At 39.5% G+C, this 69,364-nt stretch overlaps 1 protein-coding gene across 1 annotated transcript; it reads left to right on the top strand.

The window, feature by feature from the left end:
* Nucleotides 1-1,909: 1,909 nt before the first annotated feature.
* FOXN2 (forkhead box N2) lies at nt 1,910-52,857 on the top strand. The gene is made up of 6 exons (XM_081313751.1): nt 1,910-2,021; nt 16,979-17,526; nt 38,002-38,126; nt 41,895-41,959; nt 42,839-42,907; nt 45,194-52,857. The coding sequence occupies exons 2-6, from the start codon at nt 16,993-16,995 to the stop codon at nt 45,718-45,720; spliced, it is 1,320 nt and encodes a 439-aa protein (XP_081169877.1). The 5' UTR covers nt 1,910-2,021; nt 16,979-16,992; the 3' UTR covers nt 45,721-52,857.
* Nucleotides 52,858-69,364: the final 16,507 nt, after the last annotated feature.

Raw genomic sequence — 69,364 nt, forward strand, 5'->3', positions numbered from 1 at the left:
AGCATTCCACAGCACGACTCACATTTTTAAAACTAGGCGACAAATTCTAATCATGTAGTTCATATCAAGCTTTTATTTCATCTAAAGCAATGATAGGTTCCTATGCTGAAATTTCTTCTCTCCCTCCCCATCACTGATGGATTTAATATATTTGTAGTACTGGATCTATGTGATACCTTATAAAGACTAAAATTAAGTTTAAGCACAATCTGACTGGAAAACTAATACTGTACCTTATCTTCTATATATAATAGAACAGTAATCTCAAATGCTGTGAATATACTGGTTGCGTCACTTATTTCTTGTAATTTTATTTTATTGCTCCCGTGTTTAAATGTAGGATATTTCTGAAATCTTGTATCATACATGAAACCTAAGAATGTAAACAAATAGTACCATATATTGACCTGAACAAATGCAATGCTCTTGGAAAGCTGAAAGTACAGGAAAACATAGAGCAAATAGCTGTGTATGATGACATAGGTTGTTAGAACCTTTACAGTTTGTTGTTCAGTTCCTTGACATATTTTTATATATTCCATCAATTCCTATAGCCTTCCAATTGAGTAATGAGTGAAGTACTGATCTAATTTCATTCCTTAGCATTAAACATTCAGATAAGCAGGACACATTTTCTAGGGTAATAATATCTCTAGTATACATAATTTCATTACATTCCTTTAGTCCTTGTTTGATCTTCCTTGAATCAGTAATTACAGGTAGTCCTCAACTTAAGACTGGAATGGAGTCTGAATTTCCATAGTAATGAAGGCTGTAAATCGTAACTCAAAGCACCCATGTGACCAAACTTGATTTTTTTTTTTGCAGCAACTGTTAAGCAATATGGCAGTCATTAAGTGAACCCAGCAGTCGTTAAGTGAATGCAGCAAATCCATGTATTCCTGTGGGTATTTTTTTCTGCAAACAGGCAAAAAACATTATAAATCCCAATAACCTGATTGAGAAAACTGCAACTGGCAGTAAAGGTGAGCTAGTTGCCAAGCACCTGATATGCGGTCATGTGACCGTGGGGTGCATACAGCTGTCAGATTTCTGGATGCAGTAAATAGCTTGGGGGGGATGTCTGTTGTAACTTCAAATGGTTATTAAGTGATCAGTCATTTAGCAAATTATCTACCTCATCTTTTCTTCAAAAATTCTGTTGTTTGTTCTGACATCTAGTTTGCTTTCTTCCATTTCTTCATCTTTCTCTTTCACACTTATCCTTCCTTAACATCTTTTTCAGCTTATTCAGTTTCTCTTGTTCCCAATCAATGAGGTTCAGCACTTCCTGATGTTCTCCTGATACAGTGAAGATCATGCCATGGAAATTGGTTGGCTTTCTTGGAACTTGCCTGTGATCAATTTGTGATCTGTTCCACACTCAGTCCCTGGCCATGTTTTTGCTTTTATAACTGAACTCTTCTACTTCCTTCTCTCGATAATATGGTCAATTCCAATAATAGATTAATTCCACTTTTGTAATAGACAAAACTTTCAAGATGTTCCCTGAATGAACTGATTCAAGGTCAAGCTGTGGGGGGAACTAGAGGAATTCCATGCCTTTTCCTTTTTCTTCAGAGGACCACGGGGATGCCGGTTGTTGTGCATACTTAACAGGCATTAACATTAACTAAACGCCTCCCATCCCTACAAAAAATACCAGCCCACCCTTTTCCTTTCGAATGGATTCGGCTCTTCTGTCCCAGGAGAAGCGAGGGAAGGAAATCGGCCCATTTACAATAAAGGGAGGCGAAAGTTGGCGGTGAGCAAGGAAGGTTAGCATGCGGGAAGAGGAGAAGGAGGAGGAGTTAATGGCTCGGACGCCTTGTTGCTATGGGGAGACAGAGGGAGGAGGTGGCTCCGCCGCTGCTATTGCTGCTTGCAGGGCAGGGAAAGCCAGAGGCGGCGACGCTGCTGTTCTGTGACACATTTCCCATATTGCTGCTACTGCTGCCATATTGTGCCCCCATCCTCTCTCCCCCACCCCCCACCCCCCATGCGCCTGCTTCATGAGTACAGTGAGTTGGAATATTTCCTTTTATTAACTATTTCTGGGGAAAGTGGGCGGGAATCAAATATTTCTTTCATTTCCCTCCTAATTTGGGATTTTCTCTTCTTTCCATTTATTTGTAACTTCCAAATCTTTTTAACTGCTAAGTTCTAGCTAGTCTTTCTCTCTTTTCCTTTTCCCTCCTTTTTTTTTTTTTTTTTAAAAAAAAAAATAAATATTTCCAGATGCGGGGGCTAAGATGTGCGCGAGGAAGACGCCGTGCTTTTTTTCTTTTTTCTTCCCTCAGTTGCACAATGTGAGCTGGGTAGCGCAGAGGCTTACATTGCGCCGCCGGCGTCCTTGCGTGTCTCCGCGCGCTCCGGCTCAACGTTTAATCCGGGCAGTGGGTGGAATCGAGCAAAAGCTGCAAATGGGGGGGGGGGAAGGGGAAAGGTGATCGGGTCGAGCGGTATGTTAGAAGAGTCGAAGATCGGTGTAAATTGGGAGTTTGTACCTCCGGAGGGTCTATTTGTTCATCTGGGAGGAAAAATATTTGCATGGCCAAGGCAGAGCTTTTGTGCCTTCTTGCTGGGGGGTGGGGGAGGAGGAGAGGAAGATGTAAGTATTTCAAAGGAGCGACTTAAGAAGAAAGAGAGGTCGCTTTCCACCAGCTTCGAAGCAGGGCTTCTTCCAGGCCGGTTTTGCAGAGGCCAAAGGTTGGGGGAAGAAGGACTTTTCGGTTGACTAGCATTTGCACCGGGGAGCAATCGGTCTGCCCGACGGTTCAAATGGGACGCGAGGTGAAATTAAACTAGAAAGGCACGTGAACATGCTAGAAAGGCTTGCTTGGCGAATCTAGGGGAACTCCTGGAGACGATCGTGCCTGTTGATCGAAGAACAATCTCCTCGAAATAGCTGGTAACGTCTTGTGCGTTGATAGCGACCTGCTGCGAGTTGTACTCCGGAGGCGTTGCGGCGTCTATTCGAGGGGAGAGTTTTACGGCTTCCGAGAGTAGGCAGGCGGAGGGGGGGGGGCCCGAGTTTCCCTGGCGGTGGGGAAGGGCTCGAGTCTTTTCTCCGCGATCAGGGATTGGCTTTAAGACTCTGGGGCAGGGGTAGGCAACCTTGGCTCTTTTATGACTCGTGGACTTCAACTCCCAGAATTCCTGAGCCAGCAAGGCTGGCTCAGGAATTCTGGGAATTGAAGTCCACGAGTCATAAAAGAGCCAAGGTTGCCTACCCCTGCTCTGGGGACTCCTTCGGGCTGCTCGGCTGTCGCAAAACACCCCCTTTCTTCTCCCCCTGGACTTGGCGTTGCTCTCGTGGGAGACCGCTGCCATGTGGCTGTTCCTTCCCTCTACGGACGGTCGTAATAAAAGATGGGGAAGGAGAAACGCTTGAGCGACTGCAGAAATGTGACACCCTTAATAAAACGACCCGGGGAGGAAGGGAAAAGCTTGTCAGTTTTTTGTCATCCGCGTGAAGTTGTACGGGCTAAAATCTCTCGACCGGATTGCAGAAAACTTAGCTCTTGGAAGTTGCATTTCTTCCAGTTTAAAGGAGGATTTTCCACCCCCTCCCCCCCGGTCATCGTTTGCGATTTGTTTAGTTCCGCCAGTTTCGCTTCCCCCATTTTGGTTGAGGCTGTGACAGCCACGTGGCCGGCAAAGCCTTGCGCAGGGAGAGGCGGCCATGGGGTCACACGGGCGACTGTGGGAGCGTGTGGCTCTGTGTAAGCAGCTCAACACAAAGCCAGGCACACAAGAGTAGAGCTCCTCCTCCTCCTCCAGGGGAGCTTAAGAACAGGAACCCCCTCCATGCGATCTCTGCAATATTGCATCAACCCCCCTCCTCCCTCTGTGCCGTTTTTCTGTGCTTCCGGCTACTAAAAAAATACAGTGATGCGAACTCGTTATTGATAAAACTGAATTGAACTGCAGAAAACAAACTTGCACCCGTTTGGTTTCGATTGTGCAAACGGGTAGAAAGAATAGTAATCTCCCCCTTGAAAATTGTTAACTGTAAACGTTAACTGTTAACGTTAACTGCAAACGTATTTGAAATATTTAGAAAATACATCCTCAGTTTTAAACCCACTTTAACCCCCCCATCTCTCTATGTATGAAATAGAGAACTTAGTGAAACAATGATCTACTATTGTTCTTTTCTAATAGTCCTGAACATGAAAGGGGAAAACAATGTATACTGTAAGCCATCTGAAGCCATTTCTGCAAATTGGAGGTTGTTGCATTGTTGTCTACAAGATGCTAGTATTCTTCCCTCTTCCACAAATATTTTATTTTGCAGGGGAAAGGCATGTATGTGTATCTGCTCTTTTAAAATATATGTTATATTAAAGTACATTATTCTTTTAATGTATCAGAACAATTTATGTGCTGTTGAACCCAGATAAGGTTCTAAGTAGTTTACCATTTGCTTACAGTTGTGTTTATTTTTATTGTATTTGTGATGAAAAAATTGCAGCATTTTTGTAGAGATCAGTTTGAATTAGAAAACACAGTTGATATATATTTAAATGTGCCTCCTCAGAGTAATTGGTTACTGTATTAAACCATTGATTTTCATCTCTGATGTATTGAAATTTAGTAATCTCAAAAAGCAGTTGTACTTGAGAATTATAACATATTTGCGCAGGTGTAAAAGGGCACCAGTGGGAGAAGACTGAACTAGTGTACACCCTAAATACACAGCATTAAATTTCTTTACAGTTTAAATATCTAACCTGGGTAGTGAGAAAATGGGAATATGTTTTCCCATGTTGAAATATGGAATGTACTTCTACAGCAGTGTACTTGTTGCCACAGTTTAGGAAGATGGGAAAAGCCTCTTTCACTAACTGTTTAGCAACTATTCATAATGATAGGTTTTAATTTTGGCTTTGATTTTAACTGCATTTTGTTACAATGTTCACTAGTATTGAAAACCATCTTGAACATGGGGATAAATAAAATTTTTGAATGAATTTACTACATTTAAGTACTAAAACTCACTTTTTGCAAGAATTTGGTTACCCTTCTCAACTTCCGCTACAGCCCATCAGAAGGAAAAAACTTTGTATAATTCATAAATTCTTTCATTACAGATTATTAGATAATGTTCTTTTCAGCTGACTTGTATTATGTCACTTATGAATGAGGGTTTCCCCTATAAAGTTTGTTACCATCTCTACCAGCAAGTATGACTGCCTTGGTTGTAATAATGAGGAGTATTAATGGCAATCTTTAAAGGAAGGGTTGACCATATGGCAGGGGTGTCAAACTTGCAACGTGTTGTGATGTTTGCAACTTTTTTGCCATTGCCGGCAATGGGGTGGGCGCGGTTTCGCTATGATGCATCTGGCCTGCAGGCCGGCAGTTTGACACCCCTGCTATATAGGGAATAATCCACCTTATATACCTGTATCCTGATTTTTAATGTACCGTAATTTGTGTCAAGACTGCACATTTTATCATTCATTCCCGCCCCTTTTGTGATTTGGAACAGTGTCCTTTCTGAAGTTGATAAACTACAATTCTCAATATCTCTTCACTTACAGCCTTGTTTGAGTGAACTGCTGGAGTTGTGTTTCAGCAACATACAGAAAATCATAATTTTCTGCTTATGTTCTTGAGAATAGTGTGTATATTGCTATGCATAGTTAACATAGGCCAAAACATATGTACATGCTGATTTTTTCACTAGAAAATTCAAACCTTCTGGGTGATAAGGACCAGATTTTATCCAGGTCTTTTATTACACTCAAATGAAGACTAATGAAACCATTATCCTTTCCAAATTTTGTTTTTTAATAAGGTTGGAGATGGATAGGTTTAGGTGGGCACACAAAAGAAGTAAAGGGTAGAGCCATCACACATAGCCCCATATTCTCCAATCATAGTTTACATGCCCCGTTTAAATCTTAGTGCTTCACCAGTGCTAATATGGAAAAAGGTCCTTGAAGATAAAAAGTTTTAAAATCACATGGACAAATTGACTTAAGTAACAGTAATTATGTAGAATGTAGATAACATCCAAAAAGCTTTTTGCACAGTGCTGTATGTATCCATTCAGGTGTGTTCCATTGAATTCAGAAAAGCAAGTATGCATAGGATTGCACATCCAAACTATTTTGAATCGTAAAAATCTATATGTTTCAAAGGGAACATAAATCCCTGTTGTAATAGGGAAATGCACAATTGTCTAGCACACAGGCAATCTGTTCTTCATAAGTACTAAAATTTGGAGCAGAGGACATGCCAGGAGAGCAATCATGACCTTGTATTGGAGTTTTTCTTATCAATAATAATAATAATAATAATAATAATAATAATAATAATAATAATAATAATAATAATAATAATAATAAAAGTTGGAATGGACCTTGGAGGTCATCTTGTCCAACCCCCTGCTCAGGCAGGAAACCCTATACCAGGGGTAGGCAATCTTGGCTTTTTTATGACTCGTGGACTTCAACTCCCAGCACAGCTGGCTCAGGAATTCTGAGAGTTGAAGTCCACGAGTCATAAAAGAGCCAAGGTTGCCTACCCCTGCCCTATACCATCTCAGACAAATGGCTGTCCAGTCTCTTCTTAAAAACTTCCAGTGTTGGACTATTCACCACTTCTGGAGACAGGTTGTTCCACTGGTTAATTGTTCTAACTGTCAGGAAGTTTCTCCTTAGTTCTAGGCTGCTTCTCTCCTTGACTTTATACATTACATTGTCCAATATTTCAACTCCATCGAGACATAAAGTAAACTGGCAGGTAGTTTCCTCATATTGTCTTGATATGTTTGATGCATGTGAGCCTGTAATTATGAACTACTTACATTACTTTTTCCTAGTATCTTGACAGTATCTTTTGCATTTTCACAGTCAACTTGGCTCTTTCCCTAGAAGAGAGAGATTTTATTAGGCAAAATGACATTGTTTTCCTTCTAAGCGTAAGGCAGAAAATCTGAATGAAGTTACATAATATTGGAACTGTACATAGTTGGGTATAAAAGGATTTAAGTTTCAGAGGGCCGATATCACTTTAATAGCCTAGTATCTATTCTGCTTGCTCATTCTGAAATATAGGCAGAAATCATGTTTTCATTCCATTTTGAAACTGAGGGAATCAAACATCTGGTTGGCTGTAATACAGTAGGTAGTTGTAAACCAATTGTAAGTTATTCCATGTTATGTTGTAATATGAGATCTTGAATCAACGTCCATGCCTGTCACATAAAGTTAAATTAATTACCCTGTGTAATTGTTGAATTTTTAGTCTGAAACGAAATATGGTATAGTCCTCCCTCAGAGCTATTTGGCCTTGCAAGTAGGGCTTGTAGGGCCTCAAACAGTTGCAGTGATTTGCTCTATAGGAAATTAAAATGATGTAAGGCTTTTGGAATGGTTCTTATCTAGTTGGATAAGAGGTTGGAAAATGGGGACAAGTTGCTCTTGGTCACTATTCTTGCTTCCCTCTTTGCATTTTAGGACTATTGTAGTATAGACTGCTTGCACATTACAGAGTTCACTGTTTATTAGGTTTGATATTATGCAGGGAGCTCCCATGGGAAGTAGAAGTCAACAGATAATTTTCCTGGATTATGAGTAGGGAGGAGAGTGTTTTCCTCTTTATGTGTAGAACTAAGACCACATAGGCTGTAGTGATCATCACTGAGGATGAGGGATGATTTTCCAATTTGTCTGGCATGCTGACCTATACACCTTACTGATTTTTTGCTATGGGGAAATTTATTTATTAATTAAACGTATTAGCCGCCTATCTCGCTGTGGGGCTACTATGTGTACAAAAGCTGAGATACCAAAACCAGAATAATTAACACCAGAAAATCAAAGAACAGGAAGGGACTATTGGATTGAGTCCTCTTGACTTGTGGGCATTTTGAGACATAGCTTCTCTTGTACCTCTGGGAATTTTGGACATCTTGTATCTGTTTTGTAAATCTTGTACATCTGCATCTCAGAAAAACATTCTCCAAACCAACAATCATGTTAATTTATGTATTTATCATATTAGCATGCTACGGACTCCCAACGTCTCTGGTCAGCTGCCTTTGTACTGTCTTCTGGGAAATGGGTGCATTGTGACAAAACAGCCATTTTGTGGGAGAATTTACAGCATAATCGTAAAATTGCAGATATACACAGCAGTCCAAAAACACTATCCCTATTCTGTACTCAGCCACTACTGAAATGGGAGGGTTGTAGGCATTCTTGGAGCCTTTTCAGACTTCACAGAGTTTTTCCAAATAGAGCCATGGCCTTGCAAATCAAGTTGTATGTATATTTTGGTTCTTCGTGCTCATACATTTGCCCTATCCATTCCAGTAGATGTGTGTATATACAGCAAAGCAAAATCATCACAAATTACTGCCTGTCTATGGTTATACATTTTATCAAACAAATGATGCTATGTGCATTGGCAGAAGGCCACATTTATAGTCAGGCTCAATAGTTGTCCAAAAATAGAACATACTATTTTCTTCCAAGTTTTGCTAGAATCTGAGCCTGATATTTTGAAAAGTCACATCTGGTGGGATGAATGGAAATGTTCAGTTGAATATATACAAAAAAGAGACATGCTATTGAAGGATATTTAATTTAACATTTTAATTGGTAATGTAATTAGTTTGGCCTATGATTTATGTTAGTGTTTCAGGAACTAGAAATGTTTAGGTGTTGATTCACTTGAGCCTCTAAATTTAACTGGAAATATTCTTTTTTTTTCTTGCTTGTTTCCCCCCCTAAAAATCACTTAATGAAAAACAGTCACATATTGTGCATACCCATGGCTTGTTGAAAAATTTGTTGAACTTATTCTTAGGCTAAAAAGTAGTCCAGCTAGGCTAACTGTTAATTTTGACATTGAAGCATTTAATACTGATGCAGCTTTTTCCTCTCTACACTGTTGGAGTGTTATCTGTCCATACTTGAATTGGGAGGAAAGAAAAACTAGCTCTGCCCACCTCACTTTCCTCCAAAATAATGCATAAATGTAAGTTTCATATAACTTGCAATTATCTTTAGATGGTGTGTAAAGAAGAAGGAAAACATTATTTTAACACTGATGCAGTTAAGAACTTAAGCCTAATCTTACTCGTGGTCTGGGTGTAAAAGGAAAGCAACATCAAGGAAAAAAAAGATTACTAGGGCATGATTGTATTGTCGCTAGGTGCAAATCGGGGAGAAGCTTTCGAAATGAAAACCATATGTCCACATTGAAAAACCTCCTTACTCTGTTGCATACAGATGTACACAGGTAGACCTTGACCTATGACCACAATTGAGCCAAAAATTTCTGTTGCTGAGACATTAGTTAAGTGAATTTTGCCCCATTCTACAACCTTTTTTTGCCACGTTTGTTAAGTGAATCACTTCAATTGTTAATTTAGTAAAAGGGTCATTAAGTGAATCTACCTGCCCCATTGACTTGGCTTGTAAAAGTTCTCAAAAACTGATCACATGACCCCCAGGACACTGCAGCCATCATAAATATGAGTCAGTTGCCAAGCCTCTGAATTTTGATCACATGACCACGTGGATTTTGATCACATGACCACGTGGATCACATGACCACATGGATGCTGCAATGGTCTTACGTGTGAAAAATGGCCATGAGTCAATTTTTGTGTTGTAACTTCAAACGCTCACTAAATGAACTGTTGTAAGTTGAGGACTAGCTGTATGTTTTTCCCCCTTCTTAAGGCAAACTTCTCCTTTTTCAGAGTTGAGCATATCAAGACATGGGCCATTTGAACCCAGGAGAAGCAATTGTGGAAAGTCCCAGTTAGCTAGGTTCTTTGCTAATAGCATTATACTTCCAAGACTATTTTTCATAGCTGGTTTTTCAATAGCCCTTTCTTTTAATTGCTAAATGAAGTTTACAACAAAGGATGGGTACATACAAGCATGTATGAGCCATTTAAAAAATGGACAAGCGACCTGATGCTTATGGAAAAAAGCCTGACTGTTGACATGTCTCATTAATAATACAAATGGCAAAGCTGAGTGCATGTCCTGGATGTGCTTAAAATCTTAAGACTCATTTAACTATCAGAAGGTCTTGCCATCAGACAACAGAGAAACAACAATAACTTGGATCTTTTGGTTTTCTGATGCTGAGCAATATTCTAGTATGCATGTTTTGTCTGGCCAACTGATAAGCCAGCTTGCCTAAACCTATAACTGAGCGGTTTTTATCCCTGAGGAGAACATAATGCTTCAGTTGTCTTGGATACATGGTGGTGTAAGTAGGACTGTAATCAAGTATAGGCTCTCTGCAGTGCATTTTGGAATTTAAATCTGACCTCTGATCCCAGTAGCAGCTCCAGTGAGATGGGTGGTGTATACTAGCAGATATGTGGTAAATTCTGAGAACAAAGGGAAAAAGAAATGAATATAATTCTTTGCCTTAGATACCTTGCATTTTTCTTGAATGTATCCTACTTTCTGTGAATGATTGTTCTTGTGCTTGATGGCTAAGCAAAATGAAGCTTAAGTTGCTTATTTAGGTTTTTCTCTGTTAACATGCAGTGGTTCCACTAGAACATTAAGGTATCAGAATGAAATGTGCATTTATTTCAAAGAAGCTGCATCTACTTTGAAAGTTGGGAGGTAAAATACTCCAGTGAACTGTCAAGGTGTAGAATATCAGGATAGATTCAGTCTCCATGATCAAGCTAACATTCTGTGTTTTAGGCTCAAATACAGTTGAACCCGTATAACTGATTGTCAAATACACGTACTGTATGCAAGCAGAGGTACTGACTGAGCTAAAATCAAGCTAAATCATCATGTGCTCGTTTGAATTTGGCTTAGTTTGTTGGATGACTCTAGTCATTCATCCAGGTTACTGTAAAATTCTATTAATGTGTGATTTATTCAGTAAACTATAGCCTCTAATGTCGTCTGAACTTCACCATATTCTTGGTTCACATAATGCCAAACAGCATCAAAGTTTCACTGTTGCTTTTTGGGTTCTGGTTGCTCTGTGCATGAAAGTCCTTGCTGCCTTATAGTGCTGTTTCAGCTGTCTCTGTTTTTCACATGGAATTCCTCCCTTATTTTATTAAACCAGTTCAGCCTGGAACAAAAACAAGTTTTATGTGATGTCACTTAATAATTACAGGTTTGGTAACAATCCTCCTCTTCCTTCCCTGCCCCCACTTGCACTCTTCTGCACACACACGCCCTAAAAGCATCGTAACATAATGCACTCTAGCATTACATGCCAAAGGTTTAAGTGTTGGTAATGAGGGCACAGTCCATTTGTTCAGACACTGATTGGAACGTGCAATGCTGAGCAAGCGGGAAGTCATGGAAGCTGAACATGACACTGTTCAGAATGTAGCACGCTTGCTAGCTTCAGCCTTCTCAGGCTGCCTGATGCTATTTATTATATTTTATTTTATTTTATATTTCTTATTTCTAAACTGCCCATATCTCTCAGAGAGGGGCTCTGATGCCCAGACTATGGGCAAGGAGGTGAAAGGATTCTTCTACTGGAAAGAAAAATTCCTACCTAAGACATAACATGAGGCAACATATACTTTCTTGGGCAAAGCTTTGTAATGTGAATTTTTAAAACATATATAATGAAAATAATTAGGAATTTGATAATTACCCTTGGTACTAGTTCAGCTTGGCAGTTCCAAAGCTGTATTTGGCTTTTCAAGAAAAAAAAAGTCACACTGACTCTCTCACAAACAAGCAGGGGGAGAGAAATGCTCAGTTGCTTGGGTGCACTGAAAAGTCGTTTCCAATTCAACAACATTTGTTTGAACTGGAACAGCTAGCCCTTCTCTATGTGATACCCTCCCAATTGGACCACGGATCTTCTAATTCTACTCTTGTGTGATCATATTAGATGGGAATTATGGGAGATGTCACATATAGTTGGAGGGTTCCTAATTGGAGAAAACTGGACTAGGCTGGACAGATAATCTGACCTGATCAAATGTCTTTTTGTGTTCTGTGTTATAGTATGAAGTGGGGAGCCTATCGTAGCTCTAACCTTCCCTCAGCAATCTGTTTCTCCTTATTCAGTTTGCTTATTTTCTACGGTAATTTGGCATCACGAATAAGCTGTTGTTAGGGCTGACTTGGATTATACTTTGAAGCTAGTTTGAAATCATAGCATAGTGCAGAGATGTGCCATTTTGATTTGGCAGAACCTTTAAACTTTTGTTTGTTGGGCTGAGATTTTTACAAAAGGGGAAAGAACAAACAAGTGAACAGGACACAACCTGAATTAGTTTTATGTCTGTTGCACTATATTAATGTGTTATATTAAAAGTTCTTTTGTTCTTTCTACTTTTTGCATACCTGGCTCAAAAGTTAACACTGAATAGGTTTGCCAGTCTATTCAAGTATGGTCTACTGTTACTTGCTTAGTACAGACATCATGACTAACAATGAAACCTAAGGGCTTGGAAAACAGGAATGCACAATAACTCTTTGAAAATTTGAAATGAAATACTTTATCATGAATCTGTTGTGTAGGTAGAAATGTTTCTGAAATGTATGTAAAATCAGTATTTCAAAAATTATATATGAAATAATAAAACAGCAGCAGCTGGATTTATATTGCATGGCAATTTTTAGGTATTTGAGACAGTAAAAAGAAGTTGTGAAAAGGAACAGTTTTTGGCTAAGAATATTCCTTCCAAGCTGTTTGAAGCTAAATGGCTTTATCAGTTCTATGTGGCAAAGAATAACATTGCAGGTGGAGAGAAACTACTAGGTAGCTAGAATTAAAATCCCTTCGTTATTGTGAAAAAATCAGCCCTCTATCAGTTCAGTACGTGGGAGAGAAACAAGATGGTAAAAACAGCAACCTCCCAGAATGCTTTTTCTTCTGTGGATGTTCACATATGTAAAGTATGGTGTATTTTGCCACAAATCAGCTGCCAGTTAGGTTTGAAGAAATCACAGTGCCATTGCTATAGAAACCTGCACTTGATTAGATGTCATAACTCTGTTTGATTCACACTGATGTGCTCTAGGTTCCTACTGTGAAATGAAGACAGTATTTCTTTTATGTAGAGGAAGAATATAAATTCTGCTGCTTTACAGCTTACCAAATGTCTTTGATGCAGAATTTAATCAAGGTGGGTTACAGCAAACCAGCAAGCATGGTGTTGCAGCTCTGTTGTAAGCTACAAGTTTAATACATTTGTGGTAAAAGTTTTATGGTGTTTTAATTTAGAGAAAAGCTGTGTATTACAGAGTTTATCCTTCCCATTGGGAAATGGGTTCTTATATACAAAAAATAATTCCTTATATTCAAATGGAGGCATCTTTGGCTGGGTCCAATAATACTGAGCTTGATTAGCAAAAATGTCGATGTTTATTAGACTTTTCAGTTCACACTTTAATGTCACAAATGTAAGGTAAAGGTTCCCCCGCACATGCGTGCTAGTCGTTTCCGACTCTAGGGGCCGGTGCTCATCTCCGTTTCAAAGCCGAAGAGCCAGCACTTGTCCGAGGACGTCTCTGTGGTCATGTGGCCGGCATGACTAGACACCAAAGGCACACGGAACGCTGTTACCTTCCGACCGTAGTGGTCCCTATTTTTCTACTTGCATTTTTATGTGCTTTCGAACTGCTAGGTTGGCAGAAGCTGGGACGAGTAACAGGCGCTCACAAATGTACGGTGCATTAAATTTGCTTATGATCCAACCATCTTTCTGGAAGGGCTTCTATTTTTTAAGAGCTTGATGCATCCAACAGACGAGGATATGGAGTCCTTGGTGATCTCTGAGTTTGGTTGTTTGCTTGCACAAATTTCATTACCCAATAGGTAATATCAATGCACTGATCCGTACAACAGCCACTATTTGAATAATGAAATGCCTGTAAGCAAATAACCAAGCTCAGAGAGCACCAAAGACTCCCACAGACCAGTGTATATAGGCTATAGAAGGTGTTTCAATGTTGGTAAATCAGATTTTGACAGCAAAGAATACCTAAACTGAGGACATCAAAGTGGAATTGTGTAAACATGGTATATATGTTGTGACTAGCCATTGTCTCAGTTATGCAGCATTTAGTTATTTAATTGATAGATCTACTACTTTTATTATTGATTCTTGGAAGTTTAATATGCTTAAAGATTATATGCATTATCTTTTAAGTCCTTTATTTTGAAAAATAAGCAGATTATACTGCCAAACCACAGTGCAGGTGAGTATTAGCAACATCATGTACAGTTAGTCCGTTAGTATTATGCGTAAACCAGTTAACACTTTCCATGGCCAAATTTTTCTCACTTCATACCCTGCACTTTAAGTATTTTTTCTTCAGAATGATGGTGCATTTCCATCAAGACAACCTATAGTTCTTTAAATGACTCCCTGTTGTATTACAGATGATGTGGATCCGTCTTCACTCTGCTCTAAATGGAAGCCATGTTGCCAGTGAAAGCTGAACATTAACTCTGAGATGAAAATGATAAGCTAATTCGCTGTATTTCTGATTTCTCTCAAAATCAGAGGAGTGCATAATAAATTTTTGTCATGACACCACCATCACCACCTGTGCCTTTTGGGAAATCGCAGCTAACTCCACAGGGAAGACACTTGAGAGATTCTTCCAGTTTTAATATTATTAGACGAAGAACTTGTAATTGCTATAAGAATTATTAACAGATGGAATAACTGGGAAGATAGGGGGAGTTTCTTTTTATTTATGGCTATAAAAGGCTAACTAAACTAGCAACCTAAGCACATTATGGAGTTTAATACATAAACTACAGGTAGATGTCAATTAGTACTGATAATGAATCCCATGAAGTGGTCATATTATTTGAATTTGCAGAATTCAGACTGATATTTCTATGGAAAATAAGATAATAGGTCCCAGCTTGATGGAAAAAGGCAATGAAAATGTTTAAACATAATTTTTATATGTCTATGAATGAAATATAACAGTAAAAAAATTAAAAAACATGTTTACAACTTACATGTATTTTTGCAAAGTCACAGAGAAGTTATAGAAAGCAAAATAAAACAAAAAAATTCTAAATATAATTTCTAAAGAATAAGCCTACACTGACAAAAACATCTTTGACATACAACCAGGAAGTTGTAGCAACATTGTTATTAATACTACCTTTCAGTCATTTTTTGTGTGGTTTTAGCATTTTTATTGCTTTCTAATGGATTACAGATCTCATAAATATTTAAAATATATACAACAAGCAAACAAAGGACATGCTGGAAGATAAACCCATATCTCCAGTACTGCTGTAGTTCTTCAAAATGAATCTCATCTTTTCTGAGCTTTCTCCAGCAGAATCTTCCTTTTGTCCATTTTGCTCAAACCATGATTAGCCTTTAAAGCAGAGGTCCGCAACCTTTCTGGCTCTGTGGACTGGGGGCTATCAAATGGAGCTTTGTGCACTTGCCCACTGCTTGCACGGCCCAGTTCCCAATGGGCCATGGACCGGTATTGGTCCATGGACCAGGGTTGGGGACTCCTGCTCTACCAGGTCTGGGACAACTCGCCAAGGGACAATTCAATCCTGTATTGTTTCATCCAGTTACTTTTATTATTAGTGACCACGTTTTTGTCGAAACTATTGTAACTTTTGCATTTCTGAATTGACTTTATTTTATTATTATTGCCAAGGTTCTGTGAAAATTAATTTAGCTTTTGTATTTGTTGAATTGTCCAATGACAAGTTGTCTCGCAGCGAGTTGGCCATGCCAAGCTGTGCCCTTCTGGCCTCTAAAACCTCAAGGACAATCACAGATGTGCTAGCCTCAACTGTGGGTATGCTAGCCTTGCATTAACTGAATTTTGGTTGGCATTATACAGTAGGTTTTTATTATCTTGCCTAAGATAAAGTTCCTGGAAACTTAAAAGTTTGCAAATATTTTGTGAACATTGCTAACTAAATAAAAGTGTTGCCTGTGTGGATTTTGGATTAGATAATGGATGTTTTAGTGTTTTAATAATCCTGATCTACCTTGCAAGTTCATACTAGTTGCTGAAGTAATTAGCTTGTCTGCTTTGAATGTTCAAGCTGTTAGGATGGTAAATGTTATAATCATAATTACCAGAATAACTATATTTTACCATTTGGAATTTTTGCTCTGTGGGTGCTATTAGCTCTTGATTTTCTTTTTGTAGCAACAATATCCTCTAAGCACTAAGGAATGGAAAACTTTGTAGAGGTTTTTTCTTTGCAGTCTTTTCTAGAATGGCCACATGGAGAATCAATATTGGTCATATGATTTGCTTTGTTAGTGAGATTGGGGGCATATAAATTTAATAAATAATAAAAAATATTTATGTGGCTGCAGAGTCTTGGCAGAAATACTGCCAAGAAGCAGCAGTCCACACTCTTGTGAAGATGAGGGGTATTTTTGCTGTGAAATGCCTTTTTTTGAAAGCCAAGAATCCTGACTATCACATGATTCAAAACTAAATAAATCACTATTTCACCATTAATAAAACTACAAGTAGTCTTCATTTAGTGACCACAATTGGGTTTGGCAACTCAGACATTAAACAAAGTGATCCTTAAGTGAAACTGACTGTGCGCTCATGATCTTATTTCAACTTGGAGGGGTGTGTGTGTTATTGGTTTTTTTATTATTTTTATACTGTGTTTTTATTGTTTGTAAGCTACCCAGAGTCGCTGTGAGCAAATAGGCAGCAATATAAATTTTCTAAATAAATAAATAAACTTTTATTTGCTTCACAGACCTTTGAAAGTTGTAAATGCAGGGTTTGTCATAAAGGTACTTTTTCATCATCGTTGTAACTGGAAAAAATTGCTAAGCAAGGCAATCAGTAAACAAGGAGTATCTGTATCCCGTTTTTGTCAGATATTTTGTAAAAATATAGATGAAGATTTGTTAAAATAGAAATCTTAGATAATACTGAACTAGATGATCCAGTGATCAGACTAAATATAGGGCCACTAACAACCTCTCTTTTAATGCTTAATATTTTATTTTTATGTCTAGGCCTACAAGATTAAATGGGTCCAGTAACAGGAATGACTCCGGATAAGAAAGCTGAAACACCAGTAGAAAAAGCAGCAGGTTTAAGGCATATCCAAAGAATGGGAAGCTTGCCGGAGGCAGGTGATGCTGCTCGACCAAAGGCCACAGCTGTGGATAGTGAAGTAGCAGACGATGAGCTCACCAATTTGAACTGGCTGCATGAAAATAGTAATCTCCTAACGAACTTCAGCCTGGGAAGTGAAGGTCTTCCAGTTGTTAGTCCTCTGTATGATATTGAGGGGGATAATGTGCCAACATATCCATCCTCCTGCTATTCTAATCCGAAGAAGAAATCTGCCACATCTAAGCCCCCGTATTCTTTCAGCCTTCTTATATACATGGCAATTGAACATTCTCCTAATAAAAGCTTGCCAGTGAAAGAAATTTACAGCTGGATTCTGGAACGCTTCCCATACTTTGCTACGGCTCCTACTGGCTGGAAGAACTCCGTCCGGCATAATCTTTCTCTGAATAAGTGTTTCCGAAAGGTGGAGAGAAGCCATGGCAAGGTGAGATTAGAGTTGTTTACATGTGTTTCTTTTAATTACCGTAAACCTGTTTTCTTTATTGGAACCCTTGATTCAAGTGTTTAGTAGAACATAAACAAATATGGATTGTTTTGGGGTCTTTGTTACCTTATGCTGGTTTTGCTAAACCAGGTGCCTTCCAGATATGTTAGGACTTCAAATTATATTGATTAGACAGCCTAATCATTATAGCGTCAGTGCATCTGAGAGAGACCTAGTTGAGGAAACTGCTCCTTGTAAATGTAAGGCTGTTACATTCTGTTTTGACAGCCTGACATCTTTTAATCATCATGTACAACCCATGTGGTTTAGAAGTTAGTGTGTTGGTCAGTTCTAAGGTGTAAAAGCTCAGTGGGTGAGTATGTATTTGCTGCCCCAATTAAAAAATATACTGCTCCAATTAAAAAAAAAACTAATTGGTAAGAGTAACTTTAGAGCAATGTCTGTCTCTCAGTTCAGTCTACGTCATAAGGTGATAGTTGTTTGGTGGGCTGGGGTGAAATGGAAGGATAGAATGCTGTGTATGTTCCCTTGATAGAGTTCAAATGATAAATATTTGTACCCACAAAAGCTGTGATAACAAATGACATTTGCATGAATTGAACAGCTGGAAATGAGATTACCGTATTTTCCAGTGTATAAGACGACTGGGCGTATAAGACGACCCCTGACTTTTGAGAAGATTTTCAAGATTTTTCGTCTTATACGCCGGAAAATACTTACATGCCAGTTGCCAAGTGTCCGACACAAGCCCGATTCAGACCCGTCTGATGCAGATGGTGCAAAGCCCTGCCGGTTCCCGCCCGACACTGGACGGCTCCGCCGGTGCCGCCTCGAGAGGGAAGGGCGTGAGGCGCCTGCCACGGCTCCCCGAGGACTCCTTAGCAGCTGGGGAGCGCGCGTGTGCGCAGGACTGCCCTGCCGGCTCCCGCCCGACGCCAGCCTGCCATGCTTCCTCCACAGTGAGAGGGGAGGGCGTGCCTTCCCAGGCTCGTCGACTTGCAGCCACGCCGGAGCCAAAAGGGGCTTTTCCTTCCACCCACCCTTTGGAATAAACGCAAGAGCTCCTGGGGTCTGGCGTTTGCAAGGGGGAGGGGAAGGGGCTTAGAGGCTCTTGGGGGTGGGAAGGGAGAGTCACGTTGGAGGGGGGACTGGACTAAGGAGGCTTGAAGTTGCTTTGCAAGAACGAGGGCGCTCGATTGATTTATGTACTATTTTCCAGCATATAAGACGACTGGGCGTATAAGACGACCCCCCCAACTTTTGAGAAGATTTTCATGGGTTAAAAAGTCATCTTATACGCCGGAAAATACAGTATGCCTTTCAGTTCCATCCTCAGCTTCACTAACAGTTTCTCTCTCACTTCTATACCTATGAAGCTACCTTCTCCCCAGGCAGCCCTTGTTCCACCCAGCTCAGTACTGTTAATGCTAAATGTTAGAGGTTTTCCAAGATTTGTGGTACAAGTTTTTCCCAATCTTTAAGAGCTTAAACTGGTATGTCAGGAATTACTGGTTCTCAGGCTAGACAGAACTGTTGTGTAGCATCAGGTGCCTCCAAGCCTCAGCATGGCCAGATTTCTACTGACTGAAAAAACTCTAAACAAAAGTCTTAAAATTTAAACCCTGGATTATATATTTAGATAGACAACTTGATACCTGCAGCTGGCAGATCTTCTCCATATATATAGTTTCTATTTTGTTTGTGGCAAGGTAGCAGATTGGACAGTGCTAACACCTGTGATGTGATTAGTTACTAGTTTGCTTCTGGGTCCAATTCAAGATACTGGTGGCTAACTTTTAAGTTCTCCATTGCTCAGTGTCATGTAGATAAGACTTATCTTTTCTATCTTTACTTGATTGAACCCCACACGTAAGCCACCTGTGAAAATCAGTCACATGGCAAATATTCAGTGTGCTGTAATAGATGTTTTTGACTGTGAAAGATTTAGAATAGAAAGGCAGAGCCTTAATTGGACAGGATGTTGCATTTATTTATTTATGATGGGCATATGTTTTGTATAGTTCAGATTAAAAGGAATAATTTTAAATACTGTATACACCATCATTTTGGATGATGTGTTTTCCTTCAGATGCTAATATCATGGTGAAATATTGCAAGGTTGTCATCAGTATGAAGGTTTAAAACAACATAAAATCTAGTATGTTGCCTACAATTTAAAAAAATAATAAGGTAATTAGGTATTGAGGTAATGAGTTGATTGGCATTGCAGGTTCAAATCCAGCCTTACCAAAGGAAATTCAAACTTTGGGTTTGAGGAAGAAGCACCATGTATCTCAACCTGAGCTCTCAAAGGAAAGGTGTATGGATCCATATAGTTCTCTTGGTAACAGTAATTAGTTGTGGAGATTACCTGCATTACGAGCCAGCAAATTTGGGATGATATTGCTGAATATATCTTCCTTTGTCCTCAACAGAATGGGGTTCTATCTCTTAGAATGAAAATTTAAGAACAAGCCTGAATACTTCTGCAGCTTGGATATAGTCGAAGAGCATTGAAGACATAAAGGCTGGGTTCACATAATGTGCTAGATTTGTTCACACAATGGGATAAACTACCTGTAATCCTTGAGTTACGATAGTTCACTTAGTGACCATTCAAAGTTGCGACATACATCCCCCCCCAGGTACTTACAACACAGTCACAAGGTTATGAATGTTGTAGCACAACATTCACCCTGCTTATTCCTACCCTGCTGAGTCTCCACAAGCACTGGGCCTGTGACCCGGTACAGCAGGATGGGGGGTAAAAACAATTGTGGGGAGCATGAGGTATCTCAGTGGATTGGAGGAGGCCTTGGGTGGTCTTAAGCAGGTGGCCTGTTCCATCACTACTCTCCCCCATGGCCTTCCCCCCGAGATAACTCATGTGCACTTAACAACCTGCGCAATGAATTAGCGAATGTGTAGGCAAAAGGGAGTTTTCATGTTCATTTTATATGATTCACTTCACAGACTCCTCCAGTTTACAAATGTAATTGGCAGGCTCCATGACATTCGTAACTTGAGGACTACCTGTATTGTTTGTTAATTCACAGTTTACTGTTTTGGGAATTCAGTCATTGCCTTAATACATTGTGGAAGCGAATTCATCATGTTAAGCCATAATATATTTGGAGGTAATTATATTTATAGGCGTTATGTTTTTAAGCCCCTTCATGGATTACTGCCTTGTCGTTGCGAAGGGGCTTGCGTAATTCAATGAAGCTATGAGCTATGCTGTGCAGGGCCACCCAAGACGGACAGGTCATAGCAGAGAGTTCTGACAAAACGTGACCCACTGGAGAAGGAAATGGCAACCCACTCCAGTATCTTTGCCATGAAAACCCCATGGACAGTACCAAAAGGCAAAAAGATATGACGCTTGAAGATGATCCCCTCAGGTCGGAAGGCGTCCAATATGCTACTGGGAAAGAGCAGAGGGCTAGTACTAGTAGCGCCGGAAAGAATGAAGCGACTGGGCCAAAGCCGAAAGGACGCTCAGCTGTGGATGTGTCTGGTGGTGAAAGGAAAGTCCGATGCTGTAAAGATTTTTTCTCCATAGGAACCTGGAATGTAAGATCCATGAATCAAGGAAAGCTGGATGTGGTCAAACAAGAGATGACAAGACTGAACATCGACATCTTAGGAATCAGCAAACTAAAATGAACAGGAATGGGTGAATTTAATTCAGATGACCATCAGGTATACTGCGGGCAAGAATCCCTCAGAAGAAATGGAGTAGCCTTCATAGTCAATAAAAGTGTAGGAAAAGCAATACTGGGATACAATCGCCAAAATGACAGAATGATCTCAGTTCGAATCCAAGGCAAACCATTCAATATCACAGTAGTCCACGTCTATGACGCAACCACCAGTGCTGAAGAGGATGAAACTGACCGGTTTTATGAAGCCCTACAGCACCTTATAGAACTAACACCAAAAAATGATGTCCTTATCATCGTGGGGGATTGGAATGTTAAAGTAGGAAGCTAAAAGATAACTGGAATAATAGGCAAGTTTGGCTTTGGAGTACAAAATGAAGCAGGGCACAGGCTAATAGAATTTTGTCAAGAGAATACGATGGTCATAGCAAACACTCTTTTCCAACAACCCAAGAGACGGCTCTACACATGAACATCACCAGACGGTCAACACAGAAATCAGATTGACTATGTGCTTTGCAGTCAAAGATGGAAAAGCTCTATACAGTCAGTAAAAACAAGACCAGGAGCTGACTGTGGCTCAGACCAGGAGCTTCTCGTTTGCAAAATTTAGGCTTAAACTAAGAAAGTAGGGAAAAGCACTAGACCACTCAGGTATGAACTAAATCATATCTCTGATAAATATACAGTAGAGGTGACAAATAGATTTAAGGAATTAGATCTGATAGACAGAGTGCCTGAAGAACTACGGATGGAGGTTCGCAACATTGTACAAGAGGTAGCAACTAAAACCATCCCAAAGGAAAAAAAAATGCAAGAAAGCAAAATGGCTGTCTGAAGAAGCTCTGCAAATAACTGAAGAAAGGAGGGAAGCAAAAGGCAAGGGAGAAAAAGAAAGATACGCCCAATTGAATGCAGAATTCCAGAGAATAGCTAGAAGAGATAAGAATGCCTTCTTAAATGAACAGTGCAAAGAAATAGAAGAAAACAATAGAATAGGGAGGACCAGAGATCTCTTCAAGAAAATTGGAGAGATGAAGGGAACGTTTCATGCAAAAATGGGCATGATAAAAGGACCAAAATGGCAGGGACCTAACAGAGGCAGAAGAGATTAAGAAGAGATGGCAAAATTACACAGAAGAACTATACAAGAATGAGCTTAACATCCTTGATAACCACAATGAGGTGGTCAATGACCTTGAGCCAGACATCCTAGAATGTGAAGTGAAGTGGGTCTTAGGAAAGCTGAGCAACAACAAAGTTAGTGGAGGTGACAGTATTCCAGCTGAGCTATTCAAAATTTTAAAAGACGATGCAGTAAAAGTGCTACACTCAATTTGCCAGCAAATTTGGAAAACTCAACAGTGGCCACAGGATTGGAAAAGATCAGTTTACATTCCAATTCCAAAGAAAGGCAGTGCCAAAGAATGTTCAAACTATCGCACCATTGCACTCATTTCACATACTAGTAAAGTCATGCTTAAACTCCTACAAGCTAGACTTCAGCAGTATGTGGATCGAGAAATACCAGAAGTACAGACAGGATTTCGAAGAGGCAGAGGAACTAGAGATCAAATTGCCAACATACGCTGGATCATGGAGAAAGCTAGGGAGTTCCAGAAAAACATCTCCTTCTGCTTCATTGACTATGCTAAAGCATTTGATTGTGTGGATCATAACAAACTGTGGCAAGTTCTTAAAGATATGGGCGTACCAGACCATCTTATTTGTCTCTTGAGAAACCTATATGCAGGTCAAGAAGCAACAGTGACAACTGGACACTGAACCACTGATTGGTTCAAAATTGGGAAAGGAGTCCGGCAAGGCTGTATACTGTCGCCTTGCCTATTTAACTTATATGCAGAGCACATCATGAGAAAGGCAGGGTTAGATGAATCAAAAGTTGGAATTAAGATTGCCAGGAGAAATATCAACAACCTACGATATGCAGATAATATCACTCTAATGGCAGAAAGTGAAGAGGAACTAAAGAGCCGGGTGAAGAAGGAGATGTTCTGTACCAGCCTGCTACCGGCCCTGCAGAAAAGGCAGGGACAACCCCTTTACAAACGGCAAGAGTCTGGAATAAAGCCTGCCAAATTTATTAACATAAAACAGACACCAACCATGAAACAGGAGCTATGAAACAGGAACTATTTAACAGGAACTATCCAAGTGGTTGCCTTCAGCAAACCAGCCCTCCCACACATTCCCCTTAAATACAGTTCAGGGCGTGGCCTCTCTCTGCCTCCTTCCGAGGTGCCCCATTGCCTTCCTCTGTTTACTCCTGACTGACTGCCTCCTGCGTCGGGCGTCCTTGAACAGGGCCAGGGTCATCTTCATCCACGCTGTCAGGCTCACACAGCTGGGTCTGCATCGTAACCAGATGAGAGGGGCCTGGCTGGGGGCTCTCAACAAGCTGTCCAATCCCCTCAGCAAGCTCTTCAACACCCCCCTCCTCCTCCTCTGAGTCGTCCGACCCAACTGCCGAACCCACAGGCTGACCCTGAATCACAACAGGAGAGTGCAAAAGTTGGCTTGAAATTTAACATTAAGGAAACCAAGATCATGGCATCCGGCCCTCTCAATTCCTGGCAAATAGATAGGGAAGAAATGGAGGTAGTGACAGATTTTATTTCCCTGGACTCCAAGATCATCGCAGATGGGGACTGCAGCCAAGAAATTAAAAACACGCTTGCTCCTAGGGAGGAAAGCCATGGCAAATCTAGATAGCACACTAAAAAGCAGAGACATCACCCTGCCAACAAAAGTGCATATAGTCAAGGCTATGGTCTTCCCAGTTGCAATGTATGGCTGTGAAAGTTGGACCATAAGAAAGGCTGAGTGCCAAAGAATTGAGACCTTTGAACTGTGGTGCTGGAGAAGACTCCTGCGAGTCCCTTGGATTGCATGGCGTTCAAACCGGTCAGTCCTAGAGGAGAACAACCCTGACTGCTCTTTAGAAGGCCAGATCTTGAAGTTGAAATTCAAATACTTTGGCCACCTAATGAGAAGGACGGACTGACTGGAGAAGAGCCTAATGCTGGGAAAGGTTGAGGGCAAGAGAAGAATGGGACAACAGAGAATGAGGTGGCTGGATGGAGTCACTGAAGCAGTAGGCGTGAGTTTAAATAGACTCCAGAAGATGGTAGAGGACAGGAAGGCCTGGAGGAACGTTGTCCATGGGGTCACAATGGGTCGGACACGACTTCGCAACTAACAACAAATGTTTTTAAGGTTAAGTTGCGAATTTTGCAGTTGTGTACTGAGTCAAGCCAACTTCTGTTTTGTTTTGCTTATATCAAATGGACCATTTCTAAGTTTTTCAAACAGCTTTCTTCCTTCACACAACCCACTAAGATACAACCAACCACATTAAAACAAGGTGAGTTGTGAATCCAGTGTGTTTATAGTAATTGAATTACATTGGCAGCTCAGAATCAAGGTGTTTCGCTTGTACAAAGTAAGGATATAATTAAAGAAAAAGTATTCAGGTGTTTACTCACCTTTGGAGTTGAAGAATTGTACCCACCCTTCCCCATTTGCAATTTCAGTGTTGGGAGGAAGACTTAGGCTTCTTTCATTCAGCATAAGGTGGCAAAAAGCTTTGTGACTGAATTTGCCTGTAAGTAGGGTGTGGCAGGCCATTGTGAACTCTTTCAGATAAGACTTAAAAGAGCAGAGTATTTTTCTGAGAACTGGAAAAGAGTCATTGTTTTCCTTCTTAATTCCTTAATTCTTAATAAGGCTGGATATAAGCCAAGTATGCAATGACCAGTAGAGTATAATATAAATAGTTACATCTCCAACAGTACTTCTTTGAATAACATGTCAGGATGGTTTCCCAAAAAGTAATGAATGAGGCCAGGTTAAAAACTAAAATTGATTTTCTATATCTTATATTTCATTTTAATTAAAATAAAATAAGAGTTAATAAGATTAATGTCCAATCATATACACCATGTACTGTTTTCTGTAGTGTATTGAAAATGACAATTTAATAGTAACTTCTCAATGTCTCTCTAAACTATATCCAAGGAATTCGAGAGTTGCACGTAACTGCACACTTTTGAGCTAAATTCTAACAGTGTAGTTAATGTATTTTTATTCCCTTATTTTTAATTTTAATTTTTCTAATACTTTAGCTGGTGAAGAAATATTAAAAACTGCTGAAAGCTTGTCTGCTTTTGAGATTTTTAAGTTAATGTGTTGGATTTGTTCTTATAACTATCGGTATATTTTACAATGCTTGTGATAGCTAATAAGAAATGTGGATTAATTTTTGTAAAGAGGGATTTAGGTGTAGCTAGGTGGCATCATTGGCTGGGCTACAAGAATCAAGCAATAATCAGTGTAGTGGGTTGTCATTGGTTTTTTTGCTATTGCTTAACACTTGATTTGATGACTCATAAACTACATCTAACTAAACTAGGGATGGGTGGGAAATCAGTTAACTTCTCATTTTATTGCAAATTTACAAAATGCGTATTCTTTAAACCAATGCACAAAACAAAGTATACTAAGCTGACAATCGTGAAGCACGTTGTGATGTTATTTATGAGCAGTGAGCCCCAAAACATAATTATTTGTGGGAAATATGAACAAATATTTACATATTGATGGAAGTAGCATGTAATCATGAAATTACAAATTGTACAGTTTGATATGCTAGAAAAAGCAAGTATAAAAATAAATGCGTTTAAGAGAAATGAAGATGCAAAGAGATTGCAAATTAGGGCAGCAATTGCATCCCACTAAGCTGGTTGAAAAAAATGGAGTACTGGAGCCCTGCAAGGTAGACCAGACTATGAAACCAACACCACATGGGTTTGGACTACTTTATTGTCTATGGAGATTCTCAGTCATCTAGGTCAGGGGTCTTCAAACTTGGCCCTTTTATGACTTGTGGACTTCAACTCCCAGAATTCCTCAGCCAGCTTGTCTGGCTGAGGAATTCTGGGAGTTGAAGTCCACAAGTCATAAAAGGGCCAAGTTTGAAGACCCCTGATCTAGGTCATGATTGTCCCAAAAAGTGTTTTTTCAAAAGGCAGTTGGACTTCTTCCGAACTAAAGAAGCTTCTTAGATGAGAAGTGAAATGTCTTCAAGGGAAAACAAAGTCTAGTTGCCTTTTGAAAAAATGTTTTTGGGACTACTTTTACTGTAACATCTATAGTAACAGGCCTCCAAATCTGAATGTGTTTCCTCCTCCCTCACTTTATCTTCATGTGAACTAGGAAAGGGCTTGCTTGATACATTCTGTCTTACCAGTATTACTCAATTACAGATTCAAGACCTTCTTATCTTACTGTTGCTGTGGTAGTAACTCTTCCTCCTGTGCTTCAAGGCCATTCCCTATGTCCTCTATAGATGTTCAATGGAAAGTGCGCAAGGCTTCAAATTAGAGATGAGACTATCTTTATTCTCCCAGTTTTCCATGGGTTCAGCTGTGAGATTTAAAAGGGGGCCATACATGGCTTGAACATAAATTGAACTTCACAGTCCTGGACAACTTTTATTATAGAGCTGTATTTATATTCTAAGGGACGTGGTGGCTCAGTGGGTTAGGACGCTGAGCTTGTCGATCAGAAGGTCGGCAGTTTGGCGGGTCGAATCCCGAGTGCCGCATAACAGAGTGAGCGCCTGTTACTCGTGCCAGCTTCTGCCAACCTAGCAGTTCGAAAGCATGTAAAAATGCAAGTAGAAAATTAGGGACCACTACGGTGGGAAGGTAACAGCATTCCGTGCGCCTTTGGCGTCTAGTCATGCCGGCCACATGACCACGGAGAAGTCCTCGGATAAGTGCTGGCTCTTCGGCTTTGAAACAGAGATGAGCACTGGCCCCTAGAGTCGGAAACGACTAGCACGCATGCGCGGGGGAACCTTTACCTTTTTATTTATATTCTAGCAAGCACAAGTACAACTCTGCTTTGGACTTCCAACTGAATGTGTAGAGGATGGGGAGAGAAAAATGAAATGTGTGTAGATTTGTTCTTTGCTTAGTTAGTGCTTTTCGTGCGTTCAGCTGAGTGGAAATGAATATAAGGAATTTCTCCATTTGTATGTAAACCATCCTGTCAGATTGAGTGCCAGTGCATTTATTCACACTTGATTTCCTTTGGTACCTGTCCAGGTGACTTAAATTTTGCCAGCTTTGGGGTGTACCTTTACAGAGTTCGCATAGTAGGAGGATTGTGGTTGTTTTAGATAAGCTGGAAATTGTATGTTGCATTAGTTCTGTTGCCTAAAGTAGGAAAAATGGCTTATTTGAAAGTTGTGCTGTTTGTGGTAGGGAGAGCTTAATGTGTAAAGTACCAGCTCTTTAAGCAGCCTGGTTTGTGTTGCCATGGTAGCATTTCCTCTTGCTTGGCTGGCTTGTGAGTGACTGGTAGTGCAAGGAGGAAGCTGTGCTGATCTGGTGTGCTGATCCTGGCTGGAGATGGGATATGTCATCTCTCTTCTCTGCCTTTTTAAACACAAGTGTGAGGGTGGATCCCAAGTGTTTGTATGTTTTGATGTAATATAAACTCAGGAGCATCTGAGGGCACTTAGTTGGCTTTTTTAGTTGTTCTGCAGAACTGGTTTTGTAGAAATTAAAGAGGAATTGCTTATGCAGTGGAAACATGATATGCAAGCCAAATTTATTGAATGTTTCTTTGTTATATTGCAAGTATCTCTGGTATGATGGTGATAGTAAGGCTTTCCATCTGAGTTAATGTTGCAGCTCACATAGAGGCCAGTTTTCATGGAGAAGCTTAAAGTCACACACATTTATCCCTTTCCTTTATTTGACCATTGGGGGTGACTATTTAAATAAATAAGAACATCTCAGGTGATGGAAAACCCATCCTGAATTAAATGGACTCTTTCCCCTGTGAAGTATGACTGCACAAGAAAAATAAAAATTGTTTCATAATATTAAAAATGTACATAAAATTTGCCAATTGTCTGCATTATTTGGCACTACAAACCTCTGGTAAAAGGGTCACTTTTTAAACAGGTGCTTTATGTTCTTGGTATATTAAAGACTAATTGCGAAACTTTCTCTGTACTGGTGTCCTTCCTACATGCTTGGATTAAAGTTTCCAGAACACTCAGCCAGTCTGCTGTCGGAGTATTTTATTCCCTAATCCACTGAGACGAAAGAAACATAAATTCTGAACAAGAGCACCAATAGTTCTTGACTAATGAGAGCAATTGGGTCCAAAATTTCCATTGCTAAGTGATGCAGTTGTAAAGTGAAACTCCATTGCTTAGTGATGTCAATCCCTGCAGTCCTGTTAACTGACTCCCATGGTTATTAGGTGAGGCAGCTTCATGCCAGCTTCCAGCAACCAAGTCAGTGGGGAAGCCAGCAGGAAGTTGCACATCCTTGTAAAGTGGCTTGCAAGCAGGGTGGCAGGCAGGTAAAATAGCTGTTGCCTGGTAAAAGAGGATGTGAAGGGGGGGGGGGTAATGAGAGGGAAGGAGTATGAGAAGTGGGGGAAAATTCTGTGAGGCTTGGGTGTGTGTGTGTGTGTGTGTGCACAGGAATGTGCAAATGGCTGGTGTGGCAAAGGGGTTTGGAGAAGGCACAAGTGGGGGAAACCTACTGACTTGTGACATTCCCTGATGGCTTCCTCATTGACTTTTGAGGAAGTTGGCAGGAAGGGTCACAAATGGAAGTCATGGTTTCATGAGGCACTGCAACCAATTGTAAGCATAACCTGGCTTCAAGATCACAATCACATGACTGTGAAGATGCTGGGATGGCCAGAATTCCAATAACCGGCTGTAGCCACCTTCATTCAACACCATCATAACTTCAAACAGTCAATGAATGAATGTTTGAAAGTCAAGGGCTACCTGTAGAATTTAAAATTGTCTCATACAGCAATTCCCAGATTCCTCTAAGGTTGGAAATATTATACTGGCAAAGAATTCTGGGACTCTCGGTCTCTACATATCTGGAGGTCACTAGATTAGAAAAAGCGTGTTATAAGGAATCTTGAAGACTAATCCTAAAGTTATCCTTTTTTAAAGCAAATGGTAGAATTAAAATTGCAATCTTCATCGTGAGAACGATGTACCTCTATATAGAGGGTGTTAGGAAAGAGGTCTTTGCAGTGGTTGATCTCCCAAATGTACCACAGATGTTAAACTTTGCTGTATTGATGAAATGCTGTTTGTAATATTGATCCAAATGTTAAAAGGGATCAGATCATTTAAAAAAAGTTTCTAACAGAAATATTCTGAAGAAAGCAGGGTCTGATATACAATGCTTAGGTAAATGAGATTTGCTAAACAAATACACATCTCTTGGGGAATCTCTAATTGAGTACTATCACAGCCTTCTCCAAATTGTTGAGAGGTTGTACATCAAATTTCTTTGTTTTTCTACTGAATTTCAGCAGTTCGATTTGGAGAAACAGCTTGGGGCTATATATGATGTAGAAAGGATGGGTTGGTTGTCCATAGGAAATGGCATAGAAATCAGCTGTCAAGTTTCCAACGTATGGGCTTTTCAAGTGACTCTGAGGCATTGTTTACCTTAAAATAACATCGAATATTATTGCTTGACATCAGCACAGCTTTCCTCTAAATGAATTCTTTCCATCCAGAAAAGACTTACAATATTCCAAAAGCAGTATGTTCTTTGAAAATTTCTGCTAAAGCTATTGGACACATGAACATAAATGGGAATTCTGGGGCTAGAATCAAGTTGGAGACTTTTTTCCTGAAAACAGTAACTAACTTGATTTATTGAAACACACTCTACATGGAATTTCCCTTGAAGACCGTCCAGAATTACAACTGATCCAGAATTTAGTGTCATGAAGAACACACATGTTACATCTCTTGTGGGAGTTGCATTGGCTTCCAATATTCTTCTGGGTGAAATTATTACTGTGTGCTGATTATTACAGTTAAAGTCCTATATGATATAGGACTCGGTTATTTTTATGACTGCCTCTCAGATTGGATAGAATGGGCATCCCCTCAGTTAAATGTTGTTATTTTACAAAACATGCCATTTCTGTGGCAGCACCTGTCATATGGAACACCCTTCCCCCAGAGGATTATTAGTAGCCCCCACTCAACCTTCGGAAAAATACTTAAGATCTGTCTTTTTCTCCAAACGTTGTGTTAGGTTGAGATTGATGAGATGAACTTGTGGGTTACATGGGAAAGTTAGTTGTGATGCCAAATCTTCTTTTTTTGATGTTTTATTATTGTAGATAGATTTTGTTTTATTTTGGGGTTATGAGACACCCAGAGTTTGGTTCAAGAAGGGCAGCTATATATAAAGATGCTCTTCAACATCTTCATCAATGATTTGGATGAGGGGATAGATGGGAACTCATCAAATTTTCAGATGACACCAAGCTGGCAGGAATAGCCAGCACTCCAGAAGATAGGCTTAAGATACAGGAGGATATGGACAGACTTGAACACTGGGTGCTATCTAACAAAATTAAATTCAGTGGTGAAAAAAGTAAGGTTCTACATTTAGGCAAGAAAAAACAAATGCGCAGGTATCGTGTAGGGGGTACCTTGCTCAACGTGAGAGGGATCTCAGAGTCCTAGTGGACAATTACTTAAATATGAGCCAGCAGTGTGCTGCAGCTGCCAAAAAAGCTAACACAGTACAAGGATGCATTAACGGAGGGATAGAATCAAGATCACATGAAGTGTTAATACTACTTTACAATGCCTTGGTAAGGCCACACTGGGAATACTGCATCCAGCTTTGGTCACCATGATATAAAACAGATGTTGAGACTCTAGAAAGAGTACAGAGAACAGCAACTAAGATGATTAGGGGACTGGAGGCTAAAACATATAAGGAACGGTTGCTGGAATTAATAGAATAGAATAGAATAGAATAGAATAGAATAGAATAGAATAGAATAGAATAGAATAGAATAGAATAGAGATGGAAGGGACCTTGGAGGTCTTCTAGTCCAACCCCCTACTCAAGCAGGAGATCCTATCAGACAGGTGAATGTCTAGTCTCTTCTTAAAAATCTCCAGTGATGGAGCACCCATGATTTCTGGGGGTAAGCTATTCCACTGGTTGATTGTCCTCACTGTCAGGAAGTTTCTCCTTAATTCCAGGTTGCTTCTCTCTTTGATCAGTTTCCAACCATTGTTTCTCATCCTCCCGTCTGGTGCTTTGGTGAACAACCTGGCCCACTCTGCCTTGTGGCACCCCCTGAGATACTGGAACACTGCTATCATGTCTCCCCTATTTCTTCTTTTCTTTAGACTAGCCAAACCCAAGTCCCGTAGCCGTTCTTCGTGTGTTTTAGCCTCCAGGCCTTTGATCATCTTAGTTGCTTTCTCTGAATTTTTTCCAAACTCTCAACATCTTTTTGGTGAGATGGTGGCCAAAATTGGCTGCAGGATTCCAGGTGTGATCTTACTAGGGTTTTATAAAGCGGTAATAATACTTTGTGTGATCTTGATTCTATGCCTCTGTTTATACAATCCAGGATTGTATTAGCTTTTTTGGCTGCTGCTGCACACTGCTGGCTCATAGTCATTGTCCACTAGGACTCCAAGGTCCTTCTCACAGTTACTGTTTTTAAGCCAGGTCTTGCCCAATCTGTATTTGTGCCTTTGGTTTTTCCTGCCTAAATGTAAGACTTTGCTTTTCTCTACATTGAAACTCATTTTGTTGGATAGGGCCCATTGTTCAAGTTGGTTGAGATCTTTTTGGATCCTGAGTTTGTCTTCTGGGTTGTTGGCTACTCCTGCCAGTTTGGTATCATCTGCAAATTTGATGAGTTCCCCTTCTATTCTCTCATCTAAGTCATTGATGAAGATATTGAAGAGTACTGGGCCTAAGACAGAACCTTGTGGTACTCCACTGCTTACTTCTCTCCATGTGGATGTAGTGCCATTGATGCCTACTCGTTTAGTACGGTTTGTTAGCCAGCTACAGATCCATCTGGTGGTGATGTGGTCTAATCCACCTTTTCCTAGTTTACCAAGGAGTAGGTTGTGATCTACCTTGTCAAATGCCTTACTGAAATCTAAGTATACTACGTCCACTGTGTTTCGCTGGTCTACTAGTTTAGTTACTGAAGAATGAGATGAGATTGGTTTGGCATGATCTGTTTTAAACAACCCGTGCTGGCTACTAGTTATGACTTTGTTTGCTTCTAGTTGTTTGCAGATCTCTTTTTTGATTATCTTTTCTAAGATCCTCCCAGGTATTGATGTTAAACTGATTGGTCTGTAGTTTCCTGGGTCCGTTCCCCCCCCCCACTTTCTTGAAGATGGGGGACCACATCAGCCCTTTTCCAATCCTCTGGTACTTACTTCCCCGGTGGTCCAGGATTTATGAAAGATGTGGTACAACAGTTCTGAGATAACATCTGCCAGCTCTTTCAGAACTCTGGGATGTAGCCTGTTGGGTCCAGTGATTTATATTCGTCAAGGTTGGATAGGTGTTCCCTTACCATTTTCTTGCTTATTTTAATTCTTGTTTCTAGTATGTCTTTTGCAGTGAGTTTTTTGGTGTGTTGGGCTATAGTTTCTTTTTGTGTGAAGGCTGACACAAAGTATGAGTTAAGCAGCTCTGCTTTCTCCCTGTTGCCTGTTGCCTGGTTTTTTCTAGTTTAATGAAGAGAAAGACAAGGGGTGACATGATAGCAGTGTTCCAATATCTCAGGGATTGCCACATAGAAGAGGGAATCAAGCTATTCTCCAAAGCACCTGAAAGCAGGACAAGAAGCAATAGATGGAAACTAATCAAAGAGAGAAGCAACCTAGAACTAAGGAGAAATTTCCTGACAGTTAGAACAATTAACCAGTGGAACAACCTGCCTCCAGAAGCTGTGAATGCTCCAACACTGGAAGTTTTTAAGAAGAGACTGGACAGCCATTTGTTTGAAATGGTATAGGGTTTCCTGCCTGAGCAGGGGTTTGGACTAGATGACCTCCAACATTATTATTGTTGTTGTTGTAAATAAATTTTGAGGAATTTTTTCCATATGGTGAATGATTTCTCTCAATTTGTTAATTAAGTTATTCAAAGGATTATCATAAATAGTTGAACCTGGTATTTTTCTGTGTGCAAATTTTTATTATTTGAAAAATAACTTACTCTCTTACATTATTCAAGAGGAATAACCTTGTTCAAAAGAATAATTCAAATCTACCCAGTGTAACACTGTTCAAGGCAAACTCATAAAAGTATCCTGCATATTGGGACCATTGAGGTTATTCCTACTTTTTCAGGGTCTTATTTATAGGATTTAAAATTAAAAGTGCATTAGGTTCAGTAATTGAAATGAGATTACTTACCACCCTGTGATGTCTTTGCATGCGCTAGAACTTGCCTTTAAAATAGATAATGAGGTACCCAGTAATCCATCTTGATGCATCATTGTTTGAAGTTGAGGCAGGAATAGTTTTGATTTCCCTGGATGAAGAATTGCTGGCAGTCCTATGAAAAAGGAGGATAATAAGTATATACTTTTTTAAAAACATGAAGTCCAATTATATAGCTATACCCCAGTGAAATCTAATTCTGAAATGCTGTTGGCAATATCTTTTGCCCAGATGTACCTCATTTGAGATATTTTGTTAAGAATAACAAAAAGACAGCCCCAGTTAATTCACCTTGAGCACTTCGAAAGGAAGATAGGGAACCGATAGGAAAAGTCTTAGCTATTTTGGAATAGTGCCTGTTTATTCATTGTCTGAAGAGAAAGAGATGGCTGTGGATGAATGCATGCATTATGTCCTAAACATCCTTTTACAAAAGGCCTCTCCAAATAAAAGCCAATTAGAAAGACACGCAGGGCTGCTATTAAGAAATTACTCTATTAATCCTATCTATTGATGTTTTCAACTTCAGTTTTAATGCTTCCAAGCAAGCATTTGAAGACAAAATATTAATATAACATGCATGTAAGCCCAAGTGAAAAAGACACCGAATAACCAAATTGTCTAGGCCAGGGGTCGGCAACCTCGGCTCTTTTATGACTCGTGGACTTCAACTCCCAGAATTCCTGAGCCAGCATAGCTGGCTCAGGAATTCTGGGAGTTGAAGTCCACGAGTCATAAAAGAGCCAAGGTTGCCTACCCCTGGTCTAGGCCCTAGAACAAGATAAGTATATTTAAACCAGCAGAAGGAAGTGGTTTGGCCCTGGGTGTCAGAAAAAGGATTCAAATCTGATTCAGCATTTACCAGCCTGCTGAATCTTTGCCTGATACAATGTATGTTAAACGGGTGACACAAAATATGGATGGTCTGCAGAGACAAAACTAGATTTCCAGGGCCTGGGGTGATATTGATGGAAAGAGCACAGCTCAAAATCTGCAGCAAGCATTCCTAATCAGTTGTGCTTGTCTGATGAGGAAAGGAGTAGATGCCAAGATCTAATTTTAGTCAATAATTTTAGAATGCATTTTTGAGGAATTTATTCTAGGCTTTGTCTCAATTTTTTGTCAGTTTTACTACTGCTACATTGCTTTTGTTTTTTGTTTAAAAAATAGCTTTTTCAGAATACACACAGGAAGTCCTTGACTTACAACAGTTTATTTAGTGACCATTTGAAGTTACAACAGCACTGAAAGAAGTGACTTATGATTGTTTTTCACACTTATGACCATTGCAGCATCCCCATGATCGCCTAATCAAAATGCAGATGCTTGGTAACTGACTCATATTTATGACGGTTGCAGGGTCATGCGATCACTTTTTGCAACCTTCTATCATTGAGGAAGCCAGATTCACTTAACAATCGTGTTACTAGTTTAACAACTGCAATGATTCACTTAACAACTATGACAAGAAAAGTAAAAAAATGGGGCAAAATTCACTTAACAATTGTCCTACTTAGCAACAGAAATTTTGGGCTCAATTGTAGTCGTACGTTGAGGACTACCTGTATAAGTAAATGTTGGCTTTTTCAAGATCTTATGTGTGAGTGTTCTAGAGAAGCGGGGCCTATTTTTAAACAGGCAGATAACATTTTCTCTACATTCTAGTCTCATGTTTGGTATGCTCCCTGAATAGGGCCATTAAAAAAACAAAAAACAGCAATGGAAATGAATTTAATTAATTAATTAATTAATTAATGGGACTTATATGCCGCCCTATCTCCCAAAGGACTCAGGGTGGCTAACAACAATAAAATACAAGAGAATACAAATATTAAAATTAAAATTAAACTATATCTATAGCCCCAATTAATAAAACCTTAAAACCAGATTAAAAACCCCATTGTCATCAGTCCAGGTCGGCCTGTTGGAAAAGAAATGTCTTAAGGTCACGACGAAAGGACCGGAGGTCTGGGGTCATCCGGAGCTCCAGGGGAAGCTGATTCCACAGGGCAGGTGCCCCCACAGAGAAGGCCCTCCCCATTCTCTGGCCGACGGCACCCTGAGGAGGCCCTCTCTGTGTGAGCGCACAGGGCGATGGGAAGTCGTTCCTGGGAGCAGACGGTCCTGCAAGTATCCTGGGCCTTACTTACTTACTTATTTATATCCTGCCTTTATTATTTTTATAAATAACTCAAGGTGGCAAATATGTCCAACGCTTCTATCTCCTCTTATTTTCCCCCCAACAACAATTTTGCGAGGTGACTTGGGCTGAGAGAGTGACTGGCCCAAGACCACTCAGCTGGCCTTCATGGTTAAGACAAGACTAGAACTCTCAGTCTCCCACATTCTAACCTGGTATCTTAACCAACCCTGGAAAAGAGAAATGTGCCTTGTTATAATGCTCAGCAGGAAGAGCAAACTACAACAATACAATGCTATTTTTTGCCATATGTATTACAATGGATAGAATTGCTTTCTGTGGTGGTTACCATGTTTTTATCTGATACAAATTGTCATTCAGAGTGGGCAGATTATTTTCTGTGACCTGGAATGCCTGGGTTCTTTTTCAAAAGGTTTAACTAGTTGACAAAAATTGAGGAAGAACAACTTTTTTTAGTTTTATACATTATCTGGAGATGATCAGCATTGTATCACAGGTAGTCTTCGACTTACGATCGGCTGCTTAGCAACTGTTCAAAGTTACAATGGATCCCCCAAAAGATACTTATGACTGGGATTTGAAGTTCCAACAACCCTCCCCCCTCAGTCACTAGATCCCATTGTGGTCACTTGGCAACTGGCCCGCATTTATGGCTGTTTGCAGCATCCCACAGTGATGTGACCACAATTTGCATTATTTTCTGGAAACTAGTGTTTACTTCTAGTTTCGGGGGGGGGGGGAAACAATTGCAGACAATGGGTTTGCTTAATGACCATTGTGTTTGTTTAACAACTGCTGCAAAAAATGTAAAATCGGGTTGGTCACGTGGGTGCCTCAGGTTACAACTCTCATGATGTGCAACAGAAATTCTGGGTTCCATTACATCTTAAGGACTACCTGTAGCCCAACAGATTTGGATGACTCCAAGTTAAGGAAGGTTGCATTTTCAAACCCTGTATTACAAAGTGCAAACAAAAAGTTATATTTTTTATTCCATTTTGATTATCCTAATACTAAACATCAAAGACACTGAAGTACAAGATGGAGGAAGGGAAGGTACAGCACAATCAAACTTTCAGAATCTTGTTATTATAGCCAATCTAAATGAAAACAGTTTTAGCCTTCATGTGGAGTTGAATTCCTGGTCTGGTTTGCCGAGTGGGGCTGACGGTATGTTATCTTGGGCTCCAGAAGGAAAAGCAGGACATAAATCTGATACATAAATAATACAAAATTTTTAATATCTTATTTTAATTTAATTTTAATTTAATTTAATAATATTTCTATACCGCCCTTCTCCCGAAGGACTCAGGGCGGTGAACAGGGCAAGAATAAAAATACAAGATTACAAAAGTTAAAAAATAATTAAATACATGCCCATATACTAAAAATACATCTTAAAAACCCCAATTAAATAACAATAATGACCCCCCCAGTCCCCCATCAGGCCAGGCCAGCTTGTTCAAAAAAGTATGTTTTTAGCTCGCGGCGAAAGGAGCGAAGATCGGGCGCCGTCCGGAGCTCAACCGGTAGCTGATTCCATAGCTCCGGGGCGCCCACAGAGAAGGATCTCCCCCTGGGGGCCACCAATCGGCATTCTCTGACCGGTGGCACCCTGAGGAGGTCCTCTCTGTGGGAATGCACAGGGCGGAGGGAAGTTGATGCCGGCAGCAGGTGTTCCCTAAGGTACTCCGGACCCCTGCCATGAAGGGCTTTAAACACCATTACTAGTACCTTGAATCTATATGAAACTATAGTTACAGGTTGGAGAAGCTTGGCATGTAAGGTATCCATTGTGTTGAAGAAAAGGCTGGGTTTTTTTTAAGTTTGGTAGTGGCAAAAAAAAATATCCCAATTTTTCAAGTGGGTGAACATTAGATTTAAAAGGTTTTAACCGTGTATTTGTCCATAAATATGACCCCAGTGCTGCCATGAGAAAAAGAAAAACACTTGTGAGGAAAGTTACAAGCCCTTTCTTTTCCTATCACATTTCTGAGGTCAATCTGTCTTCTGGAGAGGCACAGACCTGTAGGAATGGCAGCTGTCTTGTAGGTCTTCTGCTGCTGTTACCAGTGATGAATACAGTGCCAAAGAGGTGGGATTGCAGTAATGATGCCGCAGTGATCCATTGACCACGTTGATTCAGAGAAGTGTGACTCCAGCTGTGTTCACATTCATCCTAAGGTCTTTAAACATAAAAATAGTGATATATTGTGTTTTATACAAACACCTGTGGAGTGTAACACACTTTTAGATCTGATGGTCCTATTGAAACTGCCTGTAATCAGTACTAATGCAGGGTTGTTTCCTAGGTGAACGGAAAAGGTTCATTGTGGTGTGTGGATCCAGAATATAAACCAAACCTTGTACAGGCTCTGAAGAAGCAACCGTTTCCCTCTGCGTTTGCATTTTATACCCCACCAGCATCACCACTAAGGTAGGATTTCTTTTTCCAAGCAGTACATTGTTGGAGGAAAAAGTTTTCCAGATAATATTGCTAAAGAGAAGATGGGACAGGTTGTATTTTGACAAGACTGTGACAGAAAGCTGTCTTTCTATGTTTTTCTTTTAAATTTTTTGAAAGTTGGAGAACAGCTCATATTCAATGGCAGATCCTATATTTTGTAGGCAGAAATGCCTTCCATGTCCAGAGAAGAGACCCTCCATTCCTTGTCCTCAAATGCATTGAGTTTACTCCCCATCAGCATACCTCAGTCAAAGAATACAGGAGACCAAGCACTGAACAAGGCAGTTTTAGATTTTCATCTCAATAGTCAGCCTTTTATCATAGTTACTGGGATTTTGATACAGAATTAAAAAAAGAATTTAATTGTGATAGCTGAGAGAGATGTACAGGATTCTGTATAAGACAGGTGATAAAGCTTCTTGCTTAATATTTTGAGACCATAAACCCCCATGTTTGCAGATTATGAATTAATTACACAATTCTCATATACTTTCTAGTGTAAGTTTGCAGAAAAATAATTGTCTGATACAACTTTTGTGTTACATGGTTCATTTTGGAAGAGGTAATAGCAAGAGTGAGATTTTGGGCGTGACCCAAATCCCAATGCACCATATGAGCCTGAAATACCACCAACGGCCTTGTGGAGAAGAGGACAGAACTACTTTTGTTCCTGGGTCTCTGCCTTGACTACCTCCAGGATGTATCAAGCACCTACAAGACAAAGAGGCTTTGCAGCTCCTCTCAAGGCCATGATGACTTGTAGTGCGGCAATAATCTGAAAGAGAAAAGTAGCTCATGTTTCACATGAAATTACAACTGAATAAAGGAATTAACAGAAAATACAGTTTAAAAATTGACACAATTGCATAAGGCCTTTTAAAGAAAAAATCTAAAAATGATGAAATTTCTGAAAAAGTGTTAAGGATGAGATGCATTTTTTTTGAAGGACAGGTATGTGAGATTGAAATTCAGACTTATATTCATGCCTAACAATAACTGGACAAAAAAGATGAATTAATTTTGTTTTCTATTCTTAGGAGCATTGCACATTCACGGAGGCAGAGAAATAAAATTTCTGGAATATCACTTTATATTGTTTAGATTTTTTCTACTTTCCAACTTGGTTATCACCCAAAGTGCATGTTTGTTACAGTATTAGATTGCAGTGTCTTGCATTCTTTGTTTTGTGCCATATCTAGCCTTGAAAAGAGGTCTCTGAGCCTTTAAGTATAGAATGTTGTTTAAAATATTAATACTATTGATACTTGTATTTTGCTGTCAGTGTAATTTTTAAGATGGCTGCAGGAACATTGAAACAGAATAACAGACTTGGTATGGTAAAATATATGTAAGCAATAAATAAAAAATAAGATGGTATAAAAATTAGGTCAATTAGGAAGTGAAATGAGTAATTCAAAAAGCAATTGAGAAAAACTTTCAGAAGAAAATTTGAAAGAGTCATAAGTCCATTAAAGGAATGGTCATTATAGACTTGAGGGCCCAGATGACCCCTCCCTAACTTTTCAAAGATAGTGCCAGACTTTGGGAAGTACTAGAGTGAAAGAAGGATGAGAAAAAAAATCAGGTTGCCTCACATTGTTTTGATTCTGGTGACTCTTGTATTAATACACTTAGGAGATTGCCTGAAATTACCTGAGGCTAAAAGGTTAAAAAGAAGAGATCAAGGGAAAGGGGTCCATAACGTGAGCTATCTACAAAAGATGTCTCAGTGATAATTATCCACTAACTCTTAAATTCTGGAGAAGAAATTTGAAATGTTGTAAAACAGTGCTATTAAATTAAATTGAATAAAGTATATAAGGGCTGAAGCTTCAGAGCTTTTAACTTTTAAAAAAGGCCACAAATCCATCATTTAGCTTGTTTCTCATTGCTCTAGAGCAGGCATGTCAAACTTGCAATGTTATGTGACATCGTGCAATGTATCGGGACTTTTTCCCCATTGCCAGCAATGGGTTGAGTGCGGTTTTGGCATGACACATCCGGCTTTTGGGCCGGCAGTTAGACATGCCTGCTCTAGAGCAGGGATGGGCAATTAATTGGGCCACATGATAAACTGGGACTCTTATGGAGGGTGAAACGCATACAGCTGTGATGATGTGTAGGCATGCACACATATATGTTTCTTTAAAAAAAGCACTTGCCTTCAAAATAAAAGCAATGCAGTTTTATTGTGAACATACAGTAGCATATGATTTCTAATTTCTTATTATAGTGCAGGTGTACTCCATTTTTAGTCTTCAGGAGCTGATGTGAATATAAATTAGCATGTAATAACTTGAAGATGTAGGCTCAGGTTTCTTAGCGATGTCTCAATGTTTCTGGTGGTATAGTTTTTTACAATACAAATAAATTGAATATCAAACCAAGAGCTTTCCCATTGATTACATGTAAGTACTACTTTATAGATTAGAAAGCCTTTGAAAATTACGTAGGCATTTTAAAGTATGGAAATCATTTGCCCTGAGGTAAGTGCACCACTGCAGGAAGGACAAGCTGTTCCTAGACCCTCTTCCCAAAATAGTCTTGATGTATAGGTACTCGATTTACAACAATTCATTTAGTGACTATTTGAAGTTACAAAGGCAGTGAAAAAGTGACTTATGACCATTTTTCATACTTACAACCATTGCATCATCCCCATGGTCATGTGATCAGAATTCAGATGCTTGGCAACTGACTCAGATTTATGACAGTTGCAGTATCCTGGGGTAATGTGATCACCTTTTGCAACCTGACGAGCAAAGTAAATGGGGAAGCCAGATTCACTTAACAACTGTGTTACTAACTTAACACCTGCAGTGATTCACTTAACTGTGGCAAAAGAAGTCATAAAATGGAGCAAAACTCACTTAACAAATGCCACACATAGCAACAGGAATTTTTGGCTCAGTTGTGGTTGTAAGTTGAGGATAACCTGTACTCGCCTTTCAGCATTAGAAAACTTTATTTATTTCTGGACAAAAGTTTCAAACTTTGCGCCAGACAGTAATGCGTGACCTGGAATAAATCCTGGTCCAGGCATTTTATTCTGGGACAAGATGCAGCAAAAGACTAAGAGATCTTTAGAAAGCAGTAGCAAATAAGAGTTCAGAAAACCTGTTAGTAGCTTGTATAACATCTGCATAATTCAGCATAATCTATTTTGGTGGGCAGATAACTTTCTATGATTTTATAAAAATATATTTTAGATAACCTGCTACAAAGTTTTAAATTGAAAATGCCAGAAACTTTTCTTTTCTATGCCAGTTAAGTGCTTTATTGAGGAAATAGTGGGCCTACTCCAGTTCAATTAAAGCAGCTGTTTCATTTCTGATATAGTAATCAAGTAGATCCATAAAGGGAGCTGCAGCCAGTCCTTAGTCTGATGAGTACGCCTGGTTGGATAATCTTTTTCAATATCAGTTTGTCCTGCTTCCAGTATTTAGGTATAAGACTGAAACGTGACTAATAAAAAAGGATGGATCACATATTTAAAATGTTTTAATGTGCCATGATTTGGAATCAATAGAAAACTGGCATCTTTCTCTAATAGTTGGTTTAGAAATCAGTTTGGTATGGTTCATTTGAGCATCCGTTTGGAAATTCCTGGAGTTTGTTCTATACTTTTAAAATTATGTGTATTGAAATCATAACAGCTGAAAATATGATTAGTTCATGTTAATTTTGTCTTCCATAGCATAGATTCTGAATTTTGATGTTCTTTTTCCTCTCTTCCAGTGGTTCATCATCTCCTTGCTATTTAACCTCAATTCGGAAACAGTGTCAGGGACGATCTATCAAAGGTAAGAATTTTTTCTGTTGACCCTTTACCTACCTTTTGTTAAAAAGTCTGAATCGGTCAGCCCTTCAAGATAGGCAGATCAGAAACAGATTCCACAAATCTGACTGGAACTGTACTTTATTGATATAAGGGAATTTGATCACATGAGAAGGAAGAATTTGAACTCAAAACTTGTTCATAGTTGCCAAGAAAGACTTTGATCCCAGCATTTGTACAGATAACAAATCAGAAAACTAAGAGTACTAAGATTGGAAAATTTCATTTGAAGCTTCAATAGTGGTTTGCTTGTATTATTTGAACCACCTGTATTGCTTCAGAAGTATGGCTAGTTTTTGTTGCCTTAGATCAGGGGTGTCAAACTGCCGGCCCATGGACTGATTGCATCATACGGAGGCTGCGCCCACCCCAGCTCCAGCAGTGCAAAAAAAGTCGCAATACGTCATGACATATCACGTGACGTGGCAAGTTTGATTCCCACGCCTTAGATCGCTCTGTGAGAATAACATCCTGCAATGAGAAGAAGTCTGGTGGCAATTAAAAAAGCAATCAACAGATGAAAACTGCCTCACCTTGATACGAAATCAGCCTTTGCAGTGAAAAAGCATAAGAAAAGAAACCAGAACTGCCATTTAAAATGTTCTGTATAGAGGTTTCTCATTTGAAAGCAGACTTAATTGCTGAGATTTGGGTTATATTAATCATTTTCTGATAAATATTACTAATCAAAGCTCTAAGAGTCTTGTTTTTTGGGTAATTGTTTCCAATCTAAATTGCTAGGAACGAATTCTGACAGGTTATTCTGTGATAATCATACTGTTCCAGGTCAAACGTAATTGAGGTTAATTGATGTGGGGTGCTTTTTTCTTTTTCTGGTTTTCAGATTCAGATATTGATGCTGCTACTGCCATGATGCTCTTGAATACTTCCATTGAACAAGACATTTTAGATTGTAAGTACAATAAATCTGTTTTCTTTTCAAAGAATATTGGGTTTTTTATGTATTTTAACTACATTTTTAAAAGTTTGTCTGAGCTTAATTGACAGTTTGATAGATGTTCATTTGGAATCTTTTCTTTTTTTAAAAAAAAACTTAATTGGCCTGGAGGAACGTTGTCCATCGGGTTGCGATGGGTTGGACACGGCTTCGCAACTAACAACAACGTGAAATAAATAATGGAAATCTGATTGCTTAGTAGAAAGTCTCACTGGGAATACTGTTTCCAAGTTTTAGAGTTGCCATGGGCCTGGAAAAGTTGTTAAAAGATATAAAATCTCCCCCAAGTTGTCTTTTGACTCCTGGTGATTTTATAGACGTATCCACAAAGCTTTCTTGGCAACTACACAGAGTTTTATTCCAAAAATACCTTGTCATGTTTTTTCAACTTTTCAGATTACTTGGAGCTCTAGCAATTTCACCCATGTGTGATCCTGACCTTGAAATCAACCAAAATCATTTGAAAAAGGGCAACTAAAACAATTCTGGGATTGTTTAAAGGAAACAGGATGGAACTTATGTAGCATTTTCTGAACAAAGGGGATGGAGAAAGATTTAAAGCAACTTTTGCTACACCAGTTACAGCTTTAAAATGTTACTATTTTTTCCTGGTAGGGAAGAAGTGTTTTCTTCCCACTTCTTTTGTTCTTTCCTAACCCAGAACTTGGGATCATCTGCCGAAAGTAATAGGTAGGAGTTTCCTGGAAACTGAAAGCCCTTCTCACATAGTTTTATTAATTTATGGAATTAGCGGCCACAGTACAAAGTCCACTACCTTTGATAATTTCAGAGGGGTGTTAGAAACATTCATGGAAAACTGTTCTGTTAACAGCATGCTTGTGGAGGTAGTAGGCCTCCAAATTTCAATTGAAGGCAATATTGGCATAGATAGCTATTGCCCTCATTGTCAGTTTCCCCAAGGCATCTGGTTGCTCTCTGGGAATTGGGATGCTGGATTAGATGCCTCTGATGCAGGTGTGAGGATTATGTGGCCTATGGGATTATTTCATGTACCCTTTAGTTTTACAGGTAGTCCTCAACTTTCCATTTTTTTAAACAATGGTTCAAAGATACAACGGCTTTGGAAAAAAGTGCCTTATGATCTGATTGTTGCACTACCCTGTGATTGTGTGAATGCAATTCAGATGCTTGGCAACTGGCTCACGTTTACAAATGGTTGCACTTTCCTATGGCCATGTGATCACAATTTTCAACCTTTTGCCAATTTCTGGCAAAAGGTACCCATTGGGAAAGCTGGATTTGCTTAATGACCACCATAAAAATTGTCATAAAGTCAGGTCTAACTTGACTTATGACCGTAATGACTTAATGACAGAAATTCCAGTTCTAGTTGTGGTTATAAGTTGAGGATTACCTATATTTTAGAACATCTGTCAGATTCATTCAAACCTCCAATAAAGTTTTATTTCCATGCAATTGATTGGAAGAGTGATATGTTTGTGTTGTGTGTGAATAACATTTCAAAAGGAAGGGATTGAGATCCTTACCAACTTAAAATTAAAGCTTTGGTTTCAATCAGAAATTACCCTCAAAATATTGTCCCTCATAAGATGTTACTAGCAAGAGAAAGATGGTTGCCCAGCTCTTTGTTAGTTAGATCTACTGGGTCTGTTTTTAAAGATTGCATGCATGTCCAGTAAGTCACTCGCTTCCAGACTGAGCAGAATTATTAATACCATGATTAGGTTCAATTTTCAAATAAAGCGGTAGTGGAACTTGTGAAAATTCATTGAACACTGAAGAAGAGGATGTGGGAGTTGGGATGGTAAAATATTGAGTCAGTGCCCTGGAAACCAGAAAGAAATGAGCAGAAAGTGAAAGGGGGGAAAGAAGGGGTTGTGTGTGATGAAAGGAGAGAGGGAGATGAATCAAATAACATAGCAACGTATTCCCTACCTGATGCAGTCCATAAATTGAACTTCAATTTCCACAAACCTTCAGGCGGCAGAACTATTACACACGCTGTCTAGGGAAGTAGAAGTCCAACACCCTTAGAGAATACTTTGTTGATTTACATAATGAAAAATATTCCAGAAGTGAATGATCTCAAATTTCAGCTAAGATATAAAAACAGGGAAACGGTTATATAATACAAGGATTTCATTCATATTCTTGAGCTGGGTTTTAATTGCATCATTTCCTGATACTTTAAATGTGGACACATGATTACTGGATTCATTGTCTCCCTTGAGTTTTCAGAAGATTCTTGTTTTTTCTTAGGTGAAAAATCACCATCCCTCAAGCTCTCCAAGAAAAGGAAATATGGTAGCACATTCCATAACCACACCCAGGAAGAGGGTGATCCAGCAGTCCCCAGCATTGACCCCAAGGAGGACCACAATTATAGTGCCAGCAGTGTGGCTGCACAGCGTTGCGCATCACTCTCTAGTATGTCTTCCCTGTCCTCTGTTGATGATGTATACAAATTTGTCTCGGAGGCCACCCGGACAGGGAGTGACGGCAGTGAAGGATTTCAGAGTGAGGTGGACACAGATGACAACGAAGATGATGATGATTCTCTGGCAGACAGTGGTTATACCTCACAGCCATGTGTCAGCATCACAGATGAGGCCCAGCCTCATCAGAAGGTCCTGGAGGAACTCTGCCAAGAAATTGATGATGAACTCAAAGAGGCTGCTGGGTCTCTTCTTCATCTTGCTGGGATCAGCACTTGTCTGGGCTCACTATTAAGTACTGCAAAGAGCCATACCCAGAAGAGGAGGAAAAAAAATGACAACACAGCGTGAAGATAATTGATCTATCTATATCTATATCTATATATACATGTTTTATTTTTTAGGCTGGCAATATTCCTCCTTTTACCCTTTGCAAGGGAGATCAAAGCCATAAAAGGACTTTTTGTTTCTTCTTAATTTTTGCAGCTTATAATTTTGCCATTTATAAAATTACGTTATTTTTAATTATAAGAGCAATTAATTTGTGCATTGAAGGGCCGACCGAAATTGTGTGAAATGGATGAGGAAGTCTCAATAATTGTAAGGAAACAGAATATTCATTATTATCATTGGAATGGTTGATTCACGTGGATACCATTGGCTGGGTCATTTTGTGCTAAAGGTGTGTGGCATGTAGGTTCCAACAGATAATTGGAATGAATGGTCCTACACACAAGGGATTCTTTAAAAAGTGTGTATATTGTGGAGAAGAGAACTGCTTGCCATTTCCCAATATGCCTCTTCAGTTTCTAGGCCTACCAGTTTTTTGTATGTTGTACTTTAGAATAAGACGCTAGATGCAAAGGGTTTGATCACACCAAGGAAAAGATCTCTGTCTCTAGTGCTGAGGATTAGATATTGAGTGAATGAAATATATTTCATTTATGCAAAATAGGCCTAAATTATATAATTCTTAGCCCTCAGAATGGGGTGATAAAAATTAAGCAAACAATACATACAAATATCTAATTCCCAGTTAGTGCTCAGTATGCTTGAATCTGGTAGCCCTGAAGGTGTAGAGGTCCCTCTGAAATTGGGACTAAGCAGGTAATGTCGCCATTTCTCACGGCTTATGGGGTCCACAGTGTTTCCATTTTTTTTTGGTGATATAGAATGCAGATCAAGACATGTTGTTATTGCCTTCAGCTTTAGCTTCCATTGTTAACTGATTTCCTCAATTTACAAGCCAAGGGTCTGTGATTACATGAATGGTATAAAGCTGCCATGATAATCAGTTGCAGGTTGACTGGTATTTGCAATTATAAAATTGATGGGTAGAGGAGAGATACAACACGTGAATCTTCCTATTTTTGAGAGTGGAATCTTGAATGGGTAATCTAGAAGTTTCTTCCTATTTTTAACACGAGGTAAGGAGCTGGTTCTTTCTCTTGTGTTTGTGTTAATTGTAATTAATATATATTGGATCAATGATGTATACATCTGTTTGCAAATCTGAGGCCCTTCTTTCTGTCTTGATATCTAAATTAAGTGCAAAAGAGTGACTGCTCAATTGCAAATGACCATTGCACAGAGAACTTGAATTTTGTTTAGGTTAAGGTAGTTGATACTTCTTGTTAATAAGCTAAGAGTTGTTGGGGGGGCTCTAGCGCATCACTTTGCAGACCATAATGGAATTATATTCCATACGCAACAGAAATAAGTGCATTGAAAAGTCATTGTTGGCTGAACAATTCTAGAATAATTTTCTCCCTGATTCTTTATGAATAAAGCTTTTAAAAATTATAATGGGATGATCATGAGAGATTCTTCTTGTTTTTTGCAGCAGTATAGTTCAGCTGTGTATCACCTGAGTGAGAACAAGGGCTTTCCATGGCACTTTCTAACAGACTACTTCCCCTACCCTGCAGTTTTCAGTTTTGCTTTGATTTAACCCAGCATTCCTAGAAACAACAGAGGAAGCTTAGAGATACATATTATCCACTCCTGGCAGCCTCCATTTTTCTTGGAGATGGGATGGATTTTGTTTATGTTTTATATCTGTTATTTCAGCAATAATATAATCTCCCTTGTTAAATTCTGAGATAAGTCCAGATGCAGCGTGACAGTTGCATGGAACATAATATTTGTAATGCATGGACCATGTAGTATGATAATTACCTGTTTCTGTGGACTGTACTGGGAAATTCAAATTCTGGATGTGTGTCCAGATGTCATTTGTGTATCCCCAGCTGCCTAAAATTGTGGACTTGTGCCTCTCCTAGGCATTTATTCAAAAACAGTTGTGCATCTTTTCAATTCTGGGGGCCATAAGAGAGAACATAGGGCTACTAACATTGCTGTTTTGATTGGATGCTAATACACAGTTGGAATAGGGCAGTTATTTGCCTATATGGGATAGTTAGTCTGAAGTGCAGGGCCAAACTGTATTATCCAGACATCTTTTTTGTTGTTACCATCAGCCATATTGATGGGTTTGGAGTCATATGGCAAGCACCCCTGGTTGGAACAAACAGCTAGGCAAAGCACTGGAAACAATGAGTTTAACTCAGAAAAACAGGAATCTCCAAGTTGGCACAGCTGTCTTTGGCTACAGTCTATTAATGCAGTTCGATTACTTTTCAGCGGTCACTTGCAGAAGAAAGGTTTGCATGCTTCAGGCTGGGGCTGTTGTGTCCTGTGAATGTCTTGAATGTTGCATAATGATCAGAGCATTACTTGTTCGGAAAGCAGCTTGACAAATGGCGTTTCATCTGCACATTTTCCATCCTTTGAGAATGAAGGGAAGAGAGTCCATTAGCGGCCCTTTGAGCAAATCTGCCTGTTACCTCTCTGTATTTTGCATTCTTGTGAGTTGTACATTACATTTCTACTGATGACGTAGAGCTGCTTTGGCTTCTAAGTGACAAAAGTGACAAAGATGTAAATGTCTGGGACTTAACTTCACTGCCTTTTCTTGCATACTGTCTCTTTCTATCTGCTAAAAACTCTTGTCACTGTAATTTTTGTTCAATGTTCTGTAGGAGTTCAATGCCTTAGCCAGATTCCAGTGATCCTAACTGGACTGATTATAAGAGCTCCAGAACTAAAAGGAGTGACCCCTCCCCCCTTGAGGTTTATTGTAAGCTTGTGTATAGTTTTAGATTCAAAGGCAAAATGGTCCTTCAGAGCTTATAGGGGCAATCGCATAGCACCTATCTACAATCTCTTAAATAACATTTATCATTTCCTGAGATTTCCCAGCAACTGGCGGGTATTTTGAATTAGGAAAAAAAAAAGCAGAGAGATGTAGTGTTCACACCCCATATGCTCCGATGACCTTTTTTGCCTTAGAATGCAAAGCACCACACAGCCCTACTTTGTTGAATGCTGCTACTGTTACAACTTCCCTGAATTTGGCAACATCCAGCTGTAGTGTAACTGCAAGTCACAGAATTCCCAGGCATCATGAACAATGGAAATTTTGAGATTTGCAGTCCCAGCACACCCAGGACAGTGCTATTAGAATAATATCAGCAGAGATTCAGCTGGTGTAGGCCTTAAGTTTGTAAGAAATTATGTAGTTTTTAGTATTTCAGAATATTTTTTTGTTAAAATGATAGCAACCTATAAGTGAGTCAACCTTGTAAATCACATTGTTATTTTATAGACAGAAACAAAAATCTAATGCATGGATGTTTGCACGCTCACCTGTTTGTAGACAACTTTCTTTGATGTCAAGTTTAAACACAAATGGTGCTTATTCTGTATATTGCCTGCTTCAGCTCTTCAATCCAGAAATTCTCATGGATTGGTGAAAAACTGCCTGCTTGCCAGAATCACTTTTGAAATAACCTGCTGATTAGGTTTTGCTAAGGAAGGAGTTATGTAAGGGTCTACTTCCAAGTCAGATAGATTTTGTATAACTTCCTGTTCTTTTCCATTTCATTAATATTGCAAGTTCCACCATAGCATAGTGATTGAGAATTGGAAAAGGACCTATGGATTAAAAATTGCTTTCAATGTATTGTTTTTCTTTGCTGTTAAATAATATTTGCCCTTCTTTGAATAGGGTCTTCCATTGTATGACTACTACAAAAAATAACTCACAGTGTTAGTAGGTCTTACTTTTTTGTAAGAGAGATCATCTGAAAGCCTAGAATGCCCTGCAAATATTCTAAGTCAGGGTTATTTAAGGCTCTTTGTATGCTTGAGAATTATGGTGTTTTCTGCCAAAAGGTTCCTACATTAAATAAAAAGCAGTCAATAAATAGAAATACTGTATAGTTGCTCAGTAATCAGGTTGCTAATGGGTAGAATTGATTCACAAAAATCCCACCCAATCATGGGAGTTGAAGACTTACAGAAATTCAGAGAAAGCAAAATTCTCATTTGACCTTTTGAATCGTTCTAGTCATATATCCTCCCTATGAAATGGAATTTTCTATATGGTAATGTGGCTAAGTGAAGAATGTTGTACTATATACATGATCAAAAGCACCTACAGCATGGGCATTTAATATAAAGTCACCACTCACAAATTTATAAGCAAGCCTGTATATTAAGTGCCAAGGCACATTTTAAGTCCTGTATGTTGTGCAGAGATGTCCCATTTAACACTTGTCCAAAATGTGTGTTTAATAACTTGCGTGATGTGAAAATTGTTTCCATAGCAATGCAGGTAATATGGTTATAAAGAAATGTGTTTCTTTGGGTCTTTTGAAAGTTGAGAAAAGTTCAGTTCAGTTCTCAGTACAAATTGGCCAGACTTTCATGCTTGAGGCTACTTTCCCTAAGAGCTCCTTTGCTCAGTTTTGTCGTCTTACATTTGACCTGTTAAAAGTCTGTTTGCAGTCTCTTTTCTTCAGACAAATGTTGATGTGTGCACAATTGTCTTTCGGTGTCCTACCATTAAGAAAAAAGTCTAGTGTCACCTCTGATAGAAAATGTATAGTGATCATTAACATTGGTAGCACTTTCCCTGTTGGTCTTCAAGTCCAAAGGCAGAGCAATAAAAGCATTTGGTGAGAACAGATGCTTCAAAAGTCCAGATTTAAAGAAGTACGATTGTAGATGCTTGCAATCTTAGTTACCTTATATAGCACGACTTTGGGAAATCCTCTGATTGTACAATTTCTGCCTATAAATGGGAAGTAATATATGTGCAGGTAGCAAATAGCATATTGGACAGAGGTTTAGAATTTTCCTCCTTATATGCTTGTTTACTATATGCATTGTGCTTTTTGAGTTACAAAAATATATCTTCTCCTCTCCCCTCCCCCCATTTTGAGGTGATCCTAAGCAGGGATTTACTCATGTACTTTCTCTAGAATGGGTAGAACATGTTGTAATATGTTAGATTTGATTCATCTCCAAATTCATTGTGAAAATTCTGTGAAGAAGGGAACTGCCATATCCAAGTTCTTGTGGATATGGGGAAAAGCTGCATTTTTTATTTTTTTTATTTATTTTTTGCCTTTACTAGCCGTATTCGCAAAATATATGTGTCTTCCTATGGCCAAAATCCACGCTGAACTTACTGTTCTAATTTTCAAAAAGAAATAAGTGTTTTCATATTTTCACAGGCAAGTCCTTATTTTATTTGCTGGTATGTCTAAAACAGCGGTCCCTAAACTTTGCGGCTTGGGGACTGAGCTAGTGGGAAAGGGAACTGGGCCATGTGCATGTTGGCCTGCCACTCACACAAGTGGAGCTGTGTGCACCGGCCTGCTACTTGTGCAGCCCAGTTGCAAATAGGCACAGCCCAGGAGTTTGGGACCCCTGGTCTAAAATACGTCCAGAGGGTGCTGTTACGTTTGATTGTTAAATTAGGCTTTTATTGTAATCATGCATCTCTCTACCCTCTAAAGTTTGCGTGCTCTAGTGCCATCCCAGCACAAATGGGAATGGCCAAGGTTCTGATCAGCAAGGTTAGCGATCTGTTATTGTGAAGTAGCTATGATGTAGATAGATCATGTATCCACACCCTATGTGGATGTTCAATACAGAACAGCAATAGAGTTTGTTTCATGAAAGGATAATTCTTGCACATAGAACACTAGTAGACTAGACTCCTTCCTGATGCATTAGCTTCTAAAAACAAGGAACCTATGTTGAGAATTTGGGATGACTACAGATATATTAATGGCTTTGTACATTTCAGAAGAAAGGGAAATAGGACGATTTAGCACCATTGCATGCATCTCAGGATGTGTTAAATTAGCTTTCTTCAACCAAGTATTGTCTGCATGTGGTGGTCCTACAAACTCCTACTAGTCTTTCTCAGCATAGCTATATCTCTTGGGAGGAAAAAAAAGGCTAGGGACAGTTGCAATGATTTAATAGTGCAGAACTGATACGTGTGACACGTACTTGCTGCACAGAGAACATCCCTAGGCCAGCCAATCTATGCCCTATTAACATATGGGATCATTTGCTCTTAGTCAGGCTGCATTGAGGCATTCTATAATGTTGCCTACTACCTTGTGAGGAAGTGTGTGCAGATTGTGGCCCTTGGCCAGTGATTGTATACATCATAGTCAGGAGAAGCAGATATGGACATGGTTTGTTTTAGATGCAAAGTGTAATCTTACCTTTATTTTTATTTTTTAAAAAAAAGGAAATTCCTTTCAGAAAATTAGTTTAGCTTCAGGGAAGAAAGAGGTGGTAATGGAATATTACCTGATGCTCTTCAACTCCTAAAAATTAGCATGGAGGGCTTTGCGGGAGACCCACCTGTTCTTGAGGTAGAAGCTGATGTCAGTATTGTGCAAATCTTTCTCCATTTCATATTCTGCAGCTCTAAATTATAGCTTCTTGAGAAGTGCAGGGAGCCTTACTTAGAAAAGCCCAACTTTGAATTGGAACAGTTTGCAGCTTCTTTATTTGGCTAAAGCAAATACGACAGTAAAAGCAAAGCACACCCTGCAATGCTAATGATGGGGTAGTCAAAATATTTATTGAAAAAGAGGAATAGAGTATTTTTTAAAATCTTGTACCTGCCATTTATTTGAAAAAGCACATTCTCCAGTTTAATTGCCAGTGCCAAGAAAAGATTTGTTTTTGGAAGTGTTATTTTTTTTCAGACTTAAAGTGTATAATTTAAAAGTATTACATTGCCATCTTGTAGTGATAGACCATTTACAATTGCCAATTCATTGTAACTATTATTTATTAAAAATGGAAATTGTAAGAATGCTTTCAGATCAAAGTAAGCAAAATTCTTTTTTTTTTTTAAAAAAAAATATTCATTAGCTGTTTCTCCTCACCACCTGCCCCTGCAACTTTTTGGATTTACTGAGACTAACTCTGCCAGTAGATTAACCCCTTTCTAACCTGAAATTCCTTGAGCCCCATTTAGTAGTTGACCTGGTTTAAAAATGTTTTTGTATGCTAACCTCTATTAATTAAAATGTTGATGGAGTTTATTTTTACCAAAGAGATGCAATTCATTATGATAAAGTATTTCAAAATAAACTTTGTTTTTTAACACTTTGGAGTCATTCTTTGCCTTTTGGCTAATACAGCAAAACTTTATTTTACACTTTCCATAGAAATGTAACACCAGTTTGGTGTAGTGATTTAAGGTACTAGGCTAGCAACCAGGAGACTGTGAACTCCTTGGGGGATCCAGCTGGGTGACCTTGGTCCAGTCATTCTTTCCTAAGAAAAAGGCAATGGCAAACAACTTCTGAAATCTTGCCAAGAAAATGGCAGGGGCTTTTCAAGGCAGTTGCCAGGAATCAACAGTGACTCAAAAGCACCAAAAACAAAAAACAACACCCCCCCCCAAAAAAAACACACCAAACCCTTCACCAAAAAAATTTGGGGTGGAGGAAGTGGACTGAACTTTCCAAGTTTTGCATATTAGCTACAGTGTGGCATCCATATGGGAGGTAATTCTTGGTTGCGTGCTTCTTGACCCTTCACTTTTCTCCGTCATTTGCTCTGTTCTTGCAATTACTAAAAAGCCACCATTCACCTGCATGCAGACACATTAAGCATTATGGTTCCAATTTCATTTATAGCTCGGTACTTGGCTGCTTAAGTCTTCTGGAAAGGCCTGACTGCAAAATGCAGGCCCGAATGCACCCACAGAACTTCAGACCCAGAAGAAGTGGACTGGCTGGATGGGGCTCTCGGTGCCAGAGGTGAAGTAAGGTCTACCTCCAAAATAAAACCTGGTGCCTCTTTTGGAGGAAAAAAAAAGACGCGGTCTTATTTTCGGGGAAACACAGTAGATGCCTTCAGTGTTATATTACATTTGTTGGCATGGTTAATTCAGCTGGCTGCTTCAAACTGCAATCACATGAAGCAGTGAGCAGTGATTAGAGTATTGATTTAGAACTGGGAAATAGCCCAATCATCCATCATGCAAAGTGATTTTGGGCCAGTAATTTACACTTAAGCTTATCCTATTGTACAAGTTTGCTGCTAAGATGAATTAGAATGGGTGGACTAAGATCTATATCCAGCACTTCAAATTTCTGAAGGAAAGATGAGATATAAATACATGTTTAAAGGCTGTGATATCTAAATGTAAAATTTCTGGTAATGAAGTGGCAATTCCATGCTCATAAGCTGATGCTTTCCTTTCCTTTGAGATCCTTATAAATAGAGACATTGGTGACCAATACTGCAACATCCACATGAAAGCAGATTGCTCAGCTGTTGAGCAACATGGAAAGCCAGCTAGTAACTTGTGATGGGCAGTAGAGAAATCCAGAGTTTAAGCAGCCTCCCCATTGCACGCTGTCAAATCCATAATTGAAAAAGTAGTTGGGAATTTGCAAACCAGTCCTCTCACTACTGGAGAAGGTTTAACATGAATTCCAATTACTTGACTACATAGACATTTTATGTAAACTTAAGTCATATAAACTAGCTTTTCAACATCAACTTGCTGCCAGTGTCTATTAATTTAAGTGAAGTGGCATTTTAGGAGAAGAGGGCTTCATGGATATGCTAAATAATATGGAAGCTTGTAGAAGAGCCTTGCTCAATTTGGTGCCTTGCAGTTTTGTTGGACTTTAACTCCCATAATTCAGCAGCATTTTTGTATAGGAAATAAAGGTTCATCTTATCTGGAAAATTCCAGATTGGAAAAGTGTTTTAGAAGGAGAAAAAGGAAATATCATTTATATTCTGCAAGATAGTAGTCTGTGTTTATGTTTTGCATAATTGTAATCCTTAATCATGTGACACAACTTGGTTCAAGGAGTAAAATGCACTTGTAACTTGTACAGCCTTGCCTATGTATACACTGCCTCCTTTCATGTAAGTTTGTACAGGACTTGTATTCATTCAGAAATGTCCTGAAATGTGGAAACAAACTGGATGTTTGAAAAACATTCTTTTAACTTCTCTTATGTAACCAATAATAGTTGTGTCTACTCACCCACCTTTCTTTCTACAGATTCTCTTGCTAAGATTAGCTAAACTAATGAAGGCTCTGAAGGATGGAATGATACCTTTACAGAAATTTTGCTTTATGGATCCAGAAGCTTTTCTTCAACCCTGAGGCAACTGTAGTCCAAAACTTCAAGAGACCATTGCATTATGGAAAGCTTTTTAAAACAAAAATATTCTTGAATGAGTTTGAAAGTCATTGCATTCAGGGATGCCTTTGGAACAATTTGTATCTCTTGTCAAATAGTGTGATGTCATCTCTGCCCAATCATAACCTGTTTTGTGTGAGCAGAAGGTTGACTCTCCAGGGAAGTATCCAGTGAATGACAGTAGCATCCCATGCAGTGGTTGCTAGGAAACCAAGCCAGCTTTCTTTCAGCAAGAACTAATTTTAAAGATTTAACTCTAGAAGAACCAGGTTTCATTTCACCTAGAGATAGATAGATAGATAGATAGATAGATAGATAGATAGATAGATAGATAGATAGATAGATAGATAGATAGATAGATAGATAGATAGATAGAATTTTGATACATGGTTTAGGAGGAAGAATATTGGAAATACTACTAAGAAATACTAGTAATTGGGCTGATGAAAAGGCAAATGTAAGAGATGGCTGCATAGATCCATTCCATCTCATGTATCTGCCATCTGCATACAAAATACTTTGCCTCCTAAAGCAGCTGGGTGCTCTCTAGATATATTGAGACTGAAATACCCAGAATTCTCAACCAGTGATGACTCTGTGGTTTGACATTAAGTACAGTTACTGCCAAGGAATATTGGAAGAAGTTCTCAGGAAATCTGCTTCTGGCTCCATATGATGCTCTCTGCCACTAATGTTTGTTAATGAAACCAATTTTCTTGGTTTCTTCCATTTTGTGATCAAGCTAACAAGATCATAACACTTTCATTTAGATCTGTTACAGCTTTCTCTTTTCTCTTTGTTTCCTAGACACACATTTTCCTCTTTCATTTTTTTTAAGTTGAGCTGCTTAGCTATCTTATATTACAAGTTGCCACCTTCCATCTGACATGGTCAGATGCACCCATAGACATTAACCTTGCTGCCCATCATGATGTTGGTCAATCAAAGCTTCAATTAATGCTTTTTAGTAAGCCAAAAATGATGTAAGCTAAATTAGCAGCTTTGGTTATATGTATGACACATGCAACATTCACAACTAATAGTAAAGACAATATCAATCAGTTTTGGTACATCTGGTATAAGTACAACCAAAGCCCAATATGCTCTAAGCATTTTACTCCAAGCATGCACATAATATTCTATGCAAGCTAGAATCTAGAGTTTTATCAGGCAAGCCAACCTGTTGTTATTCACTTCCAACCATTTTGGATGAACATGCAGTAAACTGGCACTCTTGAGATGACCAGAAATTATTAAGAAGCAAAATATCTATGGAGATTCTTAGTCATCATGGTTGTCCCAAAGGTGCTTTTTCACAAAACAATTGGACTTTCTTTTTTTTTCTCTTTGAAGACATTTCACTTCTCATCCAAGAAGCTTCTTCAGCTCTGACTGGATGGTGGGGAATGGAAGGATTTATATTCCTTGCAGACAGCTGGTCATTTGCATTCTTTAGCGAGTCATTGATGCCACCTGGAGGCTTATCTGTGTCATCAGGGTCACTTGAGTAGTGCAAATGGGTGTAGAGCAGGAGTCTCAAACTGCTGGCCCACAGGCTGGATGCATCATGCTGAAACCGCGCCCACCTCATTGCAGGCAATGGGAAAAAAGCCACAATACATCACAACACATCACGTGACATTGCGAGTTTGAAACCCCTTGTGTAGAGCCTTCTTAGAACTGTTGAAAGGACTGTGTCGTAGACTGGAGATAGATGATGTTGTATCCCTCCCCCTCTGTTGAGAGAGGGCTGTTCAATTTTGACATAGATGGACTCTTTGACCCCTCTTTCAAACCAGTGGTCCTCTCTGTCCAAAATATGAATTTTGATGTCTTTGAAAGAGTGGCCTTTGTCTTTTATAATCTTTGTGTCTCTTTCATTTTCTCTTCTCCCACCCAAACTATTCTGCCTGATTTTATAAAATAACAATAAACAGGTCAGAAGAGCTGTAAAAGGTACTGCCTCATTAGATAGATTTGTCAGCATTTCAACAGGGAAAGCACATATTTTAGTAGTCCAGTCCTATAGTTGCTATGATAAGAGAAACAAAGCAGCAATTCAGAGCCTGGTGCCATCAGAAGCTAAAGGCCTGATTTCAGCTTTGGCTGATGGCCTTTGATGATTCACAATGGCTCTTTCTCCAAAAATGGCTGCACCCAGCCCCAGCCTGGTGGAAACTGCCACTTGTGAATTTTTTATAAACCTGAACAGTAGAAACCTTTTTTTTATTGATGCATAAGTTGTACAGTTTGCCATGTGGTGTAGGATTTTACTTCAGATGGCTTCCAAAATTGGACATAGGGAAAATATGACATGATAGCTAAACTAAGCTTTCAGGTCCTCAAGATACTATATCCCTAAATACAAAGATATCCCTGAGACAAATCATAACATTTGAACCACCAGAGCCTCTTAACAACTTAAGCTTGGTGGAAAAAATAGGTATTCAGTTTGATCTAGTGAGACAAATTTAAATGTGTTTCACACACTTTTATTTTTAAACAATACAAATATATATGGCAATAAAATTATAAATTAAGATAAAAAGATGGGGAGGGAGAGAACAAGGTATGCAGGCGGTGAGGTGCAATCTGTTATTACTCTATCAACCACTTCCAGTATAGCATCCCCCACTGGGGCTCCATGCCAACTGGTTTTCAGACCCTTATGTAAGAGAAGGGTGGGAGTAGATCTTACCCCAAAGGTAAAATGTTCCAAAGGGCAGGAGCCATGGCAAAGAAGGCTCTTCTCTTGGATTCTGCCAGCTGAAATCCCTTGATTGATGGGATCCACAGAATGCATCCTCTGCTGGTACAGGTGGGGCAGGCCGGTCCCATCAGGATAAGGCAGTTCCTCAGATAACCTTGACCCATGCCATGCAGAGCTTTATAGGTAATAACCAACACCTTGAATTGCACCTGGAAGCGAACCAGGAGCCAGTGTAGCTCAGTGAACAGCAGTATAATGTAGGTCACTCTAGGAACTCCAAAGACTATCTGCGCTGCCACACTCTGCACCAGTTACAGCTTCTGAATACTCTTCAAGGGTAGCCCCAGGTAAAGTGCATCGCAGTAGTCCAGACATGAGATGACTGAGCACAGGTCCTCCTGGTCCACTAGTGCAACTAGTGCACAACATAAAGTTCTGCAAAGGCTCTCCTCGCCACGACTGGCATCTGCTCTTTGAGCAGGAGTTGCAAGTCTAGGAGAACATATAAAAACACAGATGCAAAAAAGGAGTTAAGGCATAAATTTGAGATACTGTACTTTGGAGTTTTGTTTATTTAATATATTTCAAGCTGCTTCTGCTTTACAAACTGGTTCAGCCCACTAACCAACCAGTTCAGTTCTATTTCACATGAAAGTATTTAAATACAGGGTCTATTTGCACATTTGGGCAGTGTGAGCTAAGAGATCTTCGCCTGCTGTAACTGAGTATAAGCAGTGTTTGAAACAAAGCATTTGTGTTAATAATTGAACAAGCTAATCTTTCTTGGTTGCAAAAAAATAAAGCTCACATTAGTATACAAAGCCCTGAGTCCAAGTTGCCTACTGGATTGCCTCCTCTGTAATCTGTTCTCTTCTTTCCAGATTTTTTCTCAGGCTCCTTACAGGTTCTTCCCCACCCCACTTGATGCATCTAACATCAGTAGCGATTTCTGTGGCTTCCATGGTAAACGCCAGTGCTGTGGAACAATCTACTGTATTAGTGAATTTCAGTCCTCTCCTGAAATTGTTTATGGGCTGTTATGAATTTTCTTGTTATTCCAGCTCGCATCTCAAAGAAAAGGGAAGTGAAGCAGGAAGTGAAAACTTCCTTTGCAATGGCTGGGAAGACTGCAGAAATGATCTTCACAATATAGGTCAACCATCACGCGCTGCAGGCACAAACTGGGAACCTAGTGGCTGGGAGAGATTGGGGTTTTTATGTTGCGATAAAATGTCCAATATACTGTACATTGACATCAGGGAGATATATATACTTTCCTTTGAAGAGGGCAAAACAGGAAACCCTGCAGAAATCCAAAGTAAATAAACATCCAGATATTGGTTTACTTTATATATAAATTCTGATTCTGAGGAAAGTACTGTCCCTTGAAGTATTTGTTTGGACACCTATGCTAAACTTGCTTTTCAATCTGCAATTCTGATCCAATTGAACAAAGAATTTCAAAACTGAATTCTGGAATTTTTCCATTTATGAGAAAAATATTCTAGGTTTTGGTTGTGCTTTTCTTTGATTCCCTGGTTAAAAATGGTATGTCTATATTTTTCTACATAATTACTTCTGCTTCTAACATATTTTTTCCCTCTTTTTGGTCATTCATTTTTAATTCAGAAACTTTCAAGTCTTAATCAACTGTGGAATTTAAATAAAAATATGAATGAGTTTAAAAGTAGTTGAATGACTTTAAAAGGCAGAATTTCAGATATAATCTAAAATATCCAAAAGAAAATTATTTTTGTGAGTAAAGCAATGATGAATGTCCAAGATTTTCACATTCTACCTGATTACTGTCTCACTTCTTCTAAGCTTTTATTTATGCCCCCAGAAATGGAAAAATGTTTTCATCCATCCATTTACCTCTATTTCTCATTAATTCAGGATGAGTTGTCATTCTCTGTCCTGAATATCTAGAATGTATTGGTTTTGTCCGTAAAAAATTCTGGTTTGTGAATCTATTCAATTAAATATATTTAGATTTCTGTAGAGAATGATGTATTCAGATCTGAAAAATGATATGGCTGAATGTGGATAGACTGAGCCATGATAGATGAGACACAGGGTAGAAGTTTATCCCCATCTGGCACTGGACATAACAATAATACTTTGCCTTATTCTTCATAAGAAAGATACCGTAACTCTCTGATAACATTGGACAGCAAAGACTTTGCTTCCCAAACACTTTTGGATATCTTACAGATTTTTGGCTGTAATCATGAAAGCAATCAGTAATTTAAACTACCACTTACTGTTCGATAGAAATCTGTTTTTGCAATTTCTTCTTATACAGGTAATCCTTGACATATGGACAACAATTAAGCCCCAAATTTTCACTGCTAAGCAAGACAGTACGTAATTAAGTGAATGTTGCCTCATTTTCCACCTTCCTTGTTACAGGTAAATGAATCACTGTAGTTGTTAAGTTAGTGACACAGTTGTTAAGCGAATCTGGCTTCCCCATTGACTTTGCTTGTCAGAAGGTCGCAAAAGGTGATTGCATGACCTCCAGGACACTGCGACCGTCATAAATATATGTCAATTGCCAAGTTTGGTCATGAGACACAGGGATGCTGCAATGGTCCTAAATACGAGAAATGGTCATAAGTCACTTTTTTGTAGTACCACTGCAACTTCAAACAGTCATTAAATGAATGGCTGCAAGTTGAAGACTACCTGTATATATTTTAAGTTTACTATTTTTGGCATGTGTGGTGCTTTATGTAATTCCTGCATGCACTCAGGGCAAATTGTGTAACGTTTGTAGAACTGGATGCTGCTTGGAAACGCTACAAAAGCAGTTTGCATGCACAGACACTACTCATTTCATTAACATCAGTTTCCATGTATTTTTATGCGATTGTTTCAAGGTTTAGCACTATCTACAGTACATGTAATTTACATAACAAGTAAGTCAGTTATAGACTTAGAATAGAATAGAATAGAATAGAATAGAATAGAATAGAAGAGAAGAGAAGAGAAGAGAAGAGAAGAGAGCTGGAAGGGACCTTGGAGGTCTTTAGTCCAGCCCCCTGCTCAAGCAGGAGAACCTATACAGTCTCAGACAAGTGACTGTCTAGTACAGGGGTGTCAAACTGCCAGCCCACGGGCTAGACGCATCATCCGGAAGCCGCACCCACACCATTGCCGGCAATGGCAAAACTCTCCCGATACTTGTGACATCATGTGACATCGCAAGTTTGACATGTCTGGTCTCTTCTTAAAAACCTCCAGTGATGGAGCGCCCACGATTTCTGAAGGCAAGCTGTTCCACTGGTCAATTGTCCTCACTGTTAGGAAGTTTCTCCTTAATTCCAGGTTGCTTCTCACTTTGATCAGTTTCCAACCATTGTTTCTTGTCCTGCCTTCTGGTGCTTTGGAGAATAGTTCGACACCCTCTTCTTGTGGCAGCCCCTCAAATACTGGAATACTGCTATCATGTCACCCCTGTTTCTTCTTTTCTTTAGACTAGCCAAACCCAAGTCCTGCAGCCGTTCTTCATATGTTTTAGTCTCTAGGCCTTTGATCATTTTAGTTCCTCTTCTCTGAACTTTTCCCAAGGTCTCAACATCTTTTTGGTAGTATGGTGACCAAAATTGGTTGCAGTATTCCATGTGTGGTCTTACTAGGGTTTTATAAAGTGGTACTAATACTTTACGTGATCTTGATTCTATGCCTCTGTTTATACAATCCAGGGGTGTATTAGCTTTTTTGGCTGCTGCTGCACTCTGCTAGCTCGTAGTCAATTGATCGTCCACTAGGACTCCTTAGTGACAGCAGAAATATCTCACCAATGTTGGAACAGCCGTGATATATTCTGCTACATTTGTGAAGAGTACATGCTTATGCCTCAAAATGTACCATGACTGGACTAAATATTTTCAAGGGCAATTATAATTACCAAAGTTTTTTTAAAAAAACATACTTTTATAACAATAAGATTGTTAACTTTTGCATTTTGTTCATTTACAAATTTTATATTTTAAAATTAAATGAAACTTTAAGAAAAAAATATCCAGTATTTCTCTCCTATTCAACAAAATCAGAAATTACAAACCAAATCTAGTAAAAAAGCTCCCCCTAGTGTATCAAAAAGAAAGAACAGAATTATATTATGCACCCAACAGGATACAGTAAATCTTAACTAGTTTTCAACAGAAAGATTTAAATATGCAGAAGCAGTTTAACCTAATCCTCATGTCCTTCCAGAAAGTGCTCAAAATGGGGATGTCCTGGTAATAGGCAGCCAGCTTGTTGGCTACATTTTATGCAATATTTCCCTCCTTGTGATATTGTTTTATCTTTATCTTAATTGTTTTAACTGGTTTTGCTATACACTTATCAGGATTAAGAAAAAGTTTAGCATCACACTTGCCCCTCATTTAGCCCTCAATAGCAGCAGCAAATCATGGTCTGTGCTTGACTAATACTCATTTCTATCCTGGCATTTTCTCATAATCTTCTTGGACGTTTTCAACATACATCCAAGAACTGTTGTGCTATCAGGTCTACTACTGCCTTTTTGCCTTGAAATAATCAAGAAACATATCTAGCAAGCTTTAAGAAATAACATATTGTATTAAAATGCTTAAGCTTTCTTGAACTGTAACTTACTTCATCAGATATTAACTCCAATGCTCTTCTGCTCTTCTAGAGTTTAAGGAGATTGCAGCCTGGGAGGTTGATTGGAAAATAAAGTATACTATTTTATTAATGGACTTTGCATAATAAGAGATATTTGCCAGAACTAATCTGAACTCTTAAAAATACCCAGTCTTAGAAACTCAAGAAAATCTTTCTCAGAGTCTTGGAGGTCAAGCAAACAACTTACCGGTATACCTGAATTATGTATGTCTGAACTAGTTATTTTTTTTTACAACAGATGAATACATATATCATGTTGAGTCTTAATGTTCTGACATTAGATACATTTAGCCAAGTTTAAGATACTATAGGGCAGTGATGGCGAATCTTTTAGAGACTGAGTGCCCAAACTGCAACCCAAAACCCACTTATGTATCGCTGGGTGCCAGGTGGGCATGGTGCACTGGGTGGGCATGGTTACGGTGGTCATGGCAGACTGGATGGGCATGCCCAGGGTGGCCATGGCCACCTCGATGTTGCTCCTAGGGAGGGATGCCTATGGGGGCTGGGCAGGATTGGGGAAGATCCAGGGGGTCTCTGGCAGGTGGGGCAGTGGGCAGGAGGCTTGTCCTGCAGGGTGAGGTGAGGGAGGGGGCAGGGTGGCAAGGCAAGGCAAAACAGGGGCTGGGGCTGGTTGCAGACAAAAGGGGGCTCTGGTGAGGAGGAGGCGGAGGTGGAGGAAGAGGGTTTAAGCAAGCTTAGCAACTGGAGTGGGGATCCCCCCAAAAAACAAACATGCCTCGTGGGTAACTTCAAAGCATGACTGAAGAGACCAAAACCTGCTGCAACCACCCAGCAGATGGGAGGGGAACAAAAACCAAATAGCCCCCCCCCCCCGCCGCCGCCAATCCTCAACAGAAATGCTCACAACAACGGACAGGGGGAAGAGCGTGGGCAAGCGGGCGTCTTGGTTAGCTGATGGCTTGCGGGGGGGGGGGAAGAGGGCAGCTACACCTCCTCCCAAACGCTGCCCTCTCACGAAAGTAGGATGAAAACTCCAAAAAGTAACAAGGAAAAAAAGTTAAAACAGAAGAGTGTCTCGCGATGGTTTTCTTCCCCACTTCCTTCTAATTGCAGTTTAAATATGTAAAGACCACACACACACAAAAAAACCTTGGCTTTTTCTTGTTTTAATTCAGAAGGCAGGAATGGGAGATTGTTTGTTTCAGAGGAAGGGAAAGAGGGGCTGGGGGAGCATGGCAGGCAAATGGCAATGGCACAAGGCTTCTGGCTATGCAGGGGGGGGGCATTGGGGGCACGTTCTTTTTAAAAGAGCAAGATGAGGCAAAAAGTAAAAATCTCCCACTCACTCCACCTCCCAAAAACACAATAACAGTATCTTGGATTTTACAGGTTGTTGGAAAAGTACTCATTCATTTTACCAGATACTGAAAATAACAGAAATCTGAAGCAGAACGCCTGTATTAGCAGATGCAACTGATATAAAATCTGGACGAAGAATGGTCAGTAAAGCATTCTTGGTTGTCTATTTTATCTGTCCTAATAAGCTGTAACCAATTTCCTCACTTTGCAAAACCTATGAGTCCCATACCATTCCACATACCTGCAAGAAAGCAGCTGCAATCTGAGTACTCTAACTCAGGGCTTTTCCAGTCACCTAGCAAGGTGTCAAAAACTTGATGAACTCCCCCCCAAAAAGGAAAAAAGTGATAAAGTACAGTAGTCCTTGCCTTACAACAGTTCATTTAGTGACTGTTTGAAGTGACAATGGCACTTAAAAAAGTGACTTAAGCCCATTTTTCACACTGTGGTGCACACCCACCCCTCGCTGCTGCCACGAGGCTGGGCAGCCGGTGTACGAACGCTGCCTCGTTGGGACCTGCTGAGGCCAGCGAGCAACAGAGGCAGCTCCAGACACTCGGCCGCCCCCTCCTCTGCTACATGGCTGGCTGGCCTGACAATGGAGGGATCGTTGCTGGCACCGTCATCATTCTCACCATTCCTGCTGCCACCGCCATTACCTGCATCGCTGCTGCCATTGCCTGCATCACTGCCGCCATTGCCTGCATCGCCACTGGCAATCCCGCCATCGCCGCTGCCATTGCCTGCATTGGTGCCACCGTTCCTGCCATTGCAGCCTCTGCCTTGCCTACATTGTCACTGCCATTCCTGCCATCGCTGCTGCCGCTCCACAAGGCTGGGCACCCAGTGAGTGAACGCTGCCTCGTTGGGGCCTGCTGAGGCCAGCAAGCAGCCAAGGCAGCTCCAGACACCTGGCTGCCCCTCTTCCTCCTCCTCTGCTGCATGGCTGGCTGGCCTGACAATGTGGGCACGCCCCCACAAATGGAAAGACAAGACTCTGGCACAGCTGGGTTTTAACAGTTACGGGACCAGGCACTCGGGTCAGCCCAGGACCCCTCTGCTCGGGAGGCCCTGCGGCCCAGCTTTGGCCGGGCAGTGTGCCGGCTGTTGGGTGGAGTCCATGAAAGGAGAGGACCCCAGAGCAGGGAAGCCGTCATTGCAGTACCAGAGGTCGCACGTCACTGCTGAGGATGAAGGAGGGCTGGCTGGGGACGGGCTGGCGGCGGGTGCAGCACTACCCATCAGGGGAATCTGACCAGCCCCAGTCTGGAGGGGGGGAGAGGCCGAGGGAGCCCGAAGGGAGGCAGGCATGGTGCTCAGGTGTAGCCACTCTTCCCCCCTCCCGTCACACTCCTACAGAAGGGCTGGCTGGCTTCGGCGTCACCTGGGCAGACCTGGCTGCACATCTGCCCAGTGGTGCTGGTGGGCCCTTCCTTCCTTCCTTCCTTCCTTCCTTCCCCCTCCCCTCCTTCCTTCCTCTCTCTTTTTCCAAAGTCCACTTACGTGTCCTCCTTCCCCCGCTAGGCTTCTGCAAAGCGTGCAGACGCCGCGTCCTACTTGTCTTCTCCAAACTCATGCCCACCATTGCTTCCAAAGGCCATCTGCTTGCTTACTCGCTCTCTCACTGCACTCATGCCAAAACCTGCTTTTTTACTAGTTCCCCTCTCACTGCCCAGCTCTCGCAGCTGTTCCCGTAAGAGTGCTGCTGAATTTGATTTTCCTGCCCTCTCCAGTTTCCACTAGTCAGGCGCACGTGGAAAGGGAGAGGGGAGTGTCCCTCTGGTGAGCATGCTGACAGAAAGGGCTCTGCGTGCCCAGTCTGGTACATGTGCCATAGGTTCGCCACCACGTCTATAGGGTTTATTGAGAATACCAGATACAATTAACCACTTGTTGGCTTTTATTTCTCTTCTATTGAACTATTTTAGTCAAACATATGACTATCAAGGAGGAAGAATGCATCTTTATGTGATTTAAAACTTACATTAATGATTTTGAGTCCTTTAGCACAAAATTCCTGTTTCCAGTTAACCAATAGAAAGCACCAAGGTACAAAATGGTGCATCTGATTATATGCATTTAATTAAAGTATTACAAAATCACAACACTGAAGGCAAAGGTTTCATGGATTGTAATGTAAAGAGGTGAAGGGTTTTTGTGAATACTATTTGAGAAGCTGTAACTGTTAAGCTTTTTACCTAACATCTGTTTGTAGAATAATTTCCTGTGATGGAATGTAGTACAGTCACAAGGGGGTCTTTTCTGATGAACGAAGAGGGAGCTCAGCATGGAATCTTTGGCATGTGGAAAGACTGACAGGGTGGACCTTCCCTAATCTTTCATAGGGCATGTCTAATAATTATGTAGATTTGTGCTTTCGTCTGGCAAGATTCCTGTCTATAGGCAAGCAACAATAAGCTGCTCTGGAGTAAATACTTGTGTCATTCTTGGTTCCTTGAATCTTTGTGCCTGTGTTGTCTGCATCCCAGCAAGTTGTTGGTTTTCTCTTACAGGAGGAGCTATTCCATCTTCAGACTTACTACTGGGTAGGCAGAATGCCAAATGGTTTCTAGACAAACAACACTTTCACCTTGCAGGTTTTAAACTTCAACTTGCTCCTTCATATCTAAACATCAGATCAAGACTTATCAACTTGCTCCTTCATATCTAAACATCAGATCAAGACTTATACTATATACCTAGCTTGTCCTAAAGTGTTAATATATAACATTGGGTCACCATTTAAGAGAATTTTTTAAATAAAATTAGTTATTAGGTTAAATTTGGTATATGACACCAGAGAAATTATCAAAAGTGTACAAAAGCATTTCAAACCAGAACTGAAAATGTGACAAGCATGAGGGGACATTTTTTTCAATAAAATGTTTTATTTTGTTCACAAATTTAAAATACAAATTCCAGAAAAGAGAGAGAGAAAATACGAGAACAAAGCAAAACTAAACAAGACATTAAAAAGTGCTTAAAACATGCATACACATAGATTACCACCTCTAGTGGAATACTGATAAATATATTTCAAGGTTAAAAGCTCCTCCCCCTTGCGAAACAGGCCCACAATTTATGAACTTTTATAGTTCTGTTTACCCAACCAATCAATCTACTATATATAAAAAATAGTTAACCGGTAAAATCAACAGCAAACTTCAAAGCCCTCTGTTAACAATCTATTATTGTAATTAACTCAAACAGATAATTAACTCAGAGATAATGATTGCAGTGGTTTATGGTAGATCAGAAGTCAATGGCTCTGATCTACCATAAACCAATGCAAACATTATCTCTGATCCAACCTGTATCAAATATCCTCGATTGATTCTTAATGATAAAACTTTTGCTTAAAATTTTTATTGGGATCTTTGCCAAAAATTGCATCTCATCTGCTAAACTCATAAATCTCTTGTAAATATCTCTCCAGCATTTGTTGTTCAAATAATTTTCCTACAAGTTGAAATGCAGCATCCCTTGACAATTGTTTTTTGATTGAATATGTCCATTATCCAATCTCCATCAATCTTCTAGTCCATCACCCATCAATTATCACCTCTAAACTTTTAGAAAAATAAAATCTCTAAGTCTTTTCCAATAAGCCTGCAATTCTCAAACCAAGCTCCTTCTCCTTCAAATCTGCCAGCCACAAATTGGATTCCAATCCATCCAATTGTAAGTCTGGTTTAGCTACTGTTACTTGTATCTGAGTGCCATCTTTGGGTTCATTTAAAACGATTTTTAATTTATCAACATTTTATCTAGATTTTCAATTTGAACTTGTAAGTTGAAAAACATTTTTTTCAAAGGCTTTCCAAGGGGCTTTAACAGTTGATCTGGCTCTTGCCTTTCTTTTATATCTCTTTTTATAAACATTGTAAGAAATATATAATGTATAATATTTAGAATCCTTTATTGTTGTTTCCATTTTTAATATTTAATATTTTTAATATAGTCGAAATCTCTCTTGTAGCTGAGCTTTCACAACAAAACATAAGCAGTTCCTCTCACGGGCAGGAGTAAATGTACTATAGCAGAACAATCACAGAAAAAAATTGAGATAATATTTCCCACAATAAAAAAATGAATAGTAAAAGGGAAAGTTCCCATCAGAGGTTAAAAGAAATAAGATCAAGAGCTTTTAAAAACTAACAGAATACAAAATCCTTGTAGCAAAAATCCAGTGCAAATGTAAATTAAATCAGGTCACTTTCACTATGCAGGGCAAAGTCCCCTCACTATCGTTTTCCATATGGCGAAAGTGAAAGTGATTTATAACTCCAAAATAGAGCAGTAAAAATATGCAAAAAATACACATTAAAATCCAGCAAGGTGCTAGAATAAATCTGCATTTAACTAGTTGATTAATAGATGAAAATGAAAGTCAAAGAAAAAAAAGTAAACTTCAAATTTCCCAGGGGAAGGGCGTTCTCTATGGGTGCGCCTGCCCTATGGAACCAACTACCGACGGAAATTAGGACTGCCCCCGACCTTCGCTCATTTCGCCGGGACCTGAAAACTTGGCTCTTTGATCTGTTTGGTCCAGACTGTGGGGTTGTTAATTTAACTGGGTTTTAGATTTACTCTTGGGGCTTGAATTTAATTTAATTGTTTTAATTGATTTTAATTTTTGTATTTCATGGTTTTAACTGCCCTGTAAACCGCCCTGAGTCCTACGGGAATAGGGCAGTATACAAATTCAATAAAATAAATAAATACGGTAAATAAATAAAATAAAATGTGCAGTTAAAATCAAGGCGCACTTAAAAATCCAAACAGTTGAAAGGAAAAGCGACCCAATCCTCTGGCCGCTCCCATAGAGAATTGGGTTGTTTTGGATCATTTCTAGTTGTACCCGTTCAAACCAGGGAAGCCCGCAAAAGACCAGTGTTGGTGGCAAAATCAGTTGTTTAACGGTAGGAGAAAAAAACTCATCCTGCTGCTCAGCACACCATTGTGTCCTTGCAAGAAAGCAAAGAAATGTTTGATACAAATTCATCCAATGACGCAAAGCATTTTAAAGATTAACATTATGAAGAAATCAGAATTCTTTTTGCTGGGGCTTATGGACAATGAATTAGAAAAAAAGTTGTGGTAGATTGATTTTGTATATGGTAACTGCAGCAAGACTATTATTACGGTATATACAACAATGGAAAAATACTGAAACTCCCAGTAATAGAATAGATTGTGAAAATGTCAGAATTTGCAGAAATGACAAAACTGAAATGTTTGGTTGGAGAAAAAAAATAACAATCACTTTTTAGAAACACTGAAAACCTTATATTAACTTTCTGCTGACAAGAATAAATAAATAAAATGATTATATTCTGAAAATTAAGGAAGACATGGATTAAATAATAGACTGAAGGAACTTATATAACATCTAATAGAAAGAAGGGATAATAAGATTGTAATTATCTGTTAAGGTCAGAGGTCATCCATTTATTCCTTGACTTTAGCTTTTTCTTTTTTTTTCTTTTTTTCTTTTCCTTCATTCCTTCCCTTCCTTCATTTCTCCCTCTGCTTATTTTCTTTCTTTCTGCCAAAAATTATTTATAAAATAATTAAATAGAATGGTAATATAAAGCAGGGTATTATCCACATACTAATAATACCTCTCCCTAAATTTCTCCTTATGGTTTCATACAAATACTAAAAGTCAAAAGGGAAAACAAACTCTGCAGTGCCACACAAGTGAATAGCTGTCTGGACAATCTCTTTTCCATCCCTAATAACTTGTGTT

This window comes from Vipera berus, assembly GCF_964194415.1.
Source record: "Vipera berus genome assembly, chromosome: 1".
NCBI lineage: Eukaryota > Metazoa > Chordata > Lepidosauria > Squamata > Viperidae > Vipera > Vipera berus.

Excerpts from the sequence above, each read along its gene's own strand:
- FOXN2 (XM_081313751.1), top strand. The coding sequence starts at position 16,993 with ATGGGTCCAGTAACAGGAATGACTCCGGATAAGAAAGCTGAAACACCA. Across the intron at positions 17,527-38,001 it reads TGGAGAGAAGCCATGGCAAG|GTGAACGGAAAAGGTTCATT; the intron begins GTGAGATTAGAG and ends GTTGTTTCCTAG. Across the intron at positions 42,908-45,193 it reads TGAACAAGACATTTTAGATT|GTGAAAAATCACCATCCCTC; the intron begins GTAAGTACAATA and ends GTTTTTTCTTAG.